We start from the raw sequence: 71,372 nt of genomic DNA, 5'->3' as shown, positions 1-71,372 counted from the left end.
GTAGCAATCGAGAAGTCATTTTGATGAATATGCGGTTATGTATAATATTACGTACTATGGTCCCACTAAAGCGATATTAGTATGTTCTTCGGGTTGAAATATGAACTTAGTTGACTGACTATTAGGGTGAACTGCTGAATAAAAGTATCTTTGACAGACAGAGAGATACTACTGAAACTTAGCCAATTGGTTCTAGCCGGTAGAACGGAGACGAATGCGGACAAGCTGAGGAGAGTCTTCATCGGAGATTCACTCAGACCTCTCTGAATTGAACTTGACTTCGAATCCTGAACGGATAAAATTAGTATTTTTTGTGGCCGGTCAACCTGAGCAATGTAGACGTATATTGCTGCTGGATTCGACGGGGGTTGTAATATAAGTATTGGAGGCGCAATAGATCCTAATGACGTGACAGCTTCAATCTTTGCGAGACGCGTCACCCACCTTTTAAAAGCAGATAATTTCCCTCATTAATCATATGGAGCGAGCAGGTTTTCTGAATCAAGTAATTGCGAAATTAGCCCAACTCCTTCAATGTGCTCTTTTTCGGCGAGAAGCCGCCAAGATGAATAGCCAACGCACCGGCCGGCGTTAGTGGCTCAAATTAACTTGAAGCTAATCGAGCACAACCAAACTCAAGGAAAGCAGCTATCGAACCTTCCCTTTCACTTGACTGCAACATTGGTGTCCCCTCCAGTGAATTAAGCACTTCGTCTGTCGACCTTAGTCTACTGTTCTACATCCTTATAAAAAAACCGCTTATCAGTTACCAAGCAGTCGTCACTTTGATTGTGATTAGAGACAGACGAGAAATCAAAACGTTTTTCCATGATTCCTCCCCATCCAAAAAATTGAAAGCACGCGATCGTGTGTTGTGGAATAAACGGGCTTTCAAACACGTGATGGAAAGAAACAATCTACTGAGGCTTCACCACACTAATGAACACTCAGGCAAACTCAAGAAATTTTCGGACCTTCGTCAAATTACATTGCTCGCCGCCGCGCCGATAGCACGCGTCCGCGAAAGCCATCAGGGACCCGGCGGGGCGCGGAGCGACCTGGACCGGCTGGTTTCCGGTTTTCCCGCTTGGCGGCGTCCGTTTTGCTGGAGTCGCGAATAGCTTCGTGGTCACCTTCGATGAGCTTTCCCAACGTCCTCACGTCCGACGCAGGTCGGTTGCGACGATGAGATCTTATGTAGTCGCCGAGAAAAAACGAGAGCGGCAGGGTGTGTCTGTCGAACGCCCGGCCTTCAGCACGTGCTTCGTGCCTTCCGCCGTGCTCTGACTGCGCGAGCGCGCGCGATCTCAAGGTGCGCGCGATGACAAAGCACTGTCGAAGGCAGCAAGCTCGCGCTGAAGGCGGGACAGCCGAAGCTCTTCCCAGCCGCTCTCACTTTGTCAGTGCTTATAGCGCTATCATGCTGTCCAATGGCAATCGTGCCGCCACTATAGGCCTATAGTCCAACACCACGTAGAATAACCGAGGCCTGCGAAAGACCTTCCTCTTCCTCCATGGAACGCCATCGCGGTCAGGTGGCACGAACTCAGCAATTGGACCCGAGCCCCATGTCGAGCGTCCTCGGACGTGCCGATTGGACGCGAAGCCCAGTCGAACAGTGACGCAGCACTCGTAATCCAATCGCTGTCCTCACTCGATCTCACTGTGATGACGTCATAATTCTGGTGCGCGGACTTTTGGTTATTCTAGGCGGTGTTGCCTGGCCAGACATGCCGGACGAGGGAGCGGTCAAACCGTCTGCATTGGCACCACTTGTTGGTGTTATGTCCTTTCGTGGCTCGTCGGTTATTCAACTCGAGAGTGATAAAGGTCGTACAATATATGTGCCACGTAAGCGAGTGAAATTTTCGTTTATCAACATTATTAGTGGCGAGATGTTTTGGTGGCGCCCTCGTTCGGTTACCTTTCGTGACGTCATTACCTTGGGAACAGCAAGTTCGATGGCGTTTTAATGGGCATGGTGGAAGCCTGAAGTCATAGCGCTCTCAAAGCAAAACTGCCAACACCGTCAAAATTGAAGTTCTTACATTCCTCTTATTTCCGTCGATAAGACATCCTTTGCTGACGTCATAGCATTCGGTGGATTGTGGTGGGGCGACCACAGCGACGCTTTCGTTCGCTCACGTCGCCAATAGGCCAGCTTTATGTGCCTTCGACAATGCGACCGCGAAACAAAAGGGCGTAATGACGTTACGCAAATGTCCTCCCCCCATCAAAAATATATATATATATATTTTCAAAAGTTAAAGTAATCTGCACTGCAGTCCTGGGAGATTCAAATTTCATCCAGTATAGGGAGGTGACGGGAGAACAGAGTTCGTGATGTGCAGAGGTAGAATGACACAGCTGGATTGGAGCGCCCGGTTGGGCTTTGAACACGATTGATAGAGGGATTTTTAAATAACATTTAGTGTTAGCCAAAACATAGAAATCGAATAGTTATTTAGTTTGATGTTAGAAAAATGTGGTGCCGATGTTTTTTTTTTTTTTAATCTGATTTAAAACATGACGCCCCTTTAGAACATTCATATAGTATCTGGAAAAGAAGATATGCCGGAGAAGCTCCGGTCGAAAATTTGCGAAGAATAATTTTGCAATCGTTTCAGAATGCCCCATTTCTTCGCTGTCACAAATTGGGATAACAAGAAACATGGCGTTCTATTGCTCCACACAGTGGCCCGGAAATAACCAGTCTTTATTCTAGGAACTTGTCTGTTATATGGCGTTTTGCTCCCCACACTGAGTAGTGCCTTACTAGAAGGGGTTCCTACTGACGCAGTAGCCCTTGTTTGTGAAAGCGGAGTTTCGCATTATGTGGGTGGAGCTTTCTCTAAAGATCTTTCCTTGTAAGAGACTATTGGCGACGAGATGTTTTGGATTCCTACAAGTCCAATGGAATGTGCAAAAAGTCACCATGGATGCTCGGAGTCATCGTGTCCTAACACAGTCAAAGTTTACTGTCGTGCATTACCCTTATTTTAGCCCAATAAGAGGAGAAATAATCCTACGCTAAATACGTCATAGCGAACGTTTGTCCAGTCGTGTAAGGCCGGCCACAGCGAACTTATGGCCGCGCATGTCACCGATCGGTAAGGCACGTGGCCCACGTCTGTATCAAAATTACCTGTCGGGCTAGTTGGATAAGCACCGTGAAAACAATTAATGTGCAAGACGAGGACAAGACGAAGATACGAACAGGACAAGCGCTACCATCAGGTGAGTATTTAATGTATGTTTATGTTTATATACGTTTATGTATGGTAGTATGTTTACATCTGTAGCACTGCCTGAAAAATAGATGCGGTACCTCAACCGTTTTAATACGAAAGCATTAACTGTCCCGTGGAGCGAAGCCGGCGTTGTCTGTAACCTTCTGTAGGAGCGAAACGGCAGCGAAATTCTCTTTGACCAAAAGCACAACAACGCAGATGCATCATCACGGAAGCCGTGGAGCCGGCGGAGCTCGCCGCGCCTGCGCAGTCGGGGAGCGTGATGTCACCGCCGGAGCTCCGTGTGAAAAACGAAGACGTGGCACGCTGCTTCTAGGAATGCGCTGCGTGTAGGAATGCTTTCGCATTCCTACACGAAAACGGTCTTCTTAAGCCGGACCGTTTCCTTATAATCTCTTTTTGTTGTCTTCTTTCCTTTTTAATTAATTGTCTTTTTTATTTTTTGTACAAGTATGTCATTGATGACAGACGCCTCTCCTGCCGTGGCTCGCTCTTAGCTCGCCAATCCACGGAAACTTGCGCAGCAACGGGTTTGGACGCTGCGACGACGGCGATACTCGCGTTCGCTCGTGCTTTTCTGTCCGAGCTTGTATACGATCGACCGCGAGGATCGCGATATGCGACAGCAGGACGCTCCCGTTACCGTGGCGTCATTGGTTTGCCACCGCGGAACAACTTTTCGCGCTTGGTCAGAAGGGGACGCGAAAAACACACACAAGTTGAAGACGCGTCTCGAGTTCCGTACTCCCCTCAGCTTCCTTCTACCTTCCGTTTTATTTGTTTCATTTTTTTTTTACTATACATCGGCTTTTCTTTCTTTTTTTCTTTTTTCTTCTGTTTTATCGTTCTTTACTCCGTTGATTTATTTTCGATTCAATTTAATGAATTCTGCAATGCTAACGCGGGAGCAGACTGAGGCACCTCAGTTTTTATGCGTTCACCTGCCTCACCTCAGTTCTATACATGTAGAAATCGAAGGAGAGGGGAGATGATAGGGCGCAGGGACTCCGCAACACCATATTCTGACTGGAGGGATTAGTGTCATAACTTCCTATGTACTGACAAGGCCTGGCAGATCGCCACGAGAGGCGGCCGCCGAAATGGAAAAGGTGGAGCGGCAGACAACGGATGAGAGGAGAGCCACGTAAGTGGCGCCCCGCTGCGCCGAGACGCCGAAACACACTTCTCCCGAGCGAAAAAGTGTGTTTCGGGTCCCCGCCGCTGCAATAGCTCTGCGCTGACGTCCAGGCTCCCCGAGAAATGGCTCTTTGGTGCTGTGTGCTACCAGATCGTCGCGCTCCAAGTCTGCAACCGGGCACTCATGGCTCCGTCGTTAAACTGCCAGGCTTTGTGAGTATAGAGGAGGCTATGTTAGTGGGTAGACACAGTGCTAGACGCCTTCGTCTTTACTGAATGTTCAAAAGCGTTTAAATGCGTACGAACAGGGAGTAGAGACAAAGGCATATAGCTTTTGCGTCCACCCACTAATCATTCCAAACCAGAGCTCGGTGTTCCGACGTCCTCTCGCGCTGCAGTACCCACCTCTTCCTCGAGTTCTACCCGCACATATATATATTTCGTGACCGTAACGAGCATGAAGATCGGGCGGCGTGTCCCCGTGTCGCTTTCAGGAGCCGGGAGGGTGCCGCGCTCTACGTACGCTTCGGGCCAGGTCCCCTCGCGTCGATCGAGCAGTCTGTTTTGGACCACAACCGGGACGTCGGAGCAGCAGACAGTCGGCTTCCCGCTCCACCGTGAGTGCTCGCCGACAGCGGGGCGTACACGGGGCAACAGTTAGCGCAGACACAACATCGAATATTTTTGTTTCTTTTTTACCAATGAATAAATATTTTTTAAGGTTCATCGAGCAACACTGGCGGTCGCCATTGCTTGGCAAGACCCTGTTTGTTTGTTTTTCCACAGTGATCACCCGATGTGAGGGGCTAAGCCGTCACATCCAATCCAATCCGATCCAATTGGACCGAAAGCGCGTGATTGGACCCGAGTCCTCGCCGAACGGTGACGCAGGGCTCGTTTTCAATCCGAGCCGAGCCGAGTTCACGTCGAATGCTGACGCGGTCCTCGCGTCCTCGTCGGAGAATGTGATCAACCAATGGAGGAAAGGCAACGCGCTCGTTGCCTTCCGCCGTGATTTGGCTGCGCGGTCAAGCTCGAGGCTTACGAGACGCCGAAGCATCATCGAAGGTAGAAAGCTCGCACTGGAGGCCAAGCGATCGTTGTCGTCTTGTTTGTGACCATAGCGACGGGTACGTTCAAGCACTGTAGCAGTAATGATGACATTTTCTTTTTTCAATCCCGTGGGAAAATTTGATTCCTTGTCTGCGCGAGCAGTGTCGCACTTTCTACAATGCCGCCGAGGCTTTCGTCTCTTTTTATTACTCGCTATACTTCGGTCTATCTTAAGAGAGAGAGAGAGAGTGCGGCACAAGCCAGTAGCCATCGGAGTCAATCGAGCGCTTAGAGTTAGCTTCGGGATCTTGCGGTTGGGCGTTGCGATGCGCCGAGCGGGAATTGGCTTGGATTGGCTCGGATGGCTTCTAGCATCGGCTGCAGCCCATATCAAGATGAAGTAAAGCCGAATTAGTATACACTCCGTGCGGGAACTATAGGGGGCGCTTTGAAAAACGCGCGCAGCGCCGCTAGCGGAGGAGCCGGCGTTCGACTGCGAGGCGCGTTCAGCAGCCTGCGGCGCCTTTTCGCATGCCAAGCTGTGGCGGCGGAAGCGTGCACGGACGAAACTTTTGCTTTTTGAGCCGATAAGTTGAGGGTGACGTTGCATGAGTGCTGGGGCAGAAGGGCATTTAGCTGTTCTCCACTTCTTATATATTGAGTTTGAGTCGTTATTAGGGGTAATTTCTCTAGTTGCGGCCGAAAAAGGAGTTGGAGCAATTTTTCGGAAAACAAGACGGCCGCCACCATAATTGCTCTGAGTGGGAAATTCATTTCGCTCGTCGCTGTAAACCTAGGACTGCTGGAACGATGATATTTGGAGGCGAGTGAGAAGTTTCTTTAAGACAGCAGATGTGAAAGTTATGTTTCTAACGAATAAAGAAATAAAGCTGTACGGGATATTCAATATTGGACCCAAAAGGTTGTGTTATAACGGGCTGTGCAAAGTGCAGATTTGGGCACACAGGTGCTTGGACTTGACAATAACATGACACAGCACTTATTATACAAAAAAAAAAGTGGCATAGGGAAACCAGGTGAAAATTTGGTTTGGGCGGCGTAACTCAATGGGAACCGGTTTTTACCATGAAAAGGCTGTCAAGAGAATACCACTGGTCGGGGGAGTTGGAGACTTTAGAGGTAGGAAGGGACTAGTGGACTGTACTTCCAATTGAAACAACTTTACGAAAGGTGGTTCCAAAGCCGAGAAAACAAAGTTCTCGGCCAACGCACGGTTTGGCCGCCAAGGGCTTTTGCGGTCAGCTGTTGTGTAATAACCCGTTGTGCGAGGTGCTGATTTTCGGCGCACAGGTACTTTGACATGACCGAAACTTGACACAACACTTATTATACCAAAAAGTGGTGACATAGCAAAACCAGGTGGAATTTTAGTTTGGGCAGCGTAACTAAATGGGAACTGGCTTTGACCGTCAAAGGCTGCCAGATAATACCACTCATCGTGGGAGGTGCACACTTTACAGGTAGGAAGGGACAAGTGGGACGGTACTTACAGTTCGAACCACTTTGCGATAGGTGGCTCTAAAGCCGTGAAAAAAAAAATTGTTGTCTACAGAACTCTGGGTGTCAGCGTTTCCACATCCAAAAGGAGCCTGATCAAGAAAGAAAGCTCACCACATAAACTTCCATACTCAAACGTCAAATTCTCCAGTGATTCCGAGTTTCATTGTTGTTTTCCATAGATTTACATTTGTCACTTTTTTTACCGTTCGAATCTTTCTTCGTGAAGTACACATTGCGTGCGATACTCGTCTAGAAATATCATCAACAGGTACTATGGGGACGAAACTTCTTTGGAGGGCATTCCTCCCTCCAACGAAATTCGCACTGCATACCCTCGAGTGTGGGATGGCATTTCAGTTCGTCCCATCGGCGCTGACACATGTAGGCGTTACTGGTACGAAAACAAACGCAGAGCGCAATGCGGCAGTGTAAAATATGTCAGCCGTGCCGACACTGTGGCAGACATCATCGGGAGACCAAATTTCTCGCGCCGTACGGCACGGCTCCATCGCTGTCGCTGTCCCACAAAACATCAACGAGGTGAAAAACTGTGAAACTTTGTCTCCACGAGATACGACGCATAACTATTGAAGCACTTAATGACGCAGCACAGGCAGCACTTCATGCTGTGAACCCAGCGCAACCGCACCACTCCGACTTCAACGCGTACCAACGTACGCGGCGTGGTTTCGGTTTCGTTTTCTCCGGGGTTCTCACTGCCTACCTTCGGTACCGGCCGCGCGGCGGCGCGCCAGTCGCGTCGCACGGAGTGTATAGGGCCCAATGGTACCTTAACTGTTCTATTGCACTAACGCGATGAATCAAATCCACTAAAAAAATGTTTTGGACAATCCGATCATGTAAATGAGGTGAAACATAATGCGGTGCGCGTGTTTTGTGGAAATATAAACGACGAAAGAAAGCTCTCTTCGAGCTTTCAGTATCAATATACGTCAGTAGACAAGGCCTTCGCTACGCTGCACGGATATCCTATATCTACGTATGGATATCATGCGCAATGGAGACGTGTTATCTATGACTACTATTGATATAATATACGAGTGACTATTTACCTCATTTCAGCACCGGGATCGGGTGACGCGGAGATTTCGGCCACAGACGAACAGCCTTCTACCGGTACGTCTTGTGTTCTTGGTATTTTGTTTTGCGCATACTTGTATCGTGGTGCTAGCAGAGTTCTATACGCCCGTACGGACGCAGAGAACTCAGTTTATCGAACTCAGTGTCAGTTTATAATATGCCAATTGATTGAGTCAGTCGACTCATTACTGAATGCTCGAGCGTCCGTTTGCTAAATGCTAATTGAAGTGTATTCCGAAATGGCGGCATAACGTCCCAAAGCGAGGATCACAGCAGATGGTAAAACTAAAAAAGAAAACCTTTGGTGTCCTCGTTAAACTAGCGCCACAAGCACCGGATTTTACAGGAACAAAGTTTGGAGTATTCTGACATAAGGATGCACCCCGCAGACAATAGAAGCTCAAACGCCTGATCCATCTTTTTTCTGCGTCTGCGGTCCGCACAAGCTCGCTTGTCTCCCAATTTGTCACATACATAGTTCCAAGTATGAGACCTTAACTTTGCATTTCATACCCAGTTCGGAACCACGGCTCGCTCAGAAACAATGAAGGACGCGAAAGAAGGTTTCGATTTTCAGCGATAATACGTGGGCCGGTGAAAAAAAAAAGTTTAATTGATGCCTAAAAAGAAAAAATAATTTTCCGAACGGTCGTGAGCCGCTTACCTGCAGTGATCTGAAGTTAGGCAGGCAAAGCACGCTTTACAGAAGATGTTTTTTCTAGCGGATGCAGTCGAGTCGCTTTCCCTCAATGCTTTGAAGATAAGCAGGCAAAGCACGCTTTACAGGAGATCACTTCCATTCGGAAGCACTTGGATTGTTCATTGTTAAGCTCTTTGCTGGATTCTAATTCAAACTTAATCTACAGTAAAATTATCTGTTCTATTGTCACTAGCAGTCACTAGAAAACTTTAAAAGGATGACAAAATATATTTTAAGGGCCTAGATGGGACTCGTATATTAGAAGAGAACTTTACCACGGAGAACTTTCAGCCTTTCTACTCTGGTGAAGGAAGACCAGCGAAGCTGTACTATGGTGGGAATGAAGTAATGGCCGGCCGCAAGTCGGCAAGCCAGAGTGGAAAGGCTGGAAAGGTTGCCGCCATCTATGATCGACGGTGGCAACCAGACATCCGGCAAGTCGATTATCTGGTAGCCGCCGTCGCTCATAGATGGCGGTAGTTGTCCAGAGTTTCGTGTCGTCATTTCTTTGCTGGCGGACACGATACGGGGGAAACTAGCCCTTAACAGCTCCGCTGTAAAAAAAATGTTTTCCGAGCAATATTTAGGTCGCCAGACGCCATTTAGGTGCGGAAGGTGGAGGTCGTAGCCCGCTAAGCCCTGCTCCGTGCTTACGTAGTGCTTACGTCTCTCATTGGCTAGATAGACGATTGCCGTGTAAAAGGTTGGTTGCAAATTTGTATCTGTGAACCCTAATAGTATTTTAATCGATATTTGTGTGCGTGTGTTTGAGAAACAAATTTTTCAGATGGAGTCATTTTGTTTTCAAATGTATTCTGAAATGTATTCTCCTGGTTTCGTTTGAAACCTTAACAAACATGGCTGGTGGCGTCTGCGGAGTGCTCAAAGAACGTAGCTCGCGTTCTTACGAGTGTTTCGTAAGTATTTAGACGGGGGCGAAATAGCAGACGATCGAAGGCGAAAACAGACGCCAAGTTATGGTGCCTCTGGAGCGCGTTCTTCGACTGGTGTGTTCAGCGTCCTATCCCGCCCATAGACTGAAAGTAGCCCCGAAGTTGCAACAAATGACACCATAAAATTCGGAATATCATGTTGTCGAAAGTCGCGATCCTGGTGGTCGGGCGTAGAAACGCTGGCGAAAAGTACGAGCGAACGCGAGTGTCGCTGTCGTCGCAGCGTCCCATCCTCTGTCTGCACAAGCTTCCGTGAACTGCCACACTGGAGAGCGAACGGCAGCAAAACAGGCGTCTGCCGCATCTAGCACCGCTGCTGGGACACCGCCAGGATCGCGACCGGCGACAGCATGACACTTTTGTGACGTCATCAGGTGGAAATCGAGGGACCACTCTTTTAGACGTGGTATTTACGTCAGTCGGAGAGGCGTTCCAGGCACCACAACTACGAGCAGCTTTCACGTCCGCGTCTAACGGACACTGCAGACGGCGATAGACGGTGGTGGAATAGCAGACGACGCCGGAGGCTGCCGATCGTCTGCTCGCACGACCAGCAGGCGGTGTCAGACTCCAGCAACGTTGGGCTCCAGACTTGACGCACCGGATGTCGCGAAAAAGAGACACTAGACTTGTTGGCGTGTTTAGTCGAGCAGTCAAGCCAATCAAGTAGTAATGGGCGGGGCCACTGATCTGTGGGCGGGGCTTAGAACGGGCTCGGACCTCCATCTAAATTGCGCCTAACAAAGTACATATAGCGCATTTTTTTTTCTTTCGTGTGAGGATTATTTGAATTAATTACGTGTCCAAACTGTGCCCTCTATTTTGTTAAGTTAGTGTTTATCTTTAAGCTGTCAGATTCACACACCCAGTAATGGTCAAGGCCATATCAGATTCAGACCCTCCACGTACTCCTGGTCTTGCTGCGCATGCACAACCTTCGCTGGCTCGTCGCTAAGCTACGCAGCATGTAGCGAAAGTCACACGCTCCGTTGTTTGCATTTCGATGTATACCTTGATAAAACTCATAGACAAAATTAAACGATAACATATCAAAGTGATGCTTATTTTATTTCTGCGTTTCAGAAACTGCCTCGCTCGAAAGTATGTGAGCCTCAAACTCTCGTATTCTTAAGTAATCATGTCCCGATAGTAACCGTTTTTATTTCTCTACACGCCATTTCAGCGACGACGTAAGTAGTAGCCACGATGTTTGACTTGGCAAACTTCTCACGGGAGTCATACGTCTTGTGTCCAAACTGCGATATCGGCGACCCACAAGCACCCTTGTCCATTTCTTGAGCAACCGCCGCGCTACAGCGATTTGTTTCAAAGCAATAGGCGCGCCTGTCGCGCAGGGAAGCCTCCCTACTGTGGCGTCACCCATGTCTGGCTTCCTCACATTGCTCGTTGGCTCGAGTCACGATACACAAGCAGGATGCCGCAGGGTCATTTCATGCCAAAGGAGACGCGGCAATGTTTTCGTGTCTGGGATATGTACCAAAAAATTACTTTCGATAAAGAAGCCTCTGAGCTCCAAGAAAAGTACATTTAGTTTTTAAAAATAAAATTGATTTTTGCTGATATCATGCTGTAAATTTAAATTTGTATTAAACCCCAGTAGATGAAGGGGCCGTGTAAGAATTTTTCTACTTCTTCCTCCTTAGCTTTAATCCTCAACTCAAAGGCGAATTGACAAATGACGTCGTCGTGACATGCTTAGGTAACGGTGCGATGGCTCCAAGCTTCCACCGTGCTTTTTAAGCACACAAACTTGTCGTTCGCAAGTGACGATAAGTTCCGTTAGGGTATCCACTGGCCACGAACGCGAATCCAAATATTCGTCAACGGATTGAATGTTGACGAGTGCATACGTCCGGGTGACGGAGTTCTCGTGTCCAATGTGTCAGCTAAAGTCAGCTGACGTCATTTTGGAACCTCTGACGTGTTTTGGGTACCGCGGATGTATCGTAGTGAAAAGGCGGAGAGCTTTCAAAGAAAAGGAGGTACGAAATAGTCCGCTATATTTTCAGATGTTCGTATTGAAACGCTGGCTTTTGACTTTCTACCTCTTTCTTATGGCCCACTAAAGCATATGCGATTAGTAAAGTCCCAATTTAAAATAATTTATCCCAGCCCAAAGTTCGTTTCATGGCCCTTTAAAAAAAAAAAAAAAAACATTGTAAAGAAAAAGGGACGGTTGCATCCCCAAAACATTCGGTGGGCGACTAATTATTTAATATCCCAGAGATGAAAAAATGCCGCGTCTTCTTCGACATGAAATGACCCAGCTGTATTTCGTCTGTATATCTACGCCAAGAGGAGGCTCGCGCAGGTTCTATTTAACGAAGCTTCGGGACTTGATTGAGTTCGTCAACGTATTTAAAGAGAGTATACAAAAATTACCCTAGCAGCGCGTGTGTGCAATTTAGGCTCACGCGCGTTGAATGCATTCCCGCATGGTCTTGACGAAAATTGTCTAAGTGAGAGAAAGAACGAAAAGCACCTAATGTTTTCTTTTTAGATCACCGTGCATCAGCATAGTTTCTTTGCGCATTGGGTAAAACATTGAGTGACCTTAAGGCTGGTATTAAAAAGAAGCTAAAGCAATTCTTGAAAAAAAAAGAGAAAACGAGTTGGAGGTTAATTCTAGAGTATTTTATCCCGTAAATTTGAATATTACGTTCGTTTTTAAATGAAGATGTAACTAAACGTCAGAAAACAGAAAAATCCTCCGACCAGTCCTTGCGTCATAAAAGGATCTATCGACCGCCATGCGCGTGTCATATGCAAGCGTGCCAGGTATATTTCCCCGCACTGACACCGGCCGCGACGTCTTTTTTTGACCATTTTCAAAATAGCAAGAGTAAGCGCGCATATAGGAAGTATTCACTGGCTGCCATAGCTGTGTGCTCGACTGCTGAGCGCGTGCTGATGGCTAGCTTCCAGGGTTCTTTTGCAACGTGCATTACACACCGTCAAAATGGCTGGTTTTAGCAGCCTATTTATAGGGGCTCGTTCTGAGCATGCGCTCTAGACAGCACCCACAAATATGGCGCCCAGTGAATACTCCTTATAGCTTTGATACGCGCTGAAGATTCGCAACAGCGGAGATTCCGAAAACTACCTTTACGTGACGCTCTGAGGAAGGAGGGGCTTCAGCGCTACTTCGGAACTGATTTTTTGAAGCCTCTCTGCACCAAATTGAAAAATAAACTTGATATTTGTGATCCTGGAGGCCAAATGAAGTCGATTTAAGTGTTTTACTCAATTACGGAACCGTTTCAGTTTCCCTTTAATTTATGGCTAAAGCCTGCTGACCTAAATCGCAAGCGGGAAATGTCAAGGCACGCCCTTATTAGAATCAAGACGTTTTAACGTAAACACGCCAAGACGAGAGGAACACTGTGTTTTGCCCCGTTTGCACGCCTAGCCCGTGCTTTGACGCTCGTCCTCACGAAGACGGGGTCCTGCACGTTTCCGCGTGCACGCGTTTTTTTTTCGAAAGGAAATGGCGTTTTTGAGTCGCTTCCGGTTGATTGTTTTAAACACGACACTAAACGACACTGAAGACAGGCAAAAAAAAACATCGCTTTCGAAAAGCCGCGTGTGCACAAAGCAGAACGAGAAAGTTATCAACTCTGTTTTTAGCGGACGGAATTCGGAGGCTTCCTGGTGGCTGCTGCCGGTCGTGGTGCTCGGGGTCTGCGCCGGACTCGTGTTGCTCGCCGTTGCCGCCCTGGGCACGACGTACACCTATAAGATCGTCGTCTCTCGCATCGGAGGTAGGCATCTCGTAGCCCGATACTTCTTTGTAAACGAACCAATTAGGTACGCGATAGTATAACCCCCGAGGTCACGTGCCCCCCCCCCCCCAGGTCACGGACCCCCAAGGTCACGTGACCCCCTCCCCCTTGAGAACACGTGACCCTCAGTACCCTTCCCTCCTCCTCCTCAAGAGCTGCGCTCTAACTCGGCGTTACAAGGAGTTGTAAAAAGCTTTCGTTTTCTTTGCGTTTTAGGCTAAAAGTGTAACATAACGCTGTTTCAACTCCGCAGCTGACGAGAACCTTTCGGGGCCGCCACGTGGTAAGTTCGGAAAGTATATTTACGACAGTGTTGCACGTTCATATCTTCTAAACGTAACTTTATAAATGTTCGTATGCAATATTTTTCTAATATAAACCTTGGCGCTGAGTTTATTTTAAAACGTAAAAGTGTTTGTCACAACGTCTCCGTAGGTAGCTATTGTTCGGTACGAAGAATTTATACCACGCCCACGATAGGCTAATTTTTAAACATCGAGATTAAATTTTAGATGTCATATAATTTACACGAGATAGCTTTGGTGTTGAAAAGCCGGTAGTATAAAAAAAGGTGTTGTATCAGTCAATGGCGGAAAGTATACATGTTCTGACTACTTCATTTGTTCCGGTTGTACGCGTATTTTAAGAACTAATTCACATTTGTTGGTTTTAAATCGTATTTTCGATGCGATCTCTCGAAGATGCTTGTAGAAATTAATGCCTCTCATTTTTATTTCAGGTAAGCTTGCGCCAACGTATTTTACCCGTCATTTTATACAATGCAAATTTCTTTTTTTATTGCAGTTGACGGGACCATAACATATCCGACTGGACCAGACGGTAAATAAAGTTGCTAGAACCAAATAAGTCAGTAAACTGAAAAAAAAAAACGCAAACATACACGACAAATTTAATTTTTAGGGCACAAATTTCCCCTCGAAAAAGATGGCGGTATATGATATTGCAAACTTCACAATTTAATTTTTTTTTAGTATTCACAAGATTTGGTATAGTCTAATCATCCGAGTATTTCCTCAAAACGTATTTAGATTTCCCTAATGTTGACGGTCTGAAACTGATCATTACAAAAAATAGCACCTTTTCCCTGTAAAACAAAAAAAAAAAGAAGAAATTTTGATTTTTTTTTTTTGCGTAATTTTTGAACGTGGTTGATGCTGGAACTTCCTTGCCTGCCCAGTTATAATGGGTCTACTGGTAATTACCGAGCCTTGTCTTCCTTCTCGTTTGTATGTACCCTTTGAACGGCATAAAAGCCACATTAAACAAGCAATCGCTTAAACCAAAGCTTTCCTCTGTTTTCTAAGCACTGGCTTTAGGGCTTCGAACACCTTTCGCTCAGACTGACCCGTAGTGAAAACTGTACCCATACACCATAATAATGCAATTATAGTAACGGCCATTTTTTTTTTTGTATTTCCTTTTTTTTTTATTCCATCGCTTTTATGTTTTTGTTTTTTTAACTTAATGTTTGCTCTACGTTTTGCAAAAAAGGAGACAGTTTGCAAAACTTTCAGCTCCGGCGCCGAAAGGTATACTGGGAAATGACTGTAAAGAATTAGCTCTAGCCCTCTAGCAGAAGACAGAGGCCTTACGTACGAGTAACGTGTTACTAGCAACGCGTTATTGTTGACAAGTTACTTTTTGTAACGAAGTAACGGACTTAGTTACTTTTTAAAAGAAGGAACGAGTGAGGTGTTCCGTCACTTTTTGATGAAGTAACGAGTAAAGGTATTCTGCCCCGAGTTTACTTTCTTTCGGTGACGTAATAAATTCAGCACAACGGCTTTGTCGCCTCATATGTGTTGATTCAAGTACATGGCATATTCTCTTTCACCCGCGTCACTTGGTAAACTCACCGGAGAGCAAGGAGAGGGGGAGTGCATACAGGACGTTCCCATAATTCATTGCACACTTCGCGCGAGACCTTTCTGGGACTTACGCGAAAGGCCCACGACTATCACGCTCGTTTCCATCGTCTCCGCTGCCGTCTCTGTCGGTGATTATGTAGACCATTCTCATAGTCGACTTCTGCGTGCTTCCACGTTTGGCTACTGGGTTGTGCGTTGTGCGTTGAGCTTGCGCCCTCTTCGTGGCTTTCTTCTGCGGAATATCAGTGGCGGCGCATATGCGTCCGCAGCCTTCAACATCTTTAGGCAGGGTCGTAAGTGCCGGGAACGATGTACTACATTACCGAGGCAGGTAAGATTAGGTACGCGATGTTTTTGAACACGATTTGTGAGAGCCCAACTACCCAGAACATAATTCGCAGCTGAAAAATCATCTTCCCACCCGAAAACCGCCGGCCGAGAATTAGCTGGTCTAAGGCGCGGTCAATTTCTTCTCCATGGTCACGTGCCGTTCAAACTAGCGTACCAAATATACCAAAGTCGTGAATCACGTAAGGCCGACATTTATGATTAAAAATTAAAAAAAATATGAAGCCCAATTTTTAGGTTTCCAAAAAACTGCAAATACGTTGATTGAAAAAAAAAAGCACAGATCACAAAAAGTACATGTACCGCGTCATTCTCAATACGACGATATTCCGCGAGTTTTTTTCTTTTTTGTGTGTCAAAGTTCGCCCGTGTTTTTTTACGGGGGCCTTGAGCATGCTCGTCACGTGGGTCCGCACAGCCACACACACACGCTCTGTTGGCTGTCGGTCAATCGCTCAAGGCCTCCGCTGCTCTTCAGGTCCCGAACACGGGAAAAGGAAAGGCTGTGTTCGAAATCTGGCCCAAACAGATCCGAGTTACTCCGGCGGGTCGTGTCACGTGATAACAAAGAGTGACGCTGGACGCGGGTAGGTTTTCGTGGCCAAAGGTACAAAACCCTTACCCTGACGTAAGATCGAGTAAAGTTGTGGACACGTCCAAGGGAGATACCAGGGCCCGGCAGGTGGCGCGTGACGTCAAGTCTGACGAGCACCGAAGTCACCGAAAAACGGAGGAAGCGAGGAGGAAAGTAGTGATGTTTTCTTGGTGATGTTCAAACGGACATCAGACTGCCGGACTGCAACCACTTCAACTTCCACATTTTTTGTAGCAGTTGTCGCCTCATGATTTGTTAAGCGTCCTTTTCGGACAGGCCTTTATGCTTCCCACGCCAAAAAAGCAAAGAAGCGAAAAAAAAAACTGGATAGGGAGCGATAGACACGTGACTTCCGGCGACTCTCTCCTCCTCCGCGTTTCCCCTCTCATCCTCGGTACGCTAGTCGGCCATGAATCTCAGTGATCATGTTTCGATTTTGAGGTATAGAAGTGTTTTTGTGGCTTTATTAAAAAGATAGCGACTCTGCAGCAAGATATTGATTGGGTAGCGTCCTAACACAATATTAAATTGCACAAGAACCAATGAATAGCAAACAGCGTGATCAATGCAAGCCACGCCCTCCGTTTCTTAAGGTGTCTGTGACGATAGAGCTCCTACATTCCAGGCGAAGCCATGGTTCTCTTGCCTGGAGACTCCGAGGAAGATGCAGACGACGAAGAAGGCGAGCGCGGCAGCGACGACGGCGGCCCTCCTCGCCCCGCTGCCAGGCTCTGGTGCTTCGTGCGGTCCCTGCGAGGCGTCGCTCCGGCCGCCAGGGGCACTCCGGCCGCGAGTCCCTTGCCGAGGGGGCTCTGCTCGGCGGTCGTGTACCAGGGGATACAGGTCACGTGGCACGACTCGCAAGCCTCACTCGTCACATCATCCCTGGGTACGTGCGCGAGGGCTGACCTCGGCGAAAATTCAACGCACTAAAATATTATTTTATACCCGTACTCACCTTAAAAACCGTAGCAAAAAAAAATGTTGTTTTGTTAAACGTTTGAGAATCTTTCTTTTTATGTGCTGAATGAAGATGCATTAACTGCATCTTGAAAATTCGTTTTATGTTATCAAGACGTGCACGTTTTAAACTCGCAAATCATCGCTTCTTTCTGAGACAGCGAAACCTCGGAAGAACTACTTTGCACAGCGCATGAATCGTGCGCAAAACGTCCTGTTTTCTTAATCTGACAACGAGTATAGTATTGTACTTTCCTATTATGGTGCAGTTGCCCTCTACTCGTCTTTCGTCCCAATTCTCTCCTCGTCTGGCGTTATCGGAGGTGGGAAGCTCGTGCGGGGAGCGAGATAGCTGAATAACTTCCCCGTCGCTCTAATCTTGACTGTAGACGAGTGCAAGCAGGGCATCTGGCGGCCGCCATGCCTCTGCTTGTGCGGCAAAGTACTATCGTGGACACTGTTAGCTATAACACGGCAGCGGCGGCCGTCCCGTACCCCCAGCGCCTCATAGCAGGCGCCGTCCGAAACCCCGCGCATGCGCCGTGTGGCGGACTCGCTCTTCCCGCCTGCGAGCACACCCTCGCTTTGTCGTCTGCTAGGCACAGAGCAGACGACGCCAAAGCGCTTGCCAATTTTCCCTGAACACGGTTCAGCAAACCACCGCGTAAGAGGTGTCCACGGTTGATTCCCTGACTCCGCTGGCTAAGGATAATCATCGCCCCTAATTGTAATATCACGGTAGACTACTTTTTTCTTCTTTTATGGGACAAACTTGCAGTTATACTCTGTTTTACTTTAGGTCTAAACGCAGCGGACGTTACGAGACGATAGGGCCAACCAAAAGCGACAAAAGCTCACTTTTTGCACCTTATTGTGTCCCCCGGTGATGCACTCCGTGACATTGCACCTTTGCGCTATTTGGTTGGCTATGTCGTTTTGCAGCGTACGCTGCATTCGGACTTTAGGTGAAACGGAGTATAAGTCTATTTCTGTATCACACCTGCTGCGCTCAAACTGGTTCGCGAGCGCATATTGTGAAAGATGCATTGCGAAATCCTGTTCCTGAAAAAGCAAAAAAACAACAACAACAACAACAAAACGTAGACAGAGTTAATGCCCCAATGACTCCGCAATCTCCCCCAATCAAAATCGCCGGTTTAAAACGAGTTTGAAACCAGTTCGCTAGGGCCAGGGTACCAGACGAGCAGCACTGTGGCATCGCCTGCTCTGCCCCTACCAGACGACAAAGCGAGGGTGTGCTCGCAAACGGGAAGACCGAGTCCGCCAAACGGCGCATGCGCGGGGTTTCGGACGGCGCCTGCTATGAGGCGCTGGGGGTACGGGACGGCCGCCGCTGCGGTGTTATAGCTAACAGTGTCCACGATAGTACGTGCAAGCGCAAGCTTGCCAAATCTAGGTTCACGCTCACGCTGCAGGGGTTTGCATGCATGGGGCACCAGTCGGGCGCCATATCCTAGCAATGGTCTATACAAGACGAATCTATACTCCGTCCCACTAAAACCGTGCAGTACAGCCAAAGCTACAGGGGAGAGAGTGTATCGCGACGTGTTCAAGAGGAGGGAAAAGAGGAACGGGGGAATCCCAGCCCTTCTACTTCCGTTCCTCCTTTCCCTCCTTTTGAACAAGTCGGCATACGCTCTCGCCCTTGTGGCGTTGGCTGTACTGCATGGTTTTAGTGAGACGGAGTATAGGAAGAGTGAAATAAACGGAGATTTCAACCGCCGCTTCGCTAAAGTCTCCCAATGCTCCCTATTTAGCAGAAACAAATTAAACTTCGGATTGTTGTAAGGAGTTGGCACGTACTGCGTAGGTTTGTGGGTTTTAAAGCGTAAATATATATTTAAATATATATATATATATATATATATATATATATATATATATATATATTACGAAATTTGTAGTTCCCACCTTTTGTCCAATAGTCTATCCGTCTGTGCATTTATCGCCATATTTAGCGGGGAAACTGACGTCGCTCGACTTATATATACACAAATTTAAGTTCCTTGCTGAATCTACTAAACAAATGATTAAATTAAAGGTTGTTCTTCACTTCCAGAAACAAAACAATTTGTGTTCTAAGCAAATTTTTAAAAATTCGTTTTTTTTTTCTTTTTTATTTGGCCCTCTGTTGTTCCAGCAGCTTCGGGAGACCTCGAGAGGCTGGCTTCTCTGCGCGACTTCGAGCCCCTGCTTGAACTGCACGTTCACGCGGTCAGCGCGAACGTGACTAAGGGCTCCACAGGTAAGAGCGCAGGCGGTTTCTTGATGTCGACAAACATATAAGTATCTTCTGAAGCAATGGTGAGGGTGGAGACTGTACTTTGTCTCAGCTTAAGTCCAGACGCAGCCGACGCTACGAGCTAATGAACAAATCAAGCAACGTCGTAAAAGCAAGTCACTGGAATCCATCAGCTCTTTGCGTCGGCTGCGTTAAAAAGGCGATGCAACGAGTTTTATACTTTGCGCTAATACCGCTTAGAAGGGATCCTTGAAGTTAATGACCTGTAAAACACCCGTTTGTTTTTCATTACACACAATCAAAGTCGCAGACAAAATGAAAAAAAAAATGAAAAAAGGTCCGAGGACATTTAAGCACTTCTTATGAGTTGTGAATGCGAAAGCACATCGTTGCAGCTAATTTCAGGAGGTCTAATAAAACGCAGTGACAGCGAAATCAGTGACAGCGACGAACATACTAACTTAGCTCCAGCTCGAGTGACGACGAGGCAGCCGTTCTCGGCGAAGTTTGCCTTGCCAGCGAAAAGGCCCAGGATATCGCGTTACGTCGAAGGCATTGTGCAGCGCCTATTCGGATGTAGAGCTAGGTATGTCGTTTGTTCGTTTTGCAGTTTCTGTAATGTAATTCGAATAATTCGAAGACAATACGCCAAACACTCCGCAGATGGAAGTCGCCTTCGGAGATGCTGATCGCTTTGCGGCCTAGGTGTTTGGTATTGCTTAATAGCGTCCTATACGGCTCGTACAGGCGTCCTACCGCTCGTACAAGTTGTCTCCATCTGACTTATATAACTGTAAGGAACAATTAATTGTGTCTTAACGTCGGGGTCACCGTTAATCAAGTAGTAAACAATCAATCTTTTTTTATCAAAGCATAAACTTCATGCCTTTAGCAAGATAGCAGTGGGAACCGAAAATCTTAAAAAGCGAGAGCAGACGTTCTGGAAGCGGTGGCGCTGGGAGCGTTATGCTCGATTTGCTCCGCAGCGCGTGCCGCCGGGATGGATCACGTGACCGATCGCTCACGGAGGCCCACCAGTGGACCCACCGCTCGACGGCCGCTAGCGCGGAGCGCTTGGCATTTGCCAGGGGAAGGGACTATTAGTTTGTCTGCAGCGTAGTGGCGTAGATGGCCAGGTTTCGCTGCTGCCGAGGTAGCGGCCGACGGCCACGCGCGCGTTCTTGTGAAGTGGCCACGCCACGCTGAGTTTGGCCGTGCACCCTCTCCGGAGTTTGCCCGAGAGGGCTGTGCCGCTGTGTGGCCAGGTCCGAACTTCTGAAGGCTGTTTCACATGCTGCGATTCTCGTCGGAAATCTGTGCGATCTCCAGTAAATGTGCGATTAACATCGCAGTCGCGCTTTCGCAGAGGCTCTGCAACTGGTTTCCACCAAGTTGGTATTTCGTCGCAGAGTCGGTGCGATCACTTCATTGTCAAGCAGCCGTTCATTAGCCAGCTTTCATACGCGAATGTTGCGTATTCGAAAATAAATTTAGACACCTTAAAAGTTTTGGCTTAATGCTTTATTATTAAAAATTTCTAATTACATATTCTATTCGTAAAACATCTGTGTTTATTAAGACGTTTTTGTTGTATTTTAGGCAAAGTCAAACGTGTCGCGTCCGTGTCCGAACAGCCGGCCGCGCCGACAGAAATCGCGCGGTTGTTTGAGCATTTGAAACCAAACATTGTGATCGCACTCGGTGCGCCGGCTGTCGCACCGATTATTTTCGCAACAGTCGTTGCATGTGAAACAGACTTTACCCGCGGCCGGGCCGCTGCATGCGCTGCGCCGCCATGGAGAGGGCTTCTCTGGTGGTGTTTTTCCGAACTACGCCGCGCGAGAGCCAATGGGAGCCTCGTTCCTTGATTACGCGCGCCAGCCAATGGGAGCCTATCCATCAGATTGCGGCTTCACGTCCCTCCATTGGGACAGGGGAGTTTAGGTGCCGTTTGGCGAGGCTTCAAAGCTGATGACGTTGTTTCGCTCTATGGGACCAGCTACTTCTTTCGCATTAAAACGAGCAGCGTTCATCCCCTCAACCCGCAGCCGGAACAAGCGTCCACCATATCTGGAGCCGAGTATTGCCGTCAATGTCGATCATAGCCACGCGCTAGGGTTGGCAAAGCACAGGACACGCGCTGAGTTCCAGACATTCTTATGGCTTGGCTATTGTCGTCATTGCAGCAATTGGACACGGGCCACTGCCTGAATGCTTCTAAAGCTATCGATTATCACGAGCCCAAATCGAGTGCCCACGCAATCCTTGCTCATGTCCAATCTATGGGATGCATTCAAATACCCTCAATGGGCAATACTGCGACCGCCCAGCTACGTCATCAATTTTCGCGAAGGAGAAATTAAATTAAAACGCTCACTCTGTCCTTGAAATTGTACCGAAACAAAGGAGTTTATTGGCCAGTGGCTTTCCGTGCGAGTATCCTTGAGTCCCACTAGTGCCAGTAAGCTCGTGTAAAGTGAAAAACATTCCAATAAAATATCGTTGCACCACCTCTTTAAGGTAAAGTGAAGTATAGCCGGTGAATATTGAGCATTTTATTAAAGGGAAGCTACGGAGCTTCTTGGGAAAAATGAGTTAGAAGTGAATTCTAGTGTATTTTTACCCTGTGAACCCGAATACCCAAAACATTTGCTGCGTAAATATCAGACAGTCGCTGTCCGTGACGTCATCGACGGCTCTTTTGGCTGCCCAAGGCTAGGGGGGCGGGGCTTCAGCCCTATTTTGAAATTGCTCCTGTGGCTCTCCGGCGCGTCGCATTGGAATATAATTTTGATATATGTTATTCTAAAGGCCAAATGAACGAAATTCAAGCGTTTTTTCTCAAATGTAGAAGTGCCCCATCTTCCCTTTAAATCTGACACTGGAGAAAAAAGTACAAGGACAGAAACACACTTGTGTTTCTGCCCTTCTCCCTTTTTCCTCAGTCTCGGTTTTACCAAAATGTACATTTATATTCAAACTTGTATTTCCTTTTTAAAAGAAATGGAAAAGGCAAAATAAAATGCGAGCCGTTGTAAAAAAAGAAAAAAAAAAGAAAAAAAACCCAGTTGAGACGAGTCTGGTTGAGTTGCCATTAAAACGTATGTGCGTTTTAGTGGCAACCCAACATAAAAAAATATATTGCTTCACAAAGAGAAGAAAAGGCTCATGGTATACATTGTTATATTTTATAGCGCAAATACGATCTCACTAAAAACAGATTTATGATTTCTATGCAGTAAGTTAAAAATGACACGGAGCAACAGTTTTTTTTATGTCTCATATTTCGTGTGATTTCCGGTTGGTTTTTCCAGCATTTGTTCCTGCCTTTATGTGTTCGACAAACCGTCTGCGTTGGAAGAAAAAAGAGCGCGAGTGCCCATCTAGTAAAATTATTTCATTGTGTGCGTTAGATAAATGGTTAGATGGATCTGTACTCAAATTAATGAATTCGAGAATATATCTATACGTCAACGTACACTGCTTGACATTAGTAAATCAACGAACCCCGTGAAGTCCAGGAATGTTGACTTTACGGAGTTCGTGCCTCGCGCACCTTGCAGATAGCTAAAGTTACACAAACTACAGAAAATTCAGCAGAAGCAAAATACATACATACATGAAAGATATTGAGGTTTTACAGGTTTACATAAAATACTATACAAAAATTAGATACAATGACTGAAGATTTATAGAGTAAATGACCACGTCATCTAGGCAATATCTATTGAGCAATGAGGGTGATTGTTTTAAATACTGGAAACTGTAGTTTCTGCGAATAGGAAACACTTTCCATTCCTCGAACTACGGGTGCAGGTGATGGGGATATTTTTAATAATCTTGATGTTTGTTAAAGAAAGGTAATCAACTCAAGAGCAGAGAAATTAAATGGTCAAGTCAAAACATAGAATCGATGTATATGTATGATTTTATATCGTAAAAATAAAGTTTCTCTGTGAGGTAAAGAAATAAAGGATTCCAATAAGATGCAGAACTATTTTTTTAAATAATATTTTGTTAAGATGTTTTCTAGCGTATCCACTCCATTTAACGACGCGATGTCAAACGTCCCGAGTCTCGCCGTCAACACTCTCCTTGTCCTTAGGGTAGCCAATTCAAATAAAAGGACTTTTTTAATGTTTTTTCTCGCCGAATAAAGCCAATTCGAACTCATCGCCAAAAAGATTCTAATTCCAATTCTAAAGCATAATTTCCACGAATATCGCCTGCTCCTTTAGCAGACGAACTGTTCAGTCACGGTGGGGATGCGGCCGCCACATTTAGCGCTTCCATTCTAACAAAACGCGACAAAATCTGATTAGTTCTACCAATTTGCCTTCACGCCCTTTCTGGAAGGGGAAATGTTTCTTTCTTCAGTTCTGTAAAATTACCAAACGCAGCTCCCCCCCCCCCCCCCCCCGAAAAAAAAAAAAAAAAAAAAAAAATTGCCCCTTTTTTACACACTTTACGAAGCCATTGCGTATTTCCATTGCCAGGGGGTGCGACCTGCACCGATCGTCTGCAAACGCGGTTCTGTAAAAGCCGTTTCAAGGAAAACGATCCGTCCAATCTCTTATTTCAAGGTACCGATCGCTTGGTCTATCGAATGTGTTTTATTCTATTTCCCTAAAACTTTCTAGTATCGATAGTCTCATCAATTTTTTTTTTTTTTTTTTTTGGTTTGAACGCGAACATGAACCGCTTGTCGCCGGCGCTTTGCAATGGAACGCGTTGGGGGAGTGAATAAAGACAAAGTCAGATAGCTATAGCTTCGCTCCTAGTACCAGTGTTGCACAAAATACTCAATAAGAGTATTCAAGTTAAGTTACTAAATACCTGCTTCATAAAGTATTTAAAATACTACTCAAGTTACTTTGACTGTAAAGTATCTTGAGTAGAATACAAATACTTCTTAATGTAATTCAATTACTTTTGAAGATACTTCCGCATTGCGTAATTTGTATCAACGCCAGTGAAGATGACAATTATACAGCTGCGCAAATCTGGGTTACCAGAATGGTTTATTAGCACGCAACAACACAAAACGAAAAAAAAAGTATCGTAGGGCTATTTTATGCAGTCCAACTATAAGAAGCAGGATAGTGTCACGAATGACAAATGATGAGGCGGCGAATAACTAAAGAAACTATACGTTTAATGGGGCGAACTTCTGCCCAAAACAAAATAGAGAAAGGCTAGCGGAGCAGTCGTCGATGTCGGCGAAACAGCAGGATCGAGCGCTGGGGCAAGACTGACTCCGGACCGCCGCTCGGAGCACCTTTTGACCCGCGTCGGTTTCTGGAACATTCGGCGTAGAACGTTCGGCGCGTAGGACATTCGTAACTCGATCCGACGACACGGTTCTCGAGCTTACAAGAATGTGAAGTTGAAAGAATAAATAAAAGAGGAGTTAGGTCCCTGGTATCGAACCGGGAGCTTTCGAGCGAGAACCAAGCACAGCAACCATTCGGCCACGTGCTCGCTCAGCAACGCGCGTGGCAATGATGCATGTTGCAAAACATTCCTGGGACAACAAGAAAGAGGTCTCTTTAGCTATTGGGGAGGAGATCAGACCGTGGAGCCCCAAGCGGTTAACTTTAGAACTACATGGATGGGGACAACAAATGCAATGACTCAGCGCTCGGCTGACTTAACTAAACCCGGCGTCAGCGTTCGGCTAAGGTTCGTGTTCTCCGGTGTGAGGGAGGGGGGGGGGGGGGGGGGGGTCTTTTGTTTCCACTCCGGCCTGCATAACAATGCAGCATGCACGGTGCCCAGCTCAGCACAAAAGCCCAACTGTGTCAAGCTCGCATCCTCTCATGACTGCTTTCTTGAGAGATCCGGCACTTAACGTCACTTTGCTAATTGTAAGTATTTTTACATTACACTGTACCCCACCCTTTATTAAAAAAAATATAACATGGCCATGCCCACAAGGCCTGTGGGCATGTGCACAGGCCTTGTGTTGGGTAAGCACCGAGGTGTTGGGGCAACAAACGGGTCAGAGCGCCTCGCCAATAATGACATCGCCGAATATCACGTCCTGCTGCACACCTTAGACACATCGTGTACCTATAATTCATATTCCCTATAGGGGGAGTTCACTATAAACGAACTTGGGATACGAATATGAGTGACTGGATAATAAAGAGAACCCACATAATATCCACGGCACTGATTCGCACCTTCTTCAAGTATGTTGCGTTCAGAGAGGCACTCAACGTTGGGGGACACTTTGTTGGCATTTTGAGGGGTCATACAGCTCGTAGTTCGCTTCCTGTCCTGGTCTCTGCTTATCAATGTTCGCTTACAGACAGTGTTCGCGGGAGCAATAGGCGACGGATTGACGACGAAGAGAAAATATACAAAAAAGCAAACCAAAAATGTTTTTTTTGTATGTGTGCCCCCTACTCATTTTCTTTTATTTGTTATTTTCTTGTCACTCAAGTCTGCATTGTTGTCGTAGGTCGTTTGCCGGTCTGCCTCAGTGTGGCAATCTTTACTTCCGTAAAACCACTCCTTTTGTTAGAAGATTTTTTGGGGAAAACTTTTGGAAACAAGAGGCGCCTTTGGGAAGGCGAAGAGAAAACCTTCATTTACGAACTTTGGGCTGAAATATGAGTCACAATCGGCAAGAAAGCGATGTTTTCACGGGCTCAGTCAAAGTCACCGTAGGCAATTGGAGGTAGCAACAGCTAGGATATGGTTGCCCGAAAGAATGTTCACGCTTGCTCGTGCCACGCCCACGCCACTTTATACCGAAACACTCGGAAAATGGCGGAATGCCAAAAATGGTGTTTGAGATAATGAGTACAAGATACTTAGAAATGTATTTAAGATAGAGTATCAAATACTCTCGATCAAAATTATTTGCAAGATACCAAGATACTTCAAAAAGTATTTAAAATACAGTATCTTGAGTAGAGTATTTGAAATAGGCACAAGTCTGGCTCCTACCCATTAATAATTCCAGTCGGAGCTCGGGGTTCTCTCGCCCTCGCGCGCTCGCGTTTTTTTCTCTCCCTGGGTTTCTCGTTGCATGTCCTCTCGTCAAGGGACCGTTCCATGGTCGCGCCTCAGGTGGTTCCGGTCGGCGCCCCAGTGCTGCCCTGCGGTCGCTGCTTCGGGCTCCCCAGGGTACGGTCGAGGGGTTCGCCATGCGCTCGGCCCGCTGGCTGGCCGACCGGCACGTCGACGGCCTGGTGCTCGAACTGGGGCGCTCGGTGCAAGCGCTGCCCACGGAGCTCATCACGCGCCTCGCCGAGGTATACGTCGAACACATCCTCATTGTATTGGCATTGGTTTACTGCAGAAGCTATCCGTGACGGTGCTGCGCTTAGTGGAGGCGCGCGAACACATGCAATGAAGGCCCATGCACAGAGTTGCGTTTGAGAGCGTTTGAGCGCGTGGATTCCAGGGATTGGCCCTAGATCTCTTTTGACCGTACACATTACTCAAATAATGCGCTAATCCGAGCCGGCCGAAGCTGACGGCTGCCCGTCGATGCAGCTTTGTCACCGTCAGCTGGGTCGCGTGGGCAAGTCGTTCACCCTGCTACTGCCCGGGTCGACGTCACTCTTCGTCCAGTACGACTTGGACGCCCTGCTTACCACGTGAGGATCCCGCAAGACTGCGCACTTTTCTCGAGTTCCACAAATTAGCGTTCCGACAGTTTCGGAACAAACACCAAAGGCGATGGTATTTTCATGCCCTGGAAGTTGCGCTTTCATCGTGCATCTATATAATAGTGTTTTCTTTTTTCTTTTTTTTTTTCGTCGCATACGCGCGAGCGAAGCCAAAGCTACATAAATCCGAGTTCCAACGTTTCGAGATGTGCACGCTAAAACGTTGTTCGAAGCAACGTTCTCCCACTTATGAGCCCCACACGCCGTTTTTAAACCCGTTTATAAATTCCTTCACGTTTAAAAACCCCCACGCAGACGTCACACCGCGGCGGTGTGACGTCATGGTCGGGTGTTGGTGTTCCTTTCGCCCTTCCGGCGGAACGGGGTGTACGTATTGGAAAAGAACGTCGAAAGACGGCTAGAGAAATGTGCCGTATACCAAGCAGCTTTGTATCGGCGCTTATGCACTGTGTAATATAAGCCCTAGATTGCCTAAGCCCTAGAGAGCTATGTTTGGTCAACAAGATATTTTTTCTTACTAAACGTTTTTCCGTTATATTCACTCGTGGCTTATGATGTATCCCTTAACTGCTTCTCGGTTCGCTTCACGGCGTTCTTTTCGGCTAATGTTGTAATCTCAATATCTCCGTAGCGATTATAAGATGTGAAGGACTAGTTTTTGAAGCGTACGATCGAAATCTGTCAGAACGTTTTTGTTGATGTTAACTGGGAGAGCGCGTTTGCGCCCGCGCGTGCTTAGGAGGGGTCTGCATCCGATCCTGAGGACAGACGCTGACGGCGCCCGCCCAGTTGCCACCTGTCCGTCACCTCTCAACGCGCCCGACTTCGGAATCGTGAGTGAACTTCCTTCACCTGTCATGTGATCGAATTCGAGGAACGGTTTAAACAAAAACGAAGACGTACTTTTTCCCGACATTGTCAGGACTTTAGACCGAAGAACACGGATAATGAACAACAGAGAGAAAGGCCTCTCGTTCGTTTTCATTGTTAATTCACCCACTTTTTTAAGTACGTTTAGCGGATGAGTATGAAACGTATACTATACTATATGTGTGGTGAAATTTTATATTCTCGACCCGTCTTGGGTCTTCATAGTGTTAAGAATCCACCAACTCGCCTTGTATCATAGCATCCTTTATACTCACAAAGCCTGGCAGTTCGACGACGGAGCCATAGAGCGCATGGTCACATATTTGGAGCGCCAGGATCTGGTAGCACAGAGCATTTCTTGGGGAAGATGGTAGTGAGTGCATAGCTTTTGCAGCGGCGAGGACGCGCGAGGAACGTGAGGAGCACGAGCGGACATTCCATCGCTCGAGAGAAGTGTGTTTCGGCGTCTCGCCGCAGCGGGGCGCCCGTTACATGACTTTCCTCTCATCCGTTGTCTGCCGCTCTACCTTTTCACTTTCGGCGGCCACGTCTCATGGCGCTCTGCCACGCTTTGTCAGTATAGAGGAGGCTATGCTTGTCTCTTTGTTATCATTTTGGTGCTTTGTTGTCTTCCCTTGTGTGACTTTTTTCCCCTTAGTCTATCTTTATATTGACATGTTTCAGATTAAAAAAAAAAAACATGTATTCTGCATGAAATTTTTCTGCCCCCCTTAATGCGTTAGCATTAGAATGCTCGTTCTGGCGAAAACCCGGCGGTGTCTTCCGTTTGTCAGCTACGGGGAGGAAGGGAGAAGAGCGGGGAGAGGGTGACGCGCATGACGCCCCCATTGGTCCGAAGCGGTGACGTCACCAAGCGACAACCTCTCCCCTTTTTCTACTTCTCTCCCCGTACCTCACAAGCTGAAAGACACGGCCGGATTTTCGTTAAAACGAGCCCTTTCGTGTCCGTCAAAGCCACGCGCACAGCTGGCGCGGAGCCAAAGAGGAGGAGACGCCGCACAACACCTCCTAAATAACAAAGCCGTGGTGGTGAATGAGATGGCTTAATTATAGAAGGCCAACACTGGACACAGATTGGAAAGGACTACCGCATAAGCGTTCGGCTTCCAGTCAAGGTTAAACTTTGAACCGAAGGTTGACGTAATCGTTCTGTCCAATCTGGGCTAAGCGTTGGCCTTCTCTCATGACGCCATCTCATTCAGCACAACGGCCTTGTTAACTAGGAGGTGCTGTGCCGCGGCGCGGTGGAGTGCGGGCGCAGTGACGTCACTACGGTAAGCGGCACCCAAGGCGGTAGCCCGCCGGCCCCCCCCCCCCCCCCCCCCCGCCCCTTAAAGGGACCATGAAATGATTTTAAAATCGAGTTTCATCCACCCCACGTCGTAAAAGGTGTGAAAAGAAACACAAAAACACAAAACTAGGGAGCCAAAAAAAAATTATTTGATATAGAACTTTTAAAAGAAAACTGGACTCTTTTGCGCCTTCCTTCCTTCGCCTGTTCACTACGATGCATCCGCGGAAATGGAGCACGTCAGCCAAATCCAGGTCGCCTATTGGGTAAGAGCCTACCTCACCAGCACCGCGATCGTAAACAATAAATAGCCGGCGAATGTTTCCTAAAAGTTTTGTTAAATAATATTCAGATCCACATTTTGTAGCATAATTAGAGATGTGTGGCGAAAATTGCCAAATTTGATAATGCTGAGAGCCAGGCGCCATCTATCGTGTGGTAAACGAAGCAACTACTGCGCGTGCGCGGTCGGGCAGGGCCGACAGTTACTTGGGTGGCGGCCAGCGACGAACGTTTATTTTCTTTGTTTTCCTTCCTCTCAAAACTCTGACTGACTGAACGTTTATTCTTCTACGTGTTCTTCCCGCGCGTGCCGACTTCAAGCAGCAAGAAAACAGTACTTAAAACAGACCACGACGAACAAGAACGCTGGATCCACCGACTCCGACGAAGCGTATAGGCCTAGCAGGCATTCCGACTCGGCGCTGCGTTGCTTCGTCGCAAGACCGTCTGCCTACGATCGGCTGGCGTGCTAAATGGAATATGCCCACGCGACCCTTGTGGACCCTTCCTGTATTATAGTTCGATCACTGACCTCAATTCTAGATTGAGGTGAGGTCAATCTCTTCCCCTTGTTTTCCGTGGCAGTGTTGACGAACACTCGTCGAAAAGGGACTCTCGTCGATTCTATCTTGTTTTGTGTGATATAGAGCTGAAATAAACGCCGTATGGATTACCTTCGTAACACGGTATGTACACTTTGTTATTGGTATGCCATTTTTATTCTGACAGACTGCACGTCACTGTCGAGCTATAACAGTTCGTGGTCCAACCTTTCTTTGCCGAGCTATAACCCCGGTCCAACCTTACTTTGCCGAGTGTCGCGTCAGTATCGAGTTGCAATCGTAAAAGAACGGTCCCGAAGCGCTTACAAACAGCGCGAATACAAGACTTCCATCAAGCGCGCGCGTCCGCTCCGAGTGTAAGCAGGTATTTACGTGGCTCTTGCTGACACTCGTAGTTCAAACGTATCTTTTTTAACGTCGGCTCGCTCCTGCATCTCCGAGGCCGCGAAAAACGCCATCTACGTCGCTTTGCAAACGACTGACACGGGCCGGCCCTTCTGCCAACAATGACGGGGTGGTTGACTTCTGGAGTCTTCACCGGAAGACTCGCTGCACTTCCCAACAGGCATATCGGCGTATGGGACTAGTCCCATGCTGTCGCTGTAGCGCAACATATCTCATTGAATTTCGCTCAGCTGCGATGCGGCGATGAGAGGCGCCGATTCAGGAAATACGTCGGTGACATCAGCGCAGTAAAACCTACCGGCGCACCCCAACTCGTTGCCGCTAACACTCCCATTCTCCTACTGCCGAGAGAACTTCCGGTTCCGGAAACGGCCTACGTCACGGCTTCTTTTGCGGTCAGTTGGAGAGAATGAAAAAGTCGATATTTCAATAATTTTTTGTGTAGACGTTAATAAACCAAAACGAAAACGGATGCCTGTTCGGCATTCAGTGAACATTGACGGTTTAATGTAAAAGTTATCTGGAAAAAGTAAAAAGGTCATTTCATGGTCCCTCACAACCCCCCGCCCCGCTCTTGTGGCGCCACTGTGCGCGCGAGCTCAGTTGCCGCTCTGCCGTTGCAGATTGTTCTTCGATCTGGGTTTACGTAGGAGCGGTGTGTGGGCTGTGATGTGTGTGAGTCATTAAAACGATGGATACGGTTCACTCTACGAGTAATATGAATGCGGTTTTTTTCCATGAGTAATATGGAAGACCGTATCCAGGGGCGACAACGTACTCTGGCAGGCAGAGTGTACAGTAAAGGGGTAGAAAAGCTACAAGAAGAAGATCCATTGGTGAATTCTTAGGGAATTCGTTAGCAAGACCCTTGGGACGTGACACAAGTCCACCTTTGGGAAACGGCACCTGTGACCCCGTAGCAAGGCCAAGAAGAGGCAGCAAAAACTAAAGGAAGCAAAAGAGAAAGTCAAAAGAAAAAAAGTGAAGGGGTCTGCGTTAGCGTTTTCGAAAGGAGGACGTATGTGGCGCTTCCCAGGGTCATGCTAACCTATTCCTTAAGAATCCACCAAAATATCTTCCTGTAATTTTTACTCTTATCTTCTTTGATTCCTAGCAGAATAGCCGCTCCCGGCTTCGGCACTAAAGCAATAAAGCAGTGCAGATCTCTATGAAGGTATTAAATAATAATGCACGTACGAGTGCTTTATACATAATTATACAATGCATAGGTGCATGGTTTAGATTTTTTTTAAAAGAAAGAGTAGAGATCAGGTTGTTTTTGTCCCGGAACTCGATGGGCACCTTGGAGGGTGTCTACCGTCGGGAACTGGGGGTGATCGTGGAAAGTGTGGCCCGGATGCAGGTGGGAGATGAAGACTTCTTGTTGCGGCCGACCGCGAAGGGTTAACGGACTTGGAGGCGAAGTTGTAATGAATGCAACAAACAAAAATAAACTTTACTTCAACAAAAATAAACATTTACTGAAAATTAAATGACACACTGTAACCAACTGCCGCGCATGGCTTGCATAGTTAAGCAGTTACGAAAACGAACACCTCGGCGTCAAGTGTCCTGCGTACGTTGAGGACGGCAGCTAAGCCGCAGAGCAGGGGCTGGCGCGCACGACGGAGGTAACGCGCAAACCGCGGGAAAGAAATACTGGGCCACTCGGGCCCGTTCAAACTCAACGATTTTCCGTCCGGTCGGGGGTTATGACAGCGTGCCGAAATCTGTCCCATCAAATCAGGGTTTAGTTAGAATCCCACTGGGTACAGACCCCGACACACTCTCAACAAATCGAATGGACAAAACCACCCTCACCATGAGGCCAAAAGGTCAGCTCCCAAGGACAGGTCCCACGGCTAGAGCCCGAAAATTGATGCACGAGCCCTGGTAGGTTCAGGGTCGGAGAAAATAAACGGACTCCGAAGATTCAAGCGACAATCGCCAGGACGTGCCTCACGGAGTAAACCGTCCCTCGGAGTGTGGGCGTTAGGCACGTTAAAAGCAATAGATAGACGGATAACTTACCAAAAACAACACACGTGTGTCTCACGAATAAAAGCGCCGCGAAGGACCACCCAGGGTTACAAGAAAACGAAGACCACCTTTGGGGTTCATCCGAAGTTGCGTTTACGTCTGCGCGTAAACATCGGTCGCGCTCGGAGCCGCTCCGGCTAGACTCCCACAGCCACTGGAACATGATGCGCGGTGTCCGCCGGTGTCGCCTGCGCCGAGACCCGCGTGCGCGACACTTCGTCCAGTTTACGAAGCGGCCTGCCCGTTGATGAGGTCACTTAGGAGTTTTGCTGGCTGTTTAGCTTTGCGGGTCTGGAGTCCCCGCCCTTGGGTTAGGGGGCAGACCTGCGTCAATGACCCGCCGTGGGAAAGACATAACCGCGCCCGTGGTGAAAAAACTACAGGTAAACAAATTATCTAAACAAAACGCCGTCTCGGCGGCGCGCGAAAATGTGACCACCTTTAGAGCTTTTGGAAAAATATCTTATTTAAATATAAGCACGGCAGGGAAACTTTGGTGGCGTGGGAAACCCCCGAGGGTACTCTGGGAAAACTCTGGGTTCCCAGGAACCCTGTCTAAGACAAACACACGTTCTGGATCGCCGTCACCTGGAACGAGCTAGTCGGTCTCCCAAGAAATGGTTGACATACTCTCCCATCTCGCGCACGCAGGAGCGGGTACTGAACCGAACCCGCGCTGCCTTGGGAGTCCGACGCCAACGCCAGGGCCTGTCGCGGCTGCTGTTCTCGGTCAGTCTGGCCGCGGCTCAGTACACCCTCGACTCGGAACCCAAGGACAACGCAACGGCAGCCTTTAGCCCGGCCTCGTTTCGCGGATACATCACTTATCCGGAGGTAACCGCCAAGAAACACCTCTAGATAAAATGTGGATGAAAGAAGATCCACTGATTCTTCGGGAATGCGTTAGCATGACCCTTGGAAACACCACACACATCCGCCTTTGGGGAAAGCTAACGCTGACCCCTTAACTTTTTTTCTTTTGGATTTCTCGTTTGCTTCCTCTATTTTTTGCTGCCTCTTTTTGGCCTCGTTGCGGGGTCAGTGTCAGCGTTTCCCAAAGTGGGACGTGTGTGGCGTTGCCCAAAGGTCATACTAACCGATTCCCCAAGAACCCACCAATGAATCTTCGTGTAATTTGTTTCACCCCTTTTTTGTTCTCTTCCTGTTGACAGCCCTACCACATTCATGCCATTAGTGAAAGGAACCGTATCCATATCACTCGTGGAGTGAACCGCATCCACCGTTAAAACTACAGGCACATATCACAGGCCAAGCACAGCTACTACAGAAATCCAGAGTGAAGAACAACTGGCGACAGCACAGGCGTCAACTGAATATGCTCGCATTCCACCGCGCCGCGGCGCTGCACCTCCAAGATTACAAAGCCGTGCTGAATGAGATAGCATCATCAGAGAAGGCCAACTCTGGGCACAGATTGAACACGACGATTGCGTCAATGTTCGCCTCAAACTTGACTCGAAGCCTAGGGCTGACGCAGCGCTTGTTTCCAATCTGTGTCCAGCGTTGGCCTTCTCTGATTAAGCCATCTCATTCAGCACCACGGCTTTGTTATTTAGGAGGTGTTGTGCGAAGCCTCCTCCTCTCTGGCTCAGCGCCAGCTGTGCGCGTGACTTTGCCGAAAACGAAAGGGCTCGTTTCGACGAAGACCCGGCGGTGTCTGTCAGTTTGTCGGCGCCAGAAAGAGAGGGAGAGGTTGACGCGTCCTCACGACAGCGCTTCGAACCAATGGGAGCGTCGCACGCGACAACTGACAAACGAAAGACACCGCCGGGTCTTAGTCGAAACGAACGTTCTTAGTGTTAACGCATTAAAAAGAAATGCGGTGTGGTTGCGTCCTTCTTGCCTCTCGCGAACTTTTAGCTTGGTATCTTTGCTCGGCCTGGCGGTCGGAATTTGTCCCGCAGTTCAAATTTGGGCGGATTTTCGTACTCGGCCCCCTCGGTGGGACGGTACGGCTAGTGGAGCGCGCTGAACAATGTGCTTCGATATTAAAGTTCGAGGTTCCGGTAGTGATGCCGCATTATGCTCTGTTCACCCTTAAGCTGATACTGCAGCCAAAGCTACAACGGTAGCTAGCCCGCGCTCCTGTCTTTTAAGATGTGCATTTCTAGCGCGAGTGCTCATTTTGTGGAAGAACGCTTCAAAGTAGCGACCTCGAGCTCTTGTGTGAGTGCACGTGGTATTGGCTGCAGTCTCAGCCTAAGGGTGAATGGAGCATAGGTGATATGATAGCCTGTGGCATAGCTGTGGTAACGCTATGCCAAGACGGTTTATGCTTGGTGGCAACTTTTTATTGCATTTCCAAAGAAGCGAAGACCGCGCAGGCACAGCTGAGATCGGCGCTCTATGTGCCCATAGTTAGGTTCCATCGCTAAGAAACATTGTACCCAAGTCATAGGAAACGTCGGCGATCGTTGTTGGCGCGGACTTGAAACATGGTGTGCTCAGGTGGGATTTGATTTATGATACTTTTAAGTTATCAATCTGTCGCGTTACAACCTTGGGCCCTAAACTGGACACGTGACAAAAAAAGTCGGCGAGAAATCAAGCGGTTGTGATTGGCCGCGGCGTTAAGGTCAACCGCGGCGTTGGCCAATCACGGCCGTCCGATTTCTCGCCGAAGTTTTGCCAAGTGTCCAGATTAGGGCCCCTGGTGTGGGTACATTGCCTGCCAACAGGACTTATGCGTGAAACATGTTCGCTAGAGGAAGCGTGACGGCCCATTCTACCCATTCCTTTTAATCATTCTCTCTGTGATCAGCCTTCTGTGACGAGTTTATTGATGAGAACATTCACCGACCAACAAAGAAACATACTTATTGATTGACTAGCCCGGTTGATCGGCCTCATTATGATCTATTCGACTGATCTTAATTCACCCCACAGATGTGCAACCTGGTGTTGTCGGGGGGCTGGAAGGCTCGCCCCAACCTGGACACTGACTGCGCCGAGGCGTTCCTGGGAAAGCAGTGGGTGTCCAGCTTCGCTCCGTTCAGCGGCGACTGGCTCGTGAGTATACATACGACCGGCACCACGTAATCTCCGCATGGCTCTTCTGGCGCATCTCAATACCAGGATGATGTAGAGTGACGCGGGGTATGAAGGATACACCGGTATTGCGTGTTTTCTCGGGGTGATAAGGGGACGCGCGTTCAAGGGCGACACCGTCCATATAGTCGACAAAATCGTAAAAAATGTCAGCTGCGCAACGATATTAAGATACCCGAGACTCACTCTGCAATGGGTTTCTTAAGTTGTCACTGACTGGAGATGGAAGGCCTTAGTACATATTGTCTGCGTCACGTAGAGAGGTGAGGACCGGGTGCAAATTTGACACGAATACTGCGTCAGCGTTCCGCTGGGACTCACCTTCGTTATGCCATACAGACCGCTTTATGGAAAGAGGGCAAGAGAGAAAAAAGGAAGGACTGCTTGGACTTTGCTCCTGGTTGTGTGTTTAGGAACGACCGAGACCCGTATGAACGCCTTGGAATCGTGTGTTTCTCCACGTTTGGTTGTATTCTTCGCGGTTTCCTCTATTTTATTTTTTTTTTCAGATGCAATTAGAGCTAGCGGAATCAATGACGACAATCCCCTGGTCATCTAGACATCATTGTTCGGTAATAGGCTTCGCGATTAACGACTGAAAGCGCAGAATATTATCGGAGGACATCCGTATCGCGCAAGACAACTGTGGCTGCAATGTCTTCAAACTCCATCGCTCTCCGAATGACCAAAACCTCCGGCGGCAGTGGGTTACGTCCGTAAACAGAAAATGCTTTTCCGCGACGTCACCCTCTCGACTGTGCTCGTAGCATTTTGTGAATAGAGCGCGCACCGAAATCAACATGGGCTACGCTCGCAGGGGAGGGGGGAAAGGAGGGGGGTGCAATTTTTCTCGCGAGAATTGCTGTTTCAGCTTGTCACTGTTTGAAACTTAATTTATCCTAATGCTGGTATCCTGCACTGGAAACATTGACTCGATTTTGTCATCTACAACGCTTAGTGGAAGGCTTATTTCCGCCGCCGGGTGTGGCCCTGAATTGCTGAGAAGTTAGTTCCTACCGGTTTTTCTTAATCACGATCTTCTGTGCGATAGCAGAGCGCCGTGAACTTACGTTGAGTGTCACAATTCGACTGAATTCTTTTTATTTTGCAAATCAGTACAACGTAGCCGGAAAAAAACACTTCAATTTGTATTGCTGAAACATGACTATGCATCGATTTCGAATCGTCGAAACATTGGTCGACTCGAATTTCGTTTTCTATTTTCAATTTAATGAGACATCCCCTTCTCGGTTTTATTTTGCCCGAAACATGCTAAAAATACACGCAATTCGCCGTGGAAGATGTTGTAGTGCATCTAAAGCGCTGGATATTCTATTTTGATCATCCAACTTTTTGTACTGGGCTAGAGAACAGCAAAACACCATCCCAGCGCTTCGACACCGGAGCGCCAGAACCGTTCGTTAGGGCGACCATACGCGTGCCACGGTTAAAAACTTTGGTAAAATGTCCTATTACAAATATCACTTCACCAAATAAACACAACGCGTGAAATGGGATTTGCCGCGCGTTACCCAAACAGAGCATGAAGTGAGCTGACGAGAGCCGAGGGATCTATCTGCGCGGTCTCTCCCAGTCTGTCCTACCCGTGACTTCACAAACGATGATGATGATAGCTAGAGAAGCGCCCCCTGTAGGTCGCACGTGCACGCCGCCAATAGGAGCAAACGCCAGAGCTGCTTGTTTGATGTTTATGTTGCGTGCTCCACGCTGCGCATGCGCGTCGCCATCGCCACGCGCCAATCCAAGACCGCTGTTTGGGCCTCCGCGCACGCGCAGAGTTGAAGACGCAGCGCCAACGCACAGTGACTGCGTTCGCTCGTATACGCAGTACAAGAACTTACTAATGACTGAACACGAATCCTATATAGCCGCGATCGCTGACGCGGCATACGCGTTCAATCTGCAACACGCGCTCGCCTTTTTACTTGACATAATAAAATACTAGCTCTACGGCGTTCAATATATACGTGGTGGTACGACGCAGGGTCGGTAAACAGGGTGTTAAAACAAAATATTCAGTGCTTGTTTTGTCTTTTCACCGCGAAAATAAGCTACGCATCGCCAAACTCTCATTCGCCTCCGAAATGCAGCGCCAGTGGTCCGAACCGCATGACAAAATATCAGAATTAACTGTTATCTAATTAAAAAGTTAGAAGTGATTTTATGAAAAGTTTGACAGGAAAATGGCGGCATACGGAGTTCAGTTACAGAAAACGGGCGAAAACTGTCCTTATTTTTTGACTGAAATAGAGAAAAAAATGCTTTTAGCCTTTGAATAAGAGGACGGTTCGGTCTAAACGTCGACATCAGGTTCGGACAAAAGCTCCTTAAAGCGCGAAACACATGTACGACGAAACCGTCCGATCCGACGTCCGACCGCGCAATACGACGGTCGGAGGCGAGGGTTTTCAACGCTCTCCGATGCTACGAAAACCCTCTCCTTCCAAGGTCATTCCGGCAGTCCGCACGTCGGATCGGACTATTTCGTCGTACATGTGTTTCGCGCTTGATAAAGGCGGTATTTACAAGAACCCCCAACCCAGGGTGTAAGATAGACAGGTGGGGAAACGAGAGCCAAATGAGCGACGGGATTGTGTCCCTCTCGGTTTTCTCTTTTTCTGCGGCGCCATCTATGTGGAGCACCGCGAACTCTCACTCCGAGTGGGCGACCGGTGGCGACCGGCTAAAGGGGTGTCCAAACAGGAGACTACAAAACGCACGACTCCGACAAACCGTGAAAGTTGAAGCGGACGCGCCCGCTTCAATTTTCACGATTTGTCGGAGTCGTGCGTTTTGTAGTCTCCTGTTTGGACACCCCTTAAACTGACGGAGATAGTTATTCGTGGATTTTCAATGGAGGACTGTAGTGCTCTCGGTTTATTTTGCGCACTCTCCCATAAAGTTCCGCGCAAATCCGATTCCAATTTTTTTCCTCTCGCCGCAGCGCCATCTGCCGCAACTCGGGGGTACCCGCAAGCAGACGAATACACAATCCGGTCACGGCGCTGCGGTAGGCTTCTATGGGCCGTTTCCCCACCTGTCTATCTTACACCGTGCCCCAACCATTGTTATGAAAACGCGCGAGACACGTGCCCCGAGCGAGTGCTCCGCCGCCATTCGCTTCCAAGGGCCGCTCATTTCAGTGCTGCGCCTACATTTGTTTTTCAAGGGCCGCTCGGGACATGGTGTTCGTGCACTGGCGCGTCTGACGCTACCTGCAAGACGAACGCAAACAGATTGAGGGGTCATTACGGGTGGAAACAGCTGAACATTCAAGGAAGGAGAAAGAGAAAAGACAACCAATCGCTGGACTACCAACTATTTTAATGAATCGCCCTCCTCTTCTACTAAATCTTAGGCTGAACTCCATGGGACGAATATGCTGCGAAAAACCGACGAATTTTGCCCGGCGGCTTTTGCTCTGCGCGTGGAATCAACACAGTGGCTGCTAAGTCGCGCGCAAAGCGAGCGTGCCGTCGGGCGGCGTTCGCCAGTTATTAGAGAGTTTTAGTAGATCGTTCCGATACCTCCGATAGCCCCGATAACGATACTATGCATGCTCAAGGGAGGCGGTGGCGGAGTATCGGGTATCGTTATCGGAGTCATGGGAACGATCTACTAAAACTCTCTATTCATCACATAATTCGTTCCATGGAGTTCAGCCTTTTTTTTAGCTCAGATCGCTAGCGCTTCATTTGGACGGAGAATTAACGCTCGGCGATGCGCTGTTTATTTTTGCGGTGAAAAAACACTCAATAATTCATGACGCACGACCTCATGAACAACGAGGGACGCATTTAACAGGCGGTTTATGAAGGCTAAAATTAAAACGGCCACCATCGTTCTCGAAAAAAAAAATATTAATAACAATAACGTATTTTACCTGCACCGTTTTCGTTAGACGATTGTCACGTTGAAATATGACCGTACTTGCGTTGGACGACAATAACTCAACAATAAAAAAGTATCGAAAAAAATTAGAGCTATTGGCACGAAGCTCTAGAACTCTAGCGCCTTCCAATCGGCAAATAAAGTGATTTGCTATTTTTCCCCAACTCAGGTACGTCAGAATTCAACATGCCGGCCGCCACGAAAAAACGGTACACTTTAAGCCTTTTATATATGTTTTCTCTCTCGGTCTCTCGGCATCCCTCTCTCTCTCTCTCTCTCTTTTGTCCCAATCCTTCTCTTTCCACGTAAATGAGCGAGTCACCGAATTTTCTACGTTACCTCAGGCTCCCGGAAACCAGCGCGCGGCGCAGATTAAGACTTCAAAGCTGCGTCAACGTCCGCCCGAGTCTCAATGTAAGTCATTCGAGAGTTTAAGAGAACCGTTGTTGCACATACGGTACTCCCGCCGGTATGAGCTGCGCATGCGTGAAGCCCCATATGCGCAGTTGAAATCGGCAAGCCACCGTACCGTATCGGATGTGCCAAAACCGGTTCCCTCAAACTTTTTATTAAGAAGGCGGGTGTCTAAGACCGTACGATGACGCGGCGGTCGGTCTTGTTCAGTCTACGCCTCGCGTTGGCCCCTTGTAGGTGACGCAAACAAATCAAGCACAAAGGTCTTGTCCTCTTGGTGTTGGCCAGCACCTCGACAGTGTACTGTCGACACCGGTTATAACAAAGTCAGCGGGAATCAGAAATCACTTCGCTATATCCGTTATTTCGTTATAACTGACTTCGGTTATAACGAAGTGCAAAAGGGAATGGGAAATAGTGATTGCTTCGGTGTAGCCGCTATTTCGTTATAACCGACTTCGTTATAACCGCTCTCGACAGACGCTATGAGCTAATGGAACAAATCAAGCAGCGTCTAAAGCGCGAGTCACTGGGCCTTTTCTGTTTATGGTCGGTTCAGCGACGATGGAACACGCACAGAAACACGACGGACACCAATCACGATGGTGCGTTTTTCACGTTGTCTGATTCGTCCCATCAGATCGCAGCGTCGGCTGCATCTGGACCTGAGCTAAAACGAAATATAGGGACAAATGACGACTGGAAAGCAACGGACAGCTGTAGGACTCTTGTCTTCTTCGGCAGCTCTCCCTGAAGGGGACCCTGCGTGGACTCGCCGTCTTCGACGCCGAGGCCGACGACGTGAGCGGAGTTTGCGGGGAGAAGCACGCCTTGCTCAAGAGGCTCCGAGATCTCATCTCCTGAGCGCCAGAATGTTACCTTGGAGTTATTATTTTTTAATTCAATATCGCTTTTGATAACTGTGAATTGCACCGAATATGTGGTTTCTCATTGATGAAGTATACTTTTTAAAGCTCACCATTTGTTCGGATTAAAGAAAATGTTTTCACAAGTGTCTTTTCAATTGTGCGGTCGGTAAGGCACGCAAAGCCTGAGAACTGGAATCTTTCTTGTCGTTTTATTTTTATTCGGGAGTTACCAGGGCGTTTTGTCGTAACGTTACCGTGATATCGTTATCTCTGTACCAGGCCGAAAATGTACCATAGACAAAAACGTGTCGCTTTGAAATTCCCTCTCACTATCTTTGATTCCTCGGCAGCTCGCTATGTATAAGGGGACGCCTTTACGCATCTAACGTACCATTTGCGAAGCGCACAATCAATCTGTGAAGCCTTTCTGATAATATCGTAACGGTAACGCAACATTAAAGACTTGCATCTCGGAGATAGAATGGGTTCCTGTAAAGCGAACGGTTCGTCTCCCAACAATCCGCCAACACCACTTCAAATGTCCGCCAACTTGTTATGCCCATCACCCTTGGAGGCCAACATTTGCGGTTCACGTAAGCAGAGATTCCGGGCAACATTTAATACGAAAATAACAAAACAAAAAATTAACGTGTGTCTAGATCACGTGATGTCAGCCCGCGTTTCAGCACGCTAGAAATAAAATGTTTGTCGACTGCAAAACGACTGCTACCTTGGGTTTTTAACCTGCATCACTCAGTGAAACTAAGGTGCCTCAATGCCCTTCTGTTTAGAGTGATGCCATCCTTTGTAGTACCCGAGGCCGACAGCATGCGCTCACGGGGAAAATACAAAGAAATCGACGAAAACAAAATGTCGCCATAGCACAGTCAGCGCCACAGACGCGTGCAGGGACACGCTCTTTCACGCGCTTCTGAACAAAAAATAAATGTAAAAGTGGGAACAAAATGGCCAGATGTCTCCACCCTAAGCAAAGCGCAGATGAAGGCACCCTAAGTGAAACAGGTTAAAAATCACCTCCGTTTCATTTTTGTTTAAAAAAGTACAGTCCCCTTCAGTATCACCCAGGAAGGTCACACGCCGTATATTACGACCTAGTTCTGTCTAAACGTTTCTGAAATGGTCAGGCAAACTTTGAGGCTACTCCAGTTTGAAAAATGGCGGCGGTGAGGCAAACCAGTGGAAGTGCTACGCGCGTTGTACCGGTTCGCTTCACCATTGAAGATGACCTCAACTTTGTGGAAGAAAGAGAAAGAAGGAAAAAAGAACGATGCTCGTGGCGGGCGAGGACATGCGGAGTTTGGAGCTGGAGACATGAAACAGCCGGTGCCGAGCAAGGCCTCCAACAGAAGACCCGGACCACTAGACAGCCTTGGCCCTCATCTTCATCGGACTCTGAACTTAAGTACAGATCACGGTGTAAGATCAACTCTTTAGATGAGGACACGGCGGGGCTAAACGCGCGGCGCGAGGAATCAGATAGCGTTCGTTCGATGGGCATCCGAAAGGCTGCATCATTCCGCGGCCACCCTACCCACGGCTGACAGTGTCGCCGGCGGCAAGGAACGCGCTGTCCTCACCTGAAGAGTGTTATCTCACACCGTGGGCACGGTGTAAGATAATAGTCTTCAGGTGATGACAGCGCGCTCCTCGCGACGTGCGGATAAAGTTCGCTTTTCGCTCTCTTTCTCCCTCTCACTATGGTTTCAAGCGGCGCCGGCAGATGACTCGTCGACCCGTGGGCACCGTGTAAGACGGAGGAGGCAGGCCCGTCGAACGAACGCTATCTGATTCCTCGCGCCGCGCATTCAGCCCCGCCGTGTCCTCACCTAGAGTGTAGCTTACACCCTGACTGTGGTACAGATAAAACCTTTTCCCAATGGTAGCGCTTCCCTGTGTAACTTCCTCGGAGCGAGTGGAACTCGACCTGATCGGGCGGTATTGACAGGCGACCCACAACCTCCTCACATGAATCAACGCGACGAACCTTTTCGAGCGCCCACAGAAATGGTGTCGATAGCCAAGTACGTCGCTGACGCCGTCAAACCCAGAAGGGTTTTTACCGTGCGGTTGGTACGCGAGCGGCGCGACCTATTGCTTGCATACTTCCAAGCAACATGACGAGGCCAACATAAGATAGAAGGGATCCTACAACACACTGAAGCGAACCATAGATCGAACCGCTGGCACAGTCCTAAAAAAAAAAAAAAAAAAAGACAAAACACGTTCACGTTTAAAACGGTCGCAGCGCTTTTCATGCTCAAATCGTAATTTTTACTGGCGAAAGGGCAAAATTTAACCAAAAACCATGCTGAACCTCGAGAGGCGTCGGGACTCGCAAGCAGCCGCGGAGCTTTAGCAGACGAAAACGCGTGGAATAATGCGCCGGCGGCGCCACCTAGCTGCAAAAAAAAAAAATAATAAATCGGACACGGTTTTGGATCCCCTCCAATGTACAGCGTCTATGGGAAGTTAGAAGTTCCATAACTGAGTTGATATAGTAACGGTGGACAGAACAATGCACGGTGAAGTAGACTATAGACGCTTTACACACGCGCCAAATTACAGCCGCCATTACTGACCTTCTCTTGTCTTACCGAGATGCCGAGCAACTGAAACGGTAGTTGCGAATCCTCTACAAAGGCCGATGCTTTAGAAAAAGACACAGTTGAATCTACTATGGCAATAACCTGGCCTGCTGTGGTAATGATGAAGTGAAATAAACGAAATAAGAGGAAACAAAAACTGAAGGTCAGTTATGGCGGCGTCCATGCACAGCTGCTGCAAAGCGTCTATAGCCAGTCAAATAGCCACTGGACAATTCTAAACTTTGAAGAAGAACGGTGAATGCCCAGCAAGAAGTTTACACTTCAACTTTTAGAAACATTTTGACAAAATATACATACACATTTTGATTTAAGAATTATAAACGTTAAAATAAATTTTAATCACAGACTTTATAAGACACGTTTCGGAAAGATTTCCCCAAAATGTTTGTGTCTAATGTGCCAAATATTAAAATTTCTCTAAACGGTAATATTTTGTTAATGAGCCATTTTTGAAACTGCAACGAGAAGGTCGTTCCAAACTCCAACCGTACATGAAAAAAAAAAAAGAAATTGTTAAAAGAAAAAACAAAACAACGTTCCCGTACTTCGGGGACAGTTTAGGAAACATTTTTAAATATTTAATATTAGCAAAGCCCGCATATTTTATCGTGTCAATAGGATATGACATTTTATTTTCTCTCTATGCGCTCTTAGATAATTTAGTAAGATAAATAATTGAGTTGCTCTAGGAGCGTCTGTATATTTTTTCCTTGTTTTTGGGTTGTTGGTGCATAATTCAGGGAAGAGAGCCAAGGATCAATGTGATATAAAAAACAAAAACGGCAGTCACTTATGCACTAGATTTTTTTTTTTTTTATAAATGAAAACGCTCTACCTCGAAATTCAAAAGCCCTGCAAAAATAAAAAAAATAACTTGTCTTATAAAAAACAAATATCTATTAACATTATTTTTAACATTGCGGACAAGCTATATCTTGTACGGAAGACACGGTCTCCAGAACCCCTCGAGGGGACAGAAAGCAGTTTACACACTTCCATTAAAACATACTGTATATATACTTTCGCAATGAGAGTTTCAGATCGGTTGCAGAGGGTAACGTTGGCGAGAGTGTCTCGTCGGCGTCAGGCAACCCGTGTAAAGACGCGGAAGTCCACAGGCGAGCCACTAGACCAGGTTGAGGAAGCTAGCAAAGGTGCGAGTGAGCGAGTTCTTCTTGCCGCAGAGTCCTTGGAAGTCGTCCATGTCCATGTTGAAGAGGGCTGCGCCCGCAATCCGCTTCTGCGTGGTGTTGCAACGATTCGCACAACGATCACCCGAAAGACCTCCGCACTGACTTAGCAGGGCAGGATCACGTTAGAAGGGCAGAATCACGTTAAGAGGGCAGGATCATGTGGTGTATGTAAAAATGCATTTAGTTCGGTTGATCGTACAGAGGAAATGCTCATATGCTTAAACTTGATAATCATTAATTATTCAGAGGCTAGATACATGTTCTATTTTTTTTTTTTTTTTTAAGATTAGCCATGATATTCCTTCGCTGGGGCGTTCCAGATTCTTTCTGTTGACTTGGCACGTAAAACCCACTAAATCTTACTCATGACTTAGCGGTCTCACCAGCAGTTCCCTCGGAGGCCTGCCGGGGTACGACACGAAGGAGTCTCTCCCTACAAGCTCCAGACAGCCCGTTATCTGGTTGTAGGTCGTGTTCCACGCGGTGCTTGCTTCGCAGATCTGAGGGGACACGATAAAAAGCCCACCCCCCCTGACTTCGGTTTGACAGCTCACACGAACGAAGATAGTACTTCGTCTATACAACTTTTCACTGTTTGTCGCCCAGGCGGGATATGCATATTCACTGGGCTGCGAATGCATATGCCCGGCGTTTTATCCCCGTTTATGTTTTGCTTTCATTGTATTGAGTATTAACCCAACACGCTCATCAAAATCATCATGGTTCTTGCTTTGTAAATTTTTTTGCGGAAATCTGATTTGCAAATTTTGCAATCTCATTGCCCGCGGATCAATATTAAGGTGCTCGGGACACGCCCTACGTTTCTTAAATTGTCAGTGATTTTAGTCATCTACATGATCCCGATTCAAGAGTCGACAAAAGAACAGCTAAACCATGATTCTTTTAGCCCAATTGCTGGAAATACCGGAAACGTAGGCAGCGGCGTAGACTTTCCATTTTCCCGGGGGGGGGGGGGGGGGGGGCAGGGGGGCAGGCTACGAAGTTCTCCAGGGGGTGGTGGGGGGGGGGGGGGGGGGGCGCGCATTATCTTTTCGCCAGAACTGGAGATTGAAGCTTGAAGCTAATGAAAGCCATGCTGGGATTCCATTAATAATAAATAATATATATACACCAACCAAATCCTTGTATAAAGGCGAAACCCTACGTTTCGAGACCAGCTCGGTCTCTTCTTCAGGGGTTGACTGCGGCTATGGCCGTTGAGGAGCAGTAATCTGTTTTTACTTATTTTTATTATTATTTATTATTATTGTTGCTCCCCAACCAGAGAGACTTCTCTCAAATGTTCACCTTCATGGGATTCCATTTCCCATGCATTTTGTCAATCAAGGCAACGTGGGCGTTATTTTGTTTACATGCCACTACTAGAAGCTCGTTACATGGCACGTAAACAGCGTCTCGGTAAGGATGATAACCCGGGCCCAGGGGGAAGGGCTGTGCCCCCCCCCCCCCCCCCACCCCCCTCGGATCTCACCAGGGGGGCACGAGCCCCGATGCCCCCGAAGTTTACGCCTATGAACGTAGGTACAGAGTGCCCTTCAAACTTATCCGGAACACGTGAACGATGTCTTATCTCATTGCAGAGCTAGCCTGCAGCAACGGCCGAAGACCTGCCGCATGACGAAGCGCCCAATGGAACAGTCCAAGCAGGGCAGGCCGCTCGCTAGACCGTGACCGCCGCAAAACTTTTGCAGGCCGACCAATATACTTTGTGCCGTATCTTCGCACCAAGATAAATATGTTACTGTGGAAACAGTCAGTGATTAAGAGATTCAATCACTACGCATTTTTTGTTGTTTAACCTAACGAGGCAAAAAGTATAAATCGCCTTGCGGGAAAAGTTGCTGTGTTGTCCCCGGTCCAGCAGCGATTTCAACCTTGAGCGGAGGACCTCCCCTGCTCGGAGTGTTCCATTGATCGCTAGGTTATGAAGCAGTTTCTCGGCAGCTGCCAGAATAAGGCATCCGTCTGCTCGCCTTTCCAGCATAAAAGATGCGCCATTTGTTTCGGGTTTTCGCTTTAGACTGGTTACAACCGCAGATGCTAGCACGTGCAGCGCGTGTATCTACTCTAGAAGCCTGCTGCTTGGCGTTTGGGTGTTTTAGCGAAAGAAGCCAAAGAGACCGAACCATAGAGGGCGCTTTGTCCAGCTTGTTTTTAGGGTGCCTCCATTTGTTGGCCGCTGCTGACAGCGTGGAGACACCAATGGAGCCAATGGAGCGCCACAATATGGCGCCTGAGGTCAGTATTAGCACCACATTGGATGTGGGTCCTGTACATCGTGTGTGACAAAGTCGTGGTGCAAAAACGTTGCGTTTAGAGAAAGGTCTGGAAAGATAGACGGAATATCACGCCGGTGAGAGTATCGCAAAGTTCGCCACAAAATGGCGGGTGTCTCCACCCTGCCACCCTGTCAGCGGAGCGGCCGGCAAAGGGAGGCACTCTTCTTGTTTCCTCAGCGCTCGCCTCTGTACCGAGGAGGGGACTCTACGTCCAACTTGTTTTCCCCGGAGCTGCGTGTATGTACACTGTAGTTGTGTGTTTACCAACACAAGGCACGTGCACTGGATTCTTCGCTTCATCTTTCTCGATGGAGCGCGGGGCAAAGATTGGGCCCAACTCGTGCCGAATTTCTTTACTGCGTTCGCGCTTGGCTTCACCGATTGAATACGAGCCCCAGCCGAATGCTGAAGCAACGTTCGGCTACGTGGTTCAAGCGCTGCTTCAAAACACAAACGAATAACCTGTGTTCTTGTTGTTCGGCCCATCAGTGTATAACTAAATTTAGCCACTAGAGGCGCTACAACTGGATCACCTTCTCAATACATGGCTTGCGAGCGTCGCCATTGCTGGGTACCGAGGGTTATTTCTACTTACTGGTTTCGTCGAACTACAACTTCCGCAATGTGCAACACAAACGGCGAACCGAACACTCGCGACGCATATAAAATACTGGCATGTCCGCGAATGACGTTACAAGCAAGCTATGTATACTTGGCGTCAACTATTTTGTTCTACACTGTCAAGGCTAGCCTGGCTTCCATGGTGCTGAGGCCCCGCACTGCTGCGCGAACACGTGGCATTGTCTGGCGTCGCACTCGCTCGCATGGCTAGTCTTGACAAAGTTGGAGCACTGGCGAAGCTACACTGGCCTCCACAACGTAGTCTGAATTCTTTACGGATCTTCTTCATCTAAATCAACGCGGGCCACAGGTTGAACAAGAGGGCTGAGTCAGCGTTGGGCGACGACTTCGGATCCAATCACACGCTTCCTTTCCATGGATGGATGTTGGATGGATGTTAATGGCTATACCCTTCGTAACCCGCGGTAGCTTGCGCCACCTAGCCTAAGTCTAAAGACTTAGCCTTAGGAAATTGGACTTTAGCCAAACTCAGGGATCCTGGGTTCGAGCCCCACCCCTGCCCGTTTCGATCTGGATGAGCATCGTACCGGCGTGCGGTCGTGTATCACTACTGCGTGGTGCACGTTAAAGACCCCAGGCTAGCGGCTGTACCGCATTGGTTAAATTTCTCATCTACAGCTGGGAGACTCGTCGCCCCTGTGAGGCAGACCAAGTTCTAGGCTGTATAAACACACACACAACCCAATTTTTTTTTTTTTTTTGGACTTTAGCCAAATTTTTTCCCCTAGCTATCACCAAGCAGTGAGGGAAGACACCAGGATGACGTTCGGGGGATCGGGTGAAAAACGAAAGAGAACATCACCCCCCCCTCTTCTCCCCGGCGAGAAGTCGCCAATGTTCCTCCGGTCAAACCTTGTCTGCGTTATCCCAGCACCGGACCCATTGGGAGGGGGGGGGGGGGGGGGGAAAGGGGGGAGGTTGAGACTTTGGACCGGAGCCACGCGGGAGGGAGTCCCAATCTTCATCTGTCCCGTCTGTTTCCAGTTGTGCTAGTTAGTTATGCATCATTCAGTTTTCTTTAGGTAATTTCTACCAATCTTCTAATTGCCTCTCTGCTCTCAAAAAACGACCAGTCCATGTCCCATGTACTCCCTTATTCGGTGTCTTTCCATGTGCTCCCAGCGTTATTATGCCTGAGCTCTTTTGTCGAATCTATAATCCCGGTTGAATTTCTGATTTCTCGCACAATACTTCATTGCAAAAGACAGTCCTGGTACTATCAGTCTTTTCTATATACCTCTGACTACTTTATATTTATTAGAGTTCCACAGCGTCTTGAGCGTCATAATAGATGAATTTATTTTCCATTTTCAAAATATATTCTTCTCATGTTCCTCCAGATATTTCCTTCCCTCGTTGAGCCAGACTCCCATATACTATTTGTATTTTCCTATATGGTCCATTACAATGTCTTGTATCCTCAGAGGTTCCCTCTTTTCATCGTTAAACACCATTACTCCAGACTTGTCACTACTAAAACTAAAGGTCCAAGGTGTCCCCTTCCTCTCCCATATTCCAGCTAGTTCCTGTAACGTATCCTGGTTATCTACAATAAGTACTATGTCTTCCGCATACATCAGTCCTAATTTTACCTGTACTACATTTCTCCCTCCTTCCATGTAACTCACATCAACACGTAAGTTGCCCTGGTCTAAGTTCTTTTCCAGTTCACTGACATATATCATGAAGAGCAGTGGCGACAGTGGACATCCCTGCCCGATCCCTTTTTTATTGCTGCGGGTTGTGATGTTCTGTCTCGTCCTGACTTTATTCAGGAGACTTCCGAACACGGCCTTCCAGCTGGCCTCGCCCACCTCGTCGAGTTGGGAAGGGGTCATACCACCAGCGACCGCGTGCTGCATGAGGGGTGTCGGACATTCCGTTGCTCCTGCCTCCTCCTCGCTTCTCAGTGGCAAACCGAACTCTAGCCTTGGGTCTATTCTGGAGGCTTCAACCACGGCATTCCTGCTTGCCTGCCTCCTGATCCTCCCCGCCCTGCTGAGCAACAAGTCGCACTACCACCGCCTGAGCGCCGCTCGAGTTAGGTATCGGATGTCCAGTTTCTCCTCGGTCCCGTTATGGTTTGCAGGTGCGGGTCCAGACACTCTGGCAGACGGGACGGACCCGTTGGCAAACCGGGGGTTTCGGTCTGCCCATGCAAAAAGCATCTCGCCGTACGGAGGAATAACACCGACTTCCGAGATGCCAAGAAAGTGCTGATTTTGTAGAAGGACTCCCAGGACGCAAGGCCGCTAGAGAGGCGACCCCGCGAGAGGCGAGACAACACAAGAGATCGAGTCAGAGGCTCAAGAAGGACATCGCCTAGGAGCCGGGCCTGCTGCGGAACCCCTGCGAGCACCGCAAGCCCCCAAGAGTTGCACTGCAGGATATGTGAGCCCCGCATCGTCGAAGCACGATTAATGTTTATATTAATTCGAAGAAATGTACAAAAAAGCCGTTTACAACTCCTTGTAACGCCGAATTTGAGCGCAGCTCTTGAGGAGGAGGAGGGAAGGGTACGGGGGGGATCAGTTGACCTCGGAAGGAGGGAATCACGTGACCTCGGGGGGAGGAGTCACGTGACCTGGGGGTCACGTGACGATGACGTCATCAGTCATGATGACGATGACGATGCGGGTGCCGATTACGTCATTGGCATCCGCATCGCCATCGTCATCATGACGTCATCGGCATCGTCATCATCACTGATGACGTCATTGTCACGTGACCCCCAGGTCACGTGACCCCCCCCCCCCTAGGTCCTCCCGAAGGAGCCCGAGGTCCTCCCGAGGTCCTTCCGAGGTCCTTCTGAGGTCGTCCCGAAGAAACCCGAGGTGCTTTCGAGGTCCTCCCGAAGGAACCCGAGGTCCTGGGGGGGTCACGTGATGATGACGTCATCAGTGATGATGACGATGCGGATGCCGATGAGGTCATTGGCATCCGCATCGCCATCGTCATCGTCACTGATGACGTCATCGGCATCCGCATCGTCATCGTCACTGATGACGTCATCGTCACGTGACCCCCCCTAGGTCCTCCCGAAGGAACCCGAGGTCCTCCCGAGGTCCTCCCGAAGGAGCCCGAGGTCCTCCCGAGGCCCTCCCGAAGGAACCCGAGGTTTTTCCGAGGTCCTCCCGAAGGAACCCGAGGTCCTCCCGAAGGACCTCGGGTTCCTTCGGGAGGACCTCGCTAGGACCTCGGGTTCCTTCGGGAAAATTTACCCATAATGCACCGCGCGGTTACGCCGACGGCGACGGCGACGGCGACGCCGACGCCGCTCAAGCCGGAAACGGGCGCCTAAGAGCTGCGCTCTAAAAGTTAACCCCGCGATCAGTGTTGTGAATTCCTCCGCCCTGAGTGAACCCTAAAGACGGTAATGCACGGCGCTATCACAGGGTTGTGCAGTTTGTGATTCCCACGTTATAACTACATTCTTGTCTTTGTACACCTGCTGAAGAAACCTAACCAAATTTGCATCTAAGTTATACTCCTTCAGCAGACCCCAGAGTTTTTCCTGGCTCACATTATTGTACGCTCCCTCTATGTCCAAAGAAGCTGATCATAAAAAAGTTTGGTTCTTCATTGCTATTTTTATACATTGTCTGGCGACGAAAAAGTTATGTTGCAGTCTTCTATTTCTTCGCAATCTGTTTTGGAGCTCACCCAGTATCTGCATATCTTCTGCCCATTCCTCCATTCTCCGCTTTACTATCTGCATAGCTAGTCTGTATATAACGGAAGTTACCGTTATTGGTCGGTATACCTTAATGTTGTCTTTGTTTCCTTTGCCTTTATGCATTAGTCTCATCTTACTCAATTTCCGATCATTGGGCACCTCTCCTCCCATAATTATTTGATTAATCAGATGCCGTAACTTCAATTTACTTGCTTTTCCTAGTGCCTTAATGAGTTCCATGGCCAGTGGCTGCACCAGCGGGAACCTTAAGGTTCCCGCTGGTGCGTAGCAACAAAGACGAAGACGTCTTTGTTGCTACGCAACAAAGACGAACACAAGAGAATGGGATAAGGGAGAAAGATAATTATCTTTCTCCCTTATCCCATTCTCTTGTGTTCGTCTTTGTTGCTACGCAATTCCGCTCCTCCTCTACACTGCAGCGGTCAGTGCTACCCACTGACCCACTCTGCTCAAGCTGGTAGAAAGCCTTTTCGATTGGCGGCCACCAATGTTGCTTGATGGGGTTTTCAAAGGTGTCTAAATTGATCCTTCTCTGATTGAACTCGAGCCTCAAACGAACGCTGACGCAGCGTTCGGCTACTTCAGCCGAGCGTTGCGTCAGAAACACTAACGAATAGCTCACGACAGTTCGATCTCCTTCCCATTAGCACATAAAAATCGCAACCTCCCGCTTGCCAAATAGTAATCGGTATTTCTGAGCGTTGTGCGGGCGAAAAAAAAAATATAACAAAAACGGAGTGCATTGAATTATGTTTACAAAGGTGTATTTACGTAGTGCATTCCTCCTTCCAAACTTTTATAGGCGTAGGTATGAAAAAAAAGAACAAAAAGCGTTGAAGTCCGAAAAAACAAAAACCTGTATTTCTACGCACAAGAAGAGAAACGGCAAAAGTAGTACATCTGGTTGTCACTGCTACTTATAAGGGATACCAGACACGCTCGAATCAGCTAATTAAACTTTCGTGTATTCATAAAAAAAAAAAAAAAAACTTTAACGTTTTTGTTTTATGTCACGCCATTTGTAACAACGTCAACCAGACGCTTTTTTTTTTTCGTTTTCTTCCTGATGCCACAATTTTTGTACTTTGCGCAAATGCCGCTTAGAACGGATCCCTGACATTAATGACCTATGAAACACGCGTTCGTTTTTCACCCCACGCAATAGAAGTCCCAGAAAAAAATTAAAGAAAAACGAGCAGCGTTCACCCCCTCAACTCGCAGCCAGAACAAGCGGCCACGTGATCTGGAGCCGATTATATGCCGCCAATGTAGATCATAGCCACGCGCTGGGGTTGGCAAAGCACAGGGCACGCGCTTAGTTCCAGATATTGTTATGGCTCGGCTATTTTCGTCGTTGCAGCGATTGGACACGGGCCACTACCCGAATGCTTCTCGAGCTAGTAACTATCACGAGCCCAAATCGAGTGCCCACGCAATGCTCGGGTCCAATCTATGAACAGCATTCAAATATCGTCACTTGGGTGTTCTGCGATCCCCACGTTACGTCATGAAATTTTGCAAAAGAGAGATTGGATGAAAATGATCGCTTTTGTCCTTGAAATTACACCGCAACAAAGGAGTTTCTTGGTCAATGGTGCTGCGTGCGAGTATCCTTGAGCCCCACTTGTGCCAGTAAATTGTGTAAAGTGAAAAACATTCCAACTGAATATCGTTGCACAGCTCCTTTAAGCATGAGAAAAGCAGTTTTCTTTCTAATTATTTTTTTTCCCAATCTGTACGCTCATGACATTTGTGTATGACGAATGTTCCACCTAAAGACACCTTTGTGGAAAGTTTAATTGCAGTAAGTTCATCGGTGTGTTTTCGTCGTTACAACGCTGGACTAGCACTCTGAAACAGCCTGTGTATATTGTCACGAATGACAATTGATGACGCCATGAAAACTTAAACAAACTAAACGTTTAATTGGGCGAACTTGTGCCTAAAACAAAAAGGGCACAGAAGATAACGATAGAGCGTCGCGGGCGTGGATGGCGGCGTAACAGCAGGATCAAACACTGGGGCGAGACTGACTCCGTCTCCCCACGCGGAGCCTCTTTTGTACACACGTGGGCTTCTGGAAGAATCGCCGTAGACGATTCGGCGCGTAGAACATTCTAATCTCGAACATGCAACAGAGTTCTCGAATTTACCAGAACATTAAATTGCAAGAATAAATAGAAGATGCGTCGCTTCCAGGAATCGAACCCTGGCTCTTCACGTGGGAGGCAAGCACGATAACCGTTAGAAAACGGCCGCGTTGTCTACTTGGCCAGCTACGCGCGCGGCAATCTGCCGTTTACGAAATTACTTTAATTTAGAGTAGGGACGGGTGATTATACCTCGTGGTAGGCGACGGGCTGCGCGGTGCGGATCATTACCGGCCTAGGCAGTGGAGGGTGCGGATGGTTCAGGTGCTTCCGACTGCTCTTCGTCAGCTTGTAGCGGAAGCCCACGAAGGAGAAGCTCAGCATGAGCTTGGAAAGCACTGCTTCGGCTTGCTCCTCCAAATACGAGGACTTGACGGATTCCAGGATGCCCTCCTGGTCAGGGGGAGGGGGGGGGGGGGGGGGGGGGGGGACTCAGAAACAACAACAAATATACAAAATAAAGTTAACGAAAAAGTGGTAAGCAGATTACCCCAACTTAATAAGGTATGACTTAGGGGTTTTATTGTGAGTAAGCGCTGGAAGACTCGTAGACAAGAGCAACCGAAACAAAATATCGAAACGTACTAAAATTGTTTAACGCTATTTGCGGAAAACAACAACAACAGAAAAAAGAAAACAAGGACCACAAGCTTATTTATTGCGCCACAATTCGAAATATCATCTTGTCAAAAGCGTAATTGTGAAGTGCGTACAGCAAATGAAGGGTTGTTTAAAACTAAGGATGTGGAACTAGTCTTACGAGTTTATATTTTTACACACGTGTTTCAGCCTTCAACGCGGAATCGCATGGTGCAATTCTTCTTGGGATTTTTGGTCGCGATTTCGAGTGCCGCCGCTCCCATCCACTCTTGTGTCGCCGCACGAACAGTGTAGCGACTGAAGACCGCAAGCAAAATCTTACTATGTGAGACAGAGGTAACATTTATGTGCATTTCACCGAATGAACAAGGCACGCGAGCGCGCCTTGTTCAAATGCATGAATAGTTGTACAAATATGATGTTGGCTTTGTTTTTGTTTGTTTTTTTTCTGGAAAAATCATATTGAAAGAGGGATCGCTAATTTTATAATCTCTGATAAAGATCATTGTGATAGTTTTTAACTGGAGAATGCGATATGGTGTCTTGCTTTCTTTATCTAGTTTCTCGTCGTTTGAGCTGTTCTATTTATAAAAAAAAATGACCCTCCACAAAAAAAAAAGAAAAAAAAAATATCGGCGTAACTACTTTTTGTTGTTTACTCTTTAATTGTAATTAAAATTGTAACTGTGATTTTTATTTTGATCTAGGAGGTTTTGGGGTGTGCCAGAAAGACCGGGGGCCCGTACCAGTTGGCCTTCACCAAAATAGAGTAAATAAATAAAAAAATAAGGCTTTTCACAAGTTTGCTGCAATGCTTGGCGGCTATGAACAAAGATTCAGTACGGTACGGCGACTATATACAAAAATAATGTACGACTATGCGACTATGTACAAAGATGCTGCGCGGCTTGGCGACAGATTGTCCTTATGTTCTCCGGGTGGGCAACAGTCTCTTATGGAACGTGGAAGGGAACGCCACAGCTGGACAGTGTGTGAGAGAATAATTGCCGATGGCGCAGGGTCCATGCCACGACAGGGGACAGGTCACCGTTTTCTGTCCTACGAATCTGGGAGGCAAACAGTTCGAAAGCACCGAAAGGATGAAGCGTCGTCAAGAAGAACCGGAGGAACGCCGTATTATGCCGCAAAGACAGGGGCTTCCAGAGAACTGCACAGAGTACCTCTGGAGTTGATATGACTCTGTAGGCACGAGTGGGGTGGTCCTCCCTGTAGACCACAGCGAGTAGGCCGCACGTCTCTGGAGACTCTGCGATCTGGCCAGACGAGTTTCTTGGTGAGGAAAGTAGATTGGGGTACAGTAGTCAAGCTGTGGTCGCACGAGCGCAGGGTCTAATTTAGGCAGAGCGTCTGCTCCGGCAGAGCGTGTGGCACGTCGTGAGAAAGCCAGCATACGACGTGCTGGAACTATGACTGAATCTATGTGTGCATCGAACTTGAGCCGTTGGTTCACTGTCAAGCCCAGAATGTTAATCTGAGACACCCGTTTTAGTGGCTGGCTAACGATTTGCAGGAATTGCTGGTCGTTTCGCTTGCGATGGCTGCTGGTGATTAGCATGGTGATCGGCACTTCGAGAGGTTAAAAGGCAGCCAGTTTTGTACAGACCATTGTCGATGTTTTCTTTAAGTTGGTTAGGGGAACCTGTTGCTTGAACCGGATGCAGAAGTGTCAGGTCCTTGGCATAATGGAGGGGTTGAGACTCGGTATTGATGGTGACATCATTAGTAAACATGTTGAACAGCACTGGTCCTAACACAGATCCTTGGGGGATACCGGAGGTGACCAATCTGAATACTACGAAATTTACAAAGTTTTTGTTGGTCCTTGTGCGCCTTACACCAGCGAGAAGAGCGTCAATGTTGTCGTGTACTTTATGAATAAAACGACTGAACTCACAACCGAAAGGGCCTTTTCGTCGTCGTCACTGTGGAGTGGTGACGGGCAGGTTGCCTTGACAGGTTTCTCCACCAGGTTGTGGCTCCACTGAACCAGAAGGTCCATCTGCCTGTCAATAAAGAAAAAAAATGATAAAATTTCTACAAACTTTCTCAAATACACTGCGCAAAAATACAAACCCCCCCTCAAAAAAAAAAAAAAAAAAAATCAAGGCCGTGTTATAAGCGCCAGGAGAAGTTCCATAAAGGCGGATTCATTGTCCTTTATATTTTTTTACCTTGCTTTTGAAATCTAGCTTTGTGCGTACTCGATTAATATTACAAACGAGGTACCTCCGACGGAAATGCGGAAACTATAGATTTCCCTACTACATCGGGAGACCTACAAGAACGTCACCGTATCTCTGTTCCGTTCCCAACTAAGTTGACAGGACGGTTGATGGTATACATTCTTGTCGGACCAGACAACCGTCGATCTTGCTCCACGAGATCGCACTTTCTGCCGATACGCACGGGCAGAGAGCGGGGTCAGGCGGTAAAAAATTCACCCGAGTGATGGATCTGGCGAGCACTTATAGCTTCTCTGGGTTTGTTTCGACACCTCTATCTTTTCGAACCGTTATCTTCGCTATATAATCGAGCGCAGGTATAAACTGGACGCGATTGCTGCGTCATCGTTCTGCTGGGACTTGCGTTTAACTTATGCGTGAAGTCGGCATTTCCGGCGAGATAACGTTCAAAAAAGAGAAAATAAGAAGGAGGACCTAACATTTCAAGGTTTTGGCTTTCATCGCAGTACAGCTGATCCCCCAAGTTTGTTTCTATCTTTGATGCCCGCGCGGCAATGTCGGTACTCAAACAAAACAAAAAGGCTCCACTCCGAAGGAGGGACCAAGAGAAAAGGAAAGAAAGATAGCAAAAAGATGTACCTGGCGTAGACAAGGGGTGAGAAGTAGGTACTCCTACGGGACGCTTCGGGCGGCAGAATAACGGAGAAGTCCTTGCGACGCTCTTTCAGGGACCCGTGCATAGCCTGCAGTTGAGACGGAGTGCCACCGGCGCAGCGCAGTGAACGTTGAATTATAGTCTTTCAGCAGTTACTCCATCGCTAAAGGAAACAAAACACGAACACATAAAGTGCCTTAAAAAAATACATTACTAGGACGAAAAAATTTCAGTCTCATCATCTGCATCAAGCAGCGTGCATAGTACCGACTTCTCTTCTAGTAAAGCATTTAATTTTAACACGAACAACCCCTTAACCTGCGAAAGACGACTTTCATGAGGTTATAAGAACAGTGTATCAATGTTATAAAGACAATTACTTCAATAAAAGCAAAAAAAGGCAAACCCGAAGCTTTCTTGAGTGTTGGACCCAGTCTCCAGTTATAAGCGGCTGTGAACTTTAATAGGACATAGTAGTCTTGGGAACACCCGTTGCATTAAGGACGTGTAACTTTGTGTGAAGCAATAGTTTTTGATGGTACCAAAATAATAATAAAAAAAACATTCACATATTTACTTCCGCGCTGAAACAATAGGCAAGGAACGCATGGAGCACGACAGCCATTTCCGTGCGAGTTGCGTTTTGGTAGGTTGGCATTGCGTTCGAAGGCATGAAGGCTTCCTCCGACTTTTAAATTGGTAATTAAGCAATCACAGCCTTCAAAAATGCCAAGAAGCGTGGCCGCCACAAATGTCGATATTGTATACATGCAACTTTGAGAAGATTTTAGACGAGCTCCTCTAGGAACATCCAAGTGAGGGCCAACATCGAACCTTTCGAAAAAGGTTGAATGTTGACCCTAGTTCACGTAGAGGCGAAAACTCAAACTAAGTTTGGTGTCAAAAAGAGGAGTTGCGCTACCTCTATCGCCTCATCCGTAACTCATCTGAACCGCAAAGGTGGATAGGAGGCATCTCAGCATTAGTTCCGAACGCCAATTCCACTTCGAGTTCTCATTGCTTCGTGTCGTCTTTACGTGAAAAAAGGTCCCATTCGCCAAATGGCTTTGTTTTTTTTAAGCAGGTAACTGAACAAAAACTCACACACAGGCACAACCTAGTCAACATAAGCGTTTTTTTTTTTTTTTTTTTTTTTTTTACGATTCACACATTTAGGAAGATAACGTAGACGGACGGACATACCTGACTCCTAAATCGAAACAACCAGATAGGACTCTTGTCTGTCCGCCAGTTTATGTTCTCTTGTGAATGACAGAGAGCGTGTTTAGTACGTCTATGGTTTGCATAGACTTTGCTTTGAGTAGACAGCGTTTCCACTGCAACAAATCTTCGCTCACGCACAAGTACGAACTCGTTGATGGAGGAGTCTGTGACGGCGAAGCTCTCCGGTTCCGTGATGTGCAGGACGATCCCGTCGTAGTCGAAGGCGTCCAACCAATGGTGAGTATTGAGCAGGAGGTCCACCCTCGCATACTGGGAGTCCTCGACGGCGGGCGCGAACCTCGCGCTGTCCGTCTCGTGCCCGCCCAGGACCAGGTACACCTTGAGGCCCCTGGCGTGAGACTTGAGCCAAGAGAACTGCCGCAACCCATCTGCGCTCCGCCACCCATCGCGCGGATAAAGTATATGCTGTTGTATACTGACGACAGCAGAACGGAAGAACGAGCTCGACGACACAAAAACGCAGAGGCGTTGTCGAAGGTCTACTCCGTTCACCTGTAAGCTGAGACTAGAAGCTCCGCCTTCAAGGCGAGCTTTCTGCCCTTGCTAACGCCAATGTGAACGCGCAGGCACGCACAACCAAAGCACTGCGGAAGCCAGCAAGCTCGCGCTGAAGGCAGAGCTTCAAGTCTCAGCTTAAAACGGCTCGCGCATGAGGGGATATGTACAACCGAAGCTCTTTTCTACTGTTCTCACCTTGTCAGTGACACTTGTAGAAAACACAAATTGGCGGACGCTTGTCTTTGACGAAAAAGTGTGTGTGTGTGTGTGGGGGGGGGGGGGGGGGGAATTCGGAGGAAAGGATTGCCGACCTTAGCCTTTTCTTCGTGACAGTCGTTTAATGCTATTCCCTGAGTCTGTACACGAAACACCTACCGGAAGCGAGCTGTCACAACACTTACTCTATTAGACCACCATAAAGCAGCGTGTGCAATGTTGCTGCAACTACGGCTCGAAGAAGAAAACCCGGTTCTGGATTTTAGGGTAAGGAACATGCAGGACAAACCAACATTGGTCATTTGCATAAGTAGAGAAGCAATTAAATAAAAAAAAAATACAGACCCTTTCTAAGCCAGCTCTGGTGCAGCTAGTTCCGGGGCGACTGAGTTTTGTCCAATCTAGCTGCTACATTTACTCAGGGTCAGGTTACTCAAGATACCACTCGATATTTTCGAGCAATATTTTCCAGGAAAACCTGACATTGCATTATACATTTTCACACAGAGTTTTCTTATAATTACTCTCGCCTAACACCACTGTCACCATCAAGCACGAAGTCATTCACTTTCACTCTACGAGTTCTCCAATCAATGTAAGGAATATATGGTCGATCACCTGAATCTGGTGAAAGACCCACTATTCAGACTTTCGCCTTATATCACGTAAACACCAGCAAGGCCCTAACTCAATCTCTTTCGCTCTAAAACTTCTCCTTTGAATATCGCCAACGGAGGGTCGCTCATTGGAATGTGGCGAACTTTCCGCTTGAGACTATCCCCCATCATGCCGCACAACCTAGCCAAGCAAAAACTCCCTTTTTCGGTCGCCAGTTATACTTTGAATATCTTCAATAGAAGTTCGCTCACCGGAATGTAAATAACGACCCACTACTGAAACTATCACTTAATACCACGCACAACCCACCCAGGCGCAATCTCACTCTCTATCGCTCCACGAGTTCACGTATCGCGATGTCTACTTTTCGCATGTCACTCTGCCGTAGCTCACCAGTGCGCGGTGAGAAGTGCGAATCAAAGGAGCACACCAGCCCACCGCCAGAACAAACCACGAACAATAAGATATATTCCGATCGGTCGATCTCATGTCAGTTATTCCCACTAATATATGGTAAAATATTGCGCTATTTAGTTAGATCTCTAATTGAAATTCCTAAAAGTTGAAAAAGGAAATTTACCTTTCAGGGCAGTTTTGGCACAAGTTCCTCATAGTTTTGGTTAATACGACAACATGCAGCGGGGTACAAACTTCGGTGCCACTCTGTACCAAATGGCACAGCAATCAATTTACTGTTATCGCAACGTGCAGGAGCAACACGGTCGTACAAAAATGCGCCTTTTTTTTTTTTTTTTTTTTTTTGCTTTTTAGTTTCTCATTTGAAAATCTTGAAAAGAATGCCGCCCTCGCACCAACTCTGCCTCGATGTTTAGCGAAATAAAGTTCTAGCAAGCGCTCTGGCTTTGCCCTGCTTTTCCCGACGCAGGCTACCTGCTTCGTTAGCACAGGTATACCCGTGTAACGAATTTGTATAGAATCATTGCCGATTTATCTAAGAACGTTTGGCAGACGACGACTCTCGCCGACATTCGACGTCTGCCGATGTAGGCAATGAGTATCAACCGTGTGGCTTACGCTTTCCGAAGTCGATCTCCGGCCTGAGGCTGGTGATGTTTCGTCCGTCCTCGGACAGGCCGAGGCAGCAGTAGATGAGGGCCGTGCAGTAGGTGAATGGCACGTCTTTCGGCGTGTACGGCCATGGACGTTCCGGGCTCTCGTGGTCGTAGAAACACCAAAGGGGTTTGGGTCGTTCTGTGAAACGTGCGAGACAAAGGCGTCGCCGCGGCCGTGTTCAGGCTCAGGTCAGACAAAGACAGTGTCGGCGTATTTCGCCTTCAAACGTACTGGACCGGTGGACTTTTGTTTTCTTTGTTTAATACATCAAAGGCTGATTAACGCAAGGCCCGTCCCAGAAATATGTGCACCTTCCTTCCGTCCGTTCATTTCCTCGTAAAATATGGCGGGAAAATGGGCGTCACGTGATGCCACGGTATCGTACGTAACGATTTGATACCGTGAGGTCACGTCACGAGACAAAGAGAAAGTTGACGTCAAAACAGGTGACGTCAACTTTCTCGCTACGTTTCGTGGGAGAGGAAATTTTTCCTGCTAAGTTTAGCGGGGCAATTGACGCGTCACGTTAGCTAACGTCAGGTGACGTTGCATGACGTCATGATATCACGTGACAACACAGCGGCAATGTGACTTTAGGACGTGTGACATCGTTACGTGGCGTCGCAAGACTATGTCGCGTGACGTCGATCCCTCCGCTAAATGTAGCGTGAAAATAAACGAACTATCGGTCCTTCACACTAAAAAAACGACTATTTACTGCCTTACCAACAGGGTTAAAAACGGTCGCTCTTTAAAGGGCCAATGACAACTCTAAAATCTGTTCATATTATGTTTTCTCAAGCGCTTATAGGACCTCGAGATGTAGCTAGGCCGTAGAATTTCCTATTTTATCTGAAGAATACCAATAACATCCGTTGGTGTTAAAAATACCAAAATCGGTTAAACAGAAAGAAGTTTTGGTGTGAAAAATACAAATTTCGTTCAAACAAACAAAAAAAAAAGATCGATAATTTTTTTGTTGGTTTTAGAAAACCAATCGGTTAAAAAACCTAGAAACAGCCATTTCTGGACATCTTCGCTCCTCTATTGTTGTCAAAACTCTTCCGTTCTATTTTTATATCTGAGTTTCTCGTGAAATTGTTTTCACCGATAATCACTGTTTCGAACATCTCTCCCGGACAAGTCACCGAAATACATTGATAGTTAAACACAGAATAACATCCGCCAATTTTTGTTATAAATAAACACCGGAAAATCTACGGCCTATAGATAAAGCCCAGAAAAACATAAAACTTAATCGCGAAAAAGCAGTTCTTAGCGCGCGAAAAGCCTGTCAGACATTTATGTCTCTTGTTACGCTTATTTGCCAGCACTTCCGTAAACATCCACATCTAATTTTTTTTTTGCATTTAAATTTGAAAATGAAACCGAAACCGGCATTGCGGTGTCAGCAACATCAAAGTGCGTCGTCTGCTAAGGCTTTCGCAATGTCTTTTGTTATTTCGTTCAGAACCTGGACTGCTCCCGTGCCAGTCCGCCCGTGACAACCGTCTGCTACCAATCAAATCATCACCATTTTTAAATATTTTACTTTTTCCTTTCGTAAGCTAACGTAAGTCAACGTCTACTCATGATAAAATCACAACGCACTCAATATAAGAACGAGTTTGCACGACTAAAAATGACCTCTAAAGGTTCCGGCCAAACTTGAGTGCTGCTTTAAGTATCCGTCCCTGAAAGATTCTACGCAGTGCCGTTAAGCGTAAGTCAGAGGCTAGGCCAACGTTACTAGAACCACTCAGTTGGGAAACTGCCATAGAAACTGCTCTCAAAAAGTGGCCCCGATCTGTCCTCCAGAACGGAGCTAATGGTGAACACAACGCCGCCATTTCTCCCGCAGCGGCCACTCGAGGAACTTTACGTTACTTCTATTTTGGCTTTAATCGGCCGTTTTCGCGCCGAAACAGATACCGCAGAAGAGGTTACAGGGGTGCCACCCCCGTCTCCCCAGCGGAAGCGCCGCGACTAACCACCGAAGTTAAAATGCACCTAGGTGGGGCCGTGCTACCTGAAAGCACCGCTGAAGCATGGTTGTATAAAAACAATATTAAATGTGCCGCAAACCCTGCAAACTAAAGATGATAAAAACATCACGCGCCCTTCAATTTGTACTAAACTCCAATAAATTTCATACAAAAAGAGTCTTTTCCGTTTGTTTTTACTTCAAAAACATGCTTTCTAAAAGTTCACGGTCACCACAGTACAGACAAATGATAAAGAGTGGCGCTGTTGTCGTATTTAGCTCGGTCTCGGTGGACGCCAGCGGCCCCGGTTTCGACGGCGAGTTTCCCTACTGAGTGTTTTAGTAAAGTTGGGCTAGGCCTAGCAATTTGTTTATGGCCAGCCTTAGAGCCACTAATTGAGCCACTAAATAAGCGTAGCTTATTTAGTGCCACTAGCCAGCCTCTACGCGACGGGTTTTTTATTCTGTTTCGCCAACCTCTGCCTGGCGAAGGTGCGTGACGAAGCTAGGTTCGAAGATTTGGCGGATGCTTGAAAGTATCAAAAGTTACCGTGTTGATTTTCTTACCTCCTCTGATGAGGGGCGATCTTTCAGCGGAAGCGAAGTTGACGAGCAGGAGCGCGACCAGTTTTGAACGAGCCGTGGTCATTTTTTAGGAAGAAACTGCGGGTTAAATTCACAACGTTCGTGTTCAGGTGATCTAAAAGTCACGCTTTGTTAACTTAATTCTCGCATTTCGGCAGTTGTTTAAATAAAATACTTACATTTTGCGGAATTGCAAAACAGGACGCGTCCGAACGTTCCAAAACCTCGTCATCGTCTGCTATTCGAACCGGCTGAAATAAAGCATCACAAACCTTTCTTTCGATTTCTTACTGCCTCTGTTCGAAATAGTTGACTAATTATAAAAAAAAAGACATATTCGACGTTTATATTTAGAAAATAAGTGCTATTTACTTTGTGATAAATGAGCGTTGGCGGTGGTGGTGGCGCGCCGATCAGTTTCTCGCAGTGACGCGGCGCGGCGGCGCGTCGACGCGACGCAAGCACTTGCGTTCCGACGACTCGCCAGCGCAATGGAAGCAAATCAATCCGTAGAGCAAGTCGTCTGCTTCCTGCTCAGGAATTCCGGTGACGTCAGAACGACGCCGAACTCTAACTGACTTTGATTGAAAGGCTAGTGGGTGGACCCCAATGCTATAAATGCCTTGAGGTCTACCCACTATTTTTTTTTTCGATCAGCCAATACGAGCTTGGCGTTCAGACATCAACGCAATCCTTGTGCAATAAGCAGACGAATTTTCGCTCCGCATAGACCTTTCGTTAAATTACCCAAACAACAAAGAGAATGTTGGGAGCGTAGGTACACGCGCCGCACGTGCTCGCCTTCCCTATGGCCAGCCGGCAATGGCCAGGCGGCACCACGCTTTACGAGAGTGCTGCATTCAGCGCCGGGGGCATCCAGTCTGACTGTCGGGCCATGGCGAGCGGCGGCGACCCTGATTTCATCAGGTCATCGTTCATGTGATATGAACCCGATTTCAGCAGTCCCCGTGTGCACGTGCGCACCATGTCTCTGGTTTCTTTGTGCGGTTTTAAGACCATCGAGAGCCTTGATAGGTCGAAATATTTAGAGCATATACTAGAGTCGTCATCTGGACACCAGTTTGAGTTGTCTTCACCAGTAGAATAAAATGTGCGTAATTGGAACCAAACACTGCCTGTTAGAGAACAGTACGTACAAAAGGTGACAAGCTACAAAGTACAAAGTACGTGTGAGAAGTATATTTACGCTTCGCAAGAGCTTTTTCTAAAGAAAGACTTTTGCATCCTGTTCTCTTCACGCTGTCACATTTGTTACCAGACTCAGCATCAAATTTGGATGCTGAAGCCAACAAAACTTTATGTGCTACGACACCGGTAACCCCGGTGACCTTACGGGGTTCCCGTGACGCCACGGGGTCACGTGACCTCAAGGTCACGCCGAGGCCGCTCAAGCCGGAAATGGGCGCCTAAGAGCTGCGCTCTAAAACAAAAGCAGCAAGAAGATGAAGAACGGATGAGCAAGCATTTGGCGGACGATAGACTACGCCCTGGACAATTGGCGGAGTAAACCCGGTAAGCTTTATCCATAAACACTTAATATCTGTAACGTGATGAATTACATCAAAATCCAAAGGAATTATTCAGAATAAACGCCCCCCCCCCCTCCCCCCAACGTGATTCGCGATCGGTCCGAACAATTTTATACGACTGGAGAGTAATCTCTGAATCATGAATAGAACTACCATGCAGCCATGTTTCTGTTACAGCAACAATGTCAGGTTCGTGATCATATAACAAGCACTCAAGGTCAACGATTTTGTTAGCAACACTTCTGGCATTAACGTTTATTAATTTTAAAGATTTCGAGCAAAGCACACCGTGTTACAGTGAAAAGGCACCTTCAACAGATTCCATGGAACATCACTGTGTGAAAATACAAATTCTGGTGTCGTTTTCCGTGTCCCACGTGTAAGTCAAGTTGTTGATCTTCAATTTGCTGTAGACGAGTTTTACCTTGTCAGCCTGCCTCCTGTTAGTGTCTGCACTATCCCACAATGTTTTCGAAGTAAGCGTGCTTTTTTTTAGTGTAGTCGTCGGAGATAGAAATTTCGGAACCGTTTAGTATATAAGCGTTTTTAAATCAATCGACATTTTCGTTAAAATCACGAACATTCAAGATCGCAGGCATCGGGCGATTTCCTTTGTTATAACCAAGCCGGTAGATCCTTTCAATGGTAATGACATGCACATTCAATTTACCAACAAAAATTATCACTGCGACCATTCTGCTTCACCTGGACAGGATTCTCTTGACAATCTTCAGGTACGCCGAAAACAATAACATTGATCCGTCTACTACGATTTTCATAGTCATCAAGCTTCTTTCCCATTCAAGAAACAGTCACTCTCAAGTCAGAAACAGTGTCATTTAACTCAGCAACTTTAGCCTCATAACCCTGAAAGGACTTTGGCGTGATATTGACCTTATCAATGGTGGCCTCAATAGCATAGTCGCTTATTGGCACCTGCAAACATTTCCTTCACACTTTGTTGTTCCCTTCGCATTTCTTTGATGTCCTTGGCAACGTCCTTCTGGATTTCTAAAATCTGCTGAATGGGATCTTGCGTATCAGCTTTACTAGTTTTATTAGGGCCGGGGTTAGTTTCCACATCTCCGGCCAGTAATAACAACAACCTTACCATACGAACACACTCTACAAGGATGAGAAGAAGAGTGCCGGGATTGTTTTCTGTCACTGTTCATTTGTAGGACGCGGCAAGGAGCCGGAATTGTTTATTTCATTGTGCGTTTATAGTCGTGAGCGAAATACACCCCGTTCCAACATAGTATACCGTTGTGAGTAGGCAGAAAAGCCGCTCGCGTTGAGCGAAATACCGGCCGGGGGTTGTGGCGTGCCCCTGTAATCCAGCTGCCTGGAGGCCTGGACTGGAGAACGGGTTGAGGCTGGGAGCTCTGCCCCTTGCCGACCTACGTTGATCGGGTGTCCGCGCTAAGCTGGGCGTCGATATGGTGACCCCAGGTGACCCCGGGGCGACCAGGTCGCCTAAGGAGGAGCGAACCGGCCCAGGGCGGAAACGCAGCAGGCAAAAGCTCCCGCGTCCTGCAGTAGTGGGGTCGCACCTGTGAGTGGGCCGCATGGGGTAGCCCAGTCGACACATCCGGACCTAGTCCTTCTTTTGCACTTTCCCGGCGCCATGAATAATAAATTACGGCTGCCGAATCCTTCTTGCGGGAGCGAAATTTGCCTATTTCGGCGAGTGAGTTCGGATTCAACTAAGCCTAACTTTCTAATAGAAGTCAACGTCCTCGCATCGACTCCGGTCGTCCCCAAACCTTCTTTGGTGTGTAGCCTTTACCGACATTTGGCTCCATTTGATGTCTTACATATTTCATTTGGTCGATTTAAGGACTTCCCCAGTTTGTGCAATTTTTAGTGAACCCCATATTTTGCGAAGTTTGCGGGGTGTGGGTTTTTGGGAAGATTCCGTGGGTACAACGTTTCGCGATTTGGAGTGGACATGCTATGTAGCCGTCGCCATGAGATAAATTACTCGCGAGATTAGGATCCACGAGATCAATTCTTATTTGCTATATCAGGTTTCCGTGGTATTTGCTTTTAAGACGCGAAATTCGCGAAAATTATGTTCTTGCCAAAACTAACCCGTTTACAATACCAACTGGGTCATTTCACGCCAAACGATCCAGGCCTAAATTCGATCCACAAAAACACGGTCTACAAAAATTGTTTGTGTTATTGGTAATGTAAAAATACTAATTTCAAATATTTTTTTTTGCGATAACGGTTTTTTTTTTTTTTTACGACACCTTGACAAAAAAGTTCAGAAAATATAAAAAACACAATAAAAGAACTCTGAAACGAGATTGCAAAATAAACACCGCCTTTAGTAGGTCGATATATTCTTCTAAATTATCCAATGTGTTTTTTACTCATTTCCCAGTTTTTTAAGGGTGCAGATCCGCTAAAAGTGTCCTGAAAAGCTGAGATTCACCTTTTATTTTCAACAAAACGCTAGCATGTCAAGACTGTATGTGTGATAGTAGTGAGGGAAGCAAAGTATATTGAAGTATTTAAAACAAAAATATGTTACTGCGTTAAATAAAGTGAATGTACAACATTGAACACATATCAAAATACTCCGTTTAAAAAAGGAATTCAAATAATAAAGATGGTCAATTTGGAAATATATACTCAACAGTTATGTATAGTCTAGAACACACACAAAAAACAAGCAAAGCTAGGAAAAAGTTACTTTTAAAAACAAATATATATATATATATATATATATATATAATTTTTTTTCATTTTGCTTCATTGCCAGAATTGAAAGTATTAGAAAATATTCAGCTTTCAAAGCAAAAACCATAAGGTGTTCGATCTAAAAATGTACACTTCACAGTTGTTCTCCTCCTTGCCCTCTCCCCTTCTTGGGTCACCCCACCCATAGTTTACTACGATAGCCGTTAACGGCGAGGTAATTAGGAGCGGTTTTACTGTGATTTCATTCACGCACGTCATGGCCCGCTAAAATAAGGGTGATATATTTTTCCCCTAGATTTAGCGGAAAAACGCAGCGTCATGTCATTGTCACGTCTCAGTTCCTCGTGACGTCATTTCAGATGCCGTCACAATTATCCCGGTAAATGTGCCGGAGAAATTTTTCCAATAAAATTTAACGGGCAAATTTATTCGCTAACTTTAGCGGAAATTTAGTATCGCGTAACGTCAAGGTGCGACATGACGTCACAAACATTGTCGCGTGACGTTACAGACTCGCGTGATGTCGAGACATCGCGCGACCTCGTGCTGTCAGTGATCACCACCGGCTAAATTTAAACACGGTAGTGTAACTGTGTGCGGCGGGGCAGAGCGTCTCAACTGATGCCGTAGTTCATTCGTAGGACACGGCAAGGAACCGAGATTGTATATTTTATCGTATTTTTTATAGTTATGACCGAATATTCACCGTTCCCAAAGAGTGAGTACTTGTGAGTAGGCAGAAAAACCGCCTGCGTTGAGCGAAATACCGGCCGGGCGTTGTGGCGTGCCCCTGTAATCCAGCTGCCTGGAGGCCTGGGCTAGACGGACGGGTTGAGGCTGGGAGCTCTGTCCCTTGTCGACCTATGTTGATCGGGTGTCCGCGCTAAGCTGGGCGTCGATATGGTGACTCCTGGTGACCCCGGGGTGACCAGGTCGCCTAAGGAGGAGCGAACCGGCCCAGGGCGGAAACGCAGCAGGCAAAAGCTCCCGCGACCTGCAGTAGTGGGATCGCACCTGTGAGTGGGCGGCATGGGGTGGCCCAGTCGATACATCCGGACCTAGTCCTTCTTTTGCACTTTCCCAGCGCCTTGAAAAAGAAATTACAGCGGCCGAATTCTTTTTCCGGGAGCGAAATAAGCCTATTTCGGCGAGCGAGTTCGGATTCAACGAAGCCTAACTTTCGAATAGAACTCAACGTCATAGGATCGACTCCTGTCGTCCCCAAAACTTTTTTTTGTGTCGTCGTTATCTACATTTGGTTCCATTTGATGTCTCACATATTTCCTGTTGTCCATTTTATGACTTGCCCAGTTTATGCCATTTTTCGCGAGCTCGATATTTTGCGAAGTTTTCGCTCCATATTTTATGGGGTTTTGTTGTTTTGGGAATATTCCGCGGGGCACAACATTTTGCGATTTGGAGTGGTATCTGTCACCATAAGATAAATTATTCGAAAGATTACGATTCAAGAGATCAATTTTTATTTGCTATATTGAGTTTTTGTTGTATTTGTTTTTAAGACGTGAAATTCGCGAAAATTATGTCCTCCCCAAAACTAAGGAGTTTACAAAACCAACTCGGTCATTCCACGCCAAACAATCCAAGCCTATATTCGATCCTCACACACTCGGTCCACAAAAAGTGTATGTGTTATTGGTGATGGAAAGCTACCCTTTTCAAAGTATTTTGTCCAATAATTATTCCTTTTGAGGACACCTTCATTTTTTTCCCAAAAACAAAAGTTCCAGAAAAAAAGTTAAAAACACCATTAAAAAAAACAGTTTAAAACGAGACTGCAAAATAAACACTGTTCTCAGTAGGTCGATAGATTCTTCCGAATTACCCAGTGTGTTTTGTTACTCATTTTCCGGTGTTTTAAGGATGCAGATGCGTTAAAAATGTCCTAAAAGCTGAGATTCACCTTATATTTTCAACAACACGCTGCCATGTCAAGACTGTATGTGTGTTAGTAGTAAGGAAAACAAGGTATATTAAAATATTTAAAACAGAAATATGTTACCGCTTTCCTTCCAAAAATGCACGACATTAAACTCATAGCCAAACACTCCGTTTAAAAAAAAAAAAAAAAAAAAAGAACTTCCAGCCTTTCCAATCTGGTGAAAAAGGAAGAGCAGCGGATGGATGGATGGATGGATGGATCTGGCTAAACCCTGTGAATCGGGCGGTGGCTTGCGCCACCTAGCCAACATTATAAATTTAATTATATGTTTTGAATTCCAAGATTAAATCTCACCCCTGCCTCGATTTTAGCCACCAGTCTGATAACCTCCGCTTGGTTATTTCTACCCGTGTAAAGTCTATTTTTCCTTCACTGTCTTTAAAAACCAATGCTTTGATTAAATCCGCCCGGTCACTGTTAACTGTTGGGTGAAGCCCTTTATAGAAAAGTATTAAGTGTTCAGCCGTTTCCTCCTGCTCCCCACACACACTACATAAAGTGTCCATCTCCTGGTACTTAACCCGGTACGTCTTAATCCGCAATACTCCTGTCCTGGCCTCAAACAACAAAGAGCTTCCCCTAGAATTATCGTAGATATTTTCTTTGCAAATTTCCTGTTTGAACATTCTGTACGTCTCCAGTGCTGGTTTTGTCTGCATACCCGTTTCCCACAGACCCTTCTCTGTTTCTTTTATCCTTTTCTTAACCCGTAATTCCTGGTTGGCGCCCCCACTGCCGCCCAAATATTTGCTCGATAATTTTCTAGTTCGCTTTCTCCATTTGGTATCTACATTCCTCATGTACAAATAACTGAAAACTTTCCTAGCCCACTGCTCTTCCTCCATTTCCCTCAAACGCTCCTCAAATTCTATCTTGCTGCTAGCTTCCCTGCCCTCGAATGACGTCCATCCCATGTCGCCTTGTACCCCCTGATTCGGCGTATTTCCATGAGCTGTACTATGTGTCGCCATCTATGAGCGACGGCGGCAACCAGACAACCGACACGCCGGTTGTCTGGTTGCAACTGTCGCTCATAGATGGCGGTAGCTGTCCAGAGGGTTGTGTCGAGATTTATTTGTGCACGGACACGAAACTGGGGAAACTAGCCCCCCACAGCTCCGCTGTAAAAAATTTAAATCATAAAGGTGGTCAGTTTACAAATATGTACTTAACAGTTATGATTAGTCTAGATTACACAACTAACAAGCAGAGCTAGAAAAAAAAGTGTTATTTAAAAGCGAAAAAATATTCTTTTCAATTGGGTTCATTGCCAGAATTGAAAGTATTACAAAGTATTCAGTTTTCAAAGCAAGAACCATAAGGTGTTCGATCAAAAAATGCACACTTCACAGTCGTTGTCCGCCTTGCCCTCTCCCCTTCTTGGGTTCCCAAGCCTCATTTTACGACGATAGTTGTGAAAGGCGAGGTTTAGGAGCGGATTTACCGTGAATTTCATTTACGTACGTTGTGGCTCGCTAAATTAAGTGGGAAATTTTTTCGCTAGAAGTTTAGCGGAAAAACGCAGCGTCATGTCATTGTGACGTAACAGTTCCTCGTGGCGTCATTTAAGATGTCATCAGAATTATCCCACTAAATGTACCGGAGAAAATTTTCAAATAAAATGAACGGAAACATTTTCTTTTGCAAAATTTAACGGGCAAATTTATTCGGTAACTTTAGCGGAAATTTAGTATCGCATGACGTCGTGGTGACACATGTTGTCACAAAGTCACGTGACGTTACAGAGTCACGTGAAGTCAATACGTCACGTGCCGTAATGTCAGTGATCACCGTCCGCCTAGTTTAGCGGGACGTATGCCCGCTAAATTGAAACACGGTAGTGTAACTGTGTGGAGAAGGGCAGAGCGTCTCAACTGCTGCCGCGGTTCATTTGTCGGGCACAGCA

The 71,372-nt window shown here is 47.2% G+C and overlaps 2 protein-coding genes and 1 long non-coding RNA gene across 3 annotated transcripts; 2 read left to right on the top strand and 1 right to left on the bottom strand.

Annotated features, from left to right (window-relative positions):
• The first annotated feature begins 5,374 nt into the window (after positions 1-5,374).
• Positions 5,375-13,492, top strand: LOC120838253. The gene is made up of 3 exons (XR_005715058.1): positions 5,375-5,518; positions 8,046-8,099; positions 13,365-13,492. It is a non-coding gene; the product is annotated as an uncharacterized LOC120838253 (long non-coding RNA).
• A 3,497-nt stretch (positions 13,493-16,989) lies between these two features.
• Positions 16,990-41,060, top strand: LOC8027753. The gene is made up of 8 exons (XM_040208091.3): positions 16,990-17,240; positions 19,473-19,577; positions 26,655-26,839; positions 27,084-27,187; positions 27,960-28,053; positions 33,344-33,526; positions 35,600-35,722; positions 40,832-41,060. Exons 3-8 carry the CDS (start codon positions 26,732-26,734, stop codon positions 40,949-40,951), a joined length of 732 nt encoding a protein of 243 aa, XP_040064025.1. The 5' UTR covers positions 16,990-17,240; positions 19,473-19,577; positions 26,655-26,731; the 3' UTR covers positions 40,952-41,060.
• Positions 41,061-44,994: 3,934 nt separating this feature from the next.
• LOC121835266 lies at positions 44,995-61,148 on the bottom strand. The gene is made up of 6 exons (XM_042289269.1): positions 60,637-61,148; positions 58,387-58,637; positions 57,009-57,112; positions 56,081-56,189; positions 53,758-53,958; positions 44,995-45,276 (listed from the first exon to the last, which is right to left on the bottom strand). The coding sequence occupies exons 3-6, from the start codon at positions 57,107-57,109 to the stop codon at positions 45,136-45,138; spliced, it is 552 nt and encodes a 183-aa protein (XP_042145203.1). The 5' UTR covers positions 57,110-57,112; positions 58,387-58,637; positions 60,637-61,148; the 3' UTR covers positions 44,995-45,135.
• Positions 61,149-71,372: the final 10,224 nt, after the last annotated feature.

The sequence above is a fragment of the Ixodes scapularis genome, unplaced genomic scaffold, assembly GCF_016920785.2.
Source record: "Ixodes scapularis isolate PalLabHiFi unplaced genomic scaffold, ASM1692078v2 PGA_scaffold12__126_contigs__length_90152505, whole genome shotgun sequence".
Lineage (NCBI taxonomy): Eukaryota > Metazoa > Arthropoda > Arachnida > Ixodida > Ixodidae > Ixodes > Ixodes scapularis.
The sequence above is the reverse complement of the archived record's forward strand: the minus strand, read 5'-3'. Positions and strand labels throughout refer to the sequence as shown.

Excerpts from the sequence above, each read along its gene's own strand:
- LOC8027753 (XM_040208091.3), top strand. The coding sequence starts at position 26,732 with ATGCGCTCGGCCCGCTGGCTGGCCGACCGGCACGTCGACGGCCTGGTG. Across the intron at positions 27,188-27,959 it reads TTGGACGCCCTGCTTACCAC|GAGGGGTCTGCATCCGATCC; the intron begins GTGAGGATCCCG and ends GCGCGTGCTTAG. Across the intron at positions 28,054-33,343 it reads ACGCGCCCGACTTCGGAATC|GAGCGGGTACTGAACCGAAC; the intron begins GTGAGTGAACTT and ends TCGCGCACGCAG.
- LOC121835266 (XM_042289269.1), bottom strand. The coding sequence starts at position 57,109 with ATGCACGGGTCCCTGAAAGAGCGTCGCAAGGACTTCTCCGTTATTCTG. Across the intron at positions 56,190-57,008 it reads TCACCCCTTGTCTACGCCAG|GCAGATGGACCTTCTGGTTC; the intron begins GTACATCTTTTT and ends CTTTATTGACAG. Across the intron at positions 53,959-56,080 it reads ACGAAAAGGCCCTTTCGGTT|GAGGGCATCCTGGAATCCGT; the intron begins GTGAGTTCAGTC and ends CCCCCTGACCAG.